Source organism: Carassius auratus, unplaced genomic scaffold (genome assembly GCF_003368295.1).
Source record: "Carassius auratus strain Wakin unplaced genomic scaffold, ASM336829v1 scaf_tig00026875, whole genome shotgun sequence".
NCBI classification, from domain to species: domain Eukaryota; kingdom Metazoa; phylum Chordata; class Actinopteri; order Cypriniformes; family Cyprinidae; genus Carassius; species Carassius auratus.
The window spans coordinates 342383-414471 of NW_020525552.1; the positions used below are offsets into that span (position 1 = coordinate 342383).

Here is a 72089-nt window from a genome sequence, read left to right on the forward strand (position 1 = left end):
ACATATTCCAAATGGTGGGCCGAAGACTGCGGCTGGCGTATGCGATAGGCTGCACCCTGCCTCCCTGCTCCTGTGAAAGGACTGCTTCCAGTCCAGCATGACTGGCGTCCACTTCCAGGTTGAAAGTCAAGTAAAGTCAAGTCACCTTTATTTATATAAAGCTTTAAACAAAATACATTGCGTCAAAGCAACTGAACAACATTTATTAGGAAAACAGTGTGTGAATAATACAAAATGACAGTTAAAGGCAGTTCATCATTGAATTCAGTGATGTCATCTCTGTTCAGTTTAAATAGTGTCTGTGCATTTATTTGCAATCAAGTCAACGATATCGCTGTAGATGAAGTGACCCCAACTAAGCAAGCCAGAGGCGACAGCAGCAAGTAACCAAAACTCCATCAGTGACAGAATGGAGAAAAAAAACCTTGGGAGAAACCAGGCTCAGTTGGGAGGCCAACTCTCCTCTGACCAGACGAAAACAGTACTTCAATTCCAGGCTGCAGCAAAGTCAGATTGAGCAGAAGAATCATCTGTTTCTTGTGGTCTTGTCCTGGTTGTCATCTGAGACAAGGTCCTTACAGGGGATCTGTATCTGGGGCTCTAGTTGTCCTGGTCATATGGACATAATTCCTGGTTCTAGTAAGAACTCTTGCTGCTGCATTTTGGACTAGCTGTAGTTTGTCTACTAAGCGTGCAGAACAACCACCCAATAAAGCATTACAATAATCTAACATTGAGGTCATAAATGCATTGATTAACATTCCTGCATTTGACATTGAGAGCATAGGCCGTAATTTAGATATATTTTTGAGATGGAAAATGCAGTTTTACAAATGCTAGAAACATGGCTTTCTAAGGAAAGATTCCGATCAAATAGCACACCTAGGTTCCTAACTGATGACAAATAATTGACATAACAGCCATCAAGGCAGTAGGGTAGTAGGGATCACTAATAGTGCGATCACCCCGTCCCTGGCCAGGGGTTAGCTCCCCCTGTGACGACAACCTCTGCTACAAAACTAGAAGGAAAACCTCGAAACAATCGGATTACCCAATGCTGACCACTGCACGGACCAGGACTACGAATTAGCGAATCCGAACTGACTATCCTTGAAGTGAACATCAGAGGACTACGGTCCAATACTGGGGATCTTGCCAACTGTTGCTCAGTGAAGAAACCCTCCATAGTCATCATAGTTGAAACCTTCCTTGACTCCACCATTCCAGACGGGGCTGATTCCATCCAGATCCCTGGCTGCTCACTCAACTGTCGCAGAGACCGCACTGGAAAAAACTGTGGTGGTATAGCAGTATACTGTCTAGAAGGAATATCCATCTATCATAATCCAGCTAGAGATCCTGATGACTTTGAGCTCATGTGGTTCACTGTTGCTCTGAAACCAGGACACTCCTGATAGGTGCTATATACAGCCCCCCCAAGCGCCTCCTGTGAAATCTTGGACTACCTTGATAAGTTCACATTCTCAGTGATGGACGAATATAGAGCACAGTCTGTAATGCTCATAGGCGACTTCAATGTAACACCACCACGAGTGGCTGGCCAGTAACATAACAGACACTGCTGGATGGCGAGCCATACAACTCGCCAACTGTCTGGACAATCAGATTGTCAGGGAACCAACTAGAGGAGATAATATTCTAGATCTAGTTCTCTCAGACACACCAGCAACCACTACCACCTTAGCACAAATGGAATCCTCTGACCACAACCCAGTTCTAATACAGCTACTAATCCCAGTCTTCAGAGATAAGCCATACAAAAGAACAGTATGTAGATATGACAAGGCTCACTTCTGGGAAACGAGAGGTTACCTTACTAATATTAACTGGCCCAGCATTCTCAAGGACAAAGATCCTGAAATCATCTGCACAAACTTTACCTCCATACTGCGAGATGCCATGGCATTATATATTCCTAACAATACCATCACCAAAAAGCCCGGGGATAAAGCCTGGTTCAACGTAGAGTGCAAAAGATTAGCCATGAGAAAAAGAAAGCTTTATCACAACATACAGACCTCCGATGACCCGGCTATGAAATGGAAGTTCCTCAAGGCAAGAGCAGCTTATAATCAAGCTGAAAAGAGGGCAAAAAGGGAGTATTACACCAAATTGAGGAATGATCTTGCAGATAACTCACTAAGCTCAAAAAAATGGTGGGGCATAGTAAATTCACTTTCAGGCAGAAGTGGTTTCACAGACATCCCTGTCATTGAACACCGGGGTACCACCTACATCAGTGCCAGTGCAAAGGCTAACATTTTCTGTCAAACCTTTGCAGAGAAGTGTATTTTGTGTGATGCATCTGCGCAATTGTTTCCTCAGTGCCAGCAACCAACATCCTCTTTTGCCTATGTGCATTTCAAACCCAAAGACATTAGAAACATTCTTTGCAACCTTGACCCAGCAAAGGCAATGGGACCTGATGAAATACCAACAAAAGTCCTTAGAGAATGTGCAGCAAAATTGGCCAGCCCCCTTAGTCGTCTCTTTCAACTTCTCTTCTCACATGGCGTGAACCAGGCTTTATTCCCCAAACAATGGAAAAACGCCAGAGTGATACCAATACATAAAAGAGACTCAAAATCAGACCCAACAAATTATCGTCCCATATCCCTCCTTTCAGTCCTTAGCCAAGTGATGGAATCCTCAGTTCATAAACAGCTCCAGGGCTACCTCTTCCACCATAAACTAATTTCTAATAAACAGTATGGATTTAAACCGAACCACAGCACAGCAGAACTCCTTACATTTTTTTTGCAGACGTGGAACAACATCTTAGACAAAGGAGGTGAGGTTTACATTGTTGCACTAGACATTAAAGGAGCGTTCGACCAGGTTTGGCACAACGGGCTTCTGGATTACCTTTCTGCTAAAGGCATAACTGGGCCATTGCATTCTTGGCTACAGAACTACCTGGAAGGAAGGTCCATCCAGGTCGTGCTCTCTGGTCAGTCCTCATCACCTCAACCAATCAACGCCTCGGTGCCCCAGGGATCCATTCTCGGCCCACTATTATTCTCCATCTTCATAGACGATGTTGTAGAACAGTGCGATAATAGCATTTTTCTATATGCAGATGATTCCACCATTTACGCCTCCGGTAACGTCCCTTCATGGTGCCAATATGGCAGCATCCCTAAATAAAGACCTGGAGTATATTCGCAGGTGGGCTGATACCTGGAAGGTCACATTCGAGCCTAGCAAATGCAAGGCTACGGTTCTGTCGAGAAAGAGGCTTCCATCCTGCCCGGACCTTTTTTTGGGGGCAACCAGAATTGACCTTTGTGAGCAGTTGAATATTCTGGGACTATGTATCGATAAGAAGTTGCTATGGACTAATCACCTGTCAAACATCTGCAATCGTGCTGGACAGCGTATTGGAGCTCTGCGTAGCTTGGCCAACAAGCTCGATGTTAAAGGTATGGCCAATATCTATAAGGCACAAGTCAGGAGTACCATGGAGTACTCATGCCTTGCCTGGATGAATGCATCACAGACCACCCTTGGGCACCTTGACAACATCCAGAAAAAGGCACTGAAAATCATTGGGGAGGATGAGGACACTGCCCTAAGGAAATATGCAATCAGCCAGTTCAGCCAACGTAGAACTGTTGCAGCAACAACTGTGCTTTTTAAAATGCACACTGAAAACTGTCCAGAGGATCTCAAAGCTCTGCTACCCCCACCTGATCTCCTTTGCCGAACCACTCGGAGAGCACGACCAAGTCACGCCCTAAAACTTCAAAAAAAGTCCAACACCAAATGCTTGGGGAGGAGTTTTCTTCATTCGGCTGTAACAACTAGGAACTGCCTCCCCTGTACTGTGGTTGGTGAAATCACCTCAAAGAATGTTCAGGCCTTCAAGAAGAGACTAAACAAACACCTACCCAGCTAAAAAAACTGTAATCTCCTGATGCTTAATGTCACTTATCCTATATATCTAGTCCTGAGCAGCTGCAGATCAATCAATCAATCAATCAATCAAACTTTATTTCTATAGCCCTTTACAGCAGCCACAAGGTGTCCAAAGTGCTTCACATCAGATACAAATAACACATCATTTGAACACAATATTCGAATAGAGTTGAGAAAATACAATGTTACAATGTTACACCGCTACTGCGTATCAAATGCCAATTTAAACGTAAAAGTTTTAAGTTTGGTTTTAAAAAGTACAATGTCTGTTTCAGTGCGCATGTCAGGGGGGAGCTTGTTCCAAAGCTTAGGGCCAGCAACAGCAAAGGCCCTATCACCCCACTGTTTATGCTTCGACTTAGGGACCTGTAAAGTGCATTGATCAGAAGACCGCAAGCGCCGATTTTGTCCACCCAGAGTTAAAATCTCAGACAAGTACTCAGGGGCTAGCCCATTTAGAGTAGGGCTGTAGTACTCGAGTCCGGTCTTGGACTCGAGTCCGGACTCGAGACATTTTTCTGTCGTCTCGGACTTGTCTCGGACTCGTTGAATTTGCACTCGGACTTGTCTCAGACTTGGCCATTGGACTCGCCAAGTCTTCTAGTTGGTCTCGACCGAGTCCAGCAAAAAAATAAAATAAAAAATGTCTCCTTCAAAACAAAACCACATTTGCATGATGTCGTGACTGAAAACGTGTGGAAAACACTAGGCGCGCCGCTCTCCTTATTTCCAAAGCACTCTGTAATCTGCGCTCGCGCTCCAGTGGCGTCTGCTGTTGCTGGGCAACCATGACCCGCTCTCCATGATGACGCAGAAGTTTCAGCAAAGAATAAATGGATTTCCAGCACTAAACATCCCTTGCAGTAGCTCTGCTAATAGATTAATTTAAAAAATGGCTATCCTTGAACAACTATGATCATCTGTTTCTCCATCTTAGCTTTCAGTATTGTTCCGGGAAAGGATGTGCATGACCAGTGGTGCATTTACTGCGACCTGAAAAGTTTAGATGTTTCTAATTTAATTTTCTACCTGTTAGATTGTGTTTTACCTACACCTAGATAGCCTTTTTTTTTTATCAATAAACGCGTATTAATGTATAGCCTTATGCAACAATTAGTACATATGTACATTTTAAAAACTTTATATATGACATTACATATTTACATTTTCATGTAACAGCCAGTATTTGTATCTGTAACAATCACAATTTTTTCCTATCTGCATTCGGATACAACATCGTACAGTTACTTGATAAGACTGTTATGACTTTTTATATATTTTTTCGTAGTTATCACTGAACAAGTATGTCGTGTTAAACTGAAATAATTATTAATTTCATGACATGTCATGACAAACGTTTAGTGATCATTTGAACACGACTGAATCCATTCAATGCACACATTCTCATTACGCAGAACACTTTGAGCGAGTCTTAATGTTAATGAACTTCACTAAACAGATGTGTGTGTTCCGCGCAAACCAGCAAAAGGTAAATATGCAAACATGTAGGACAAGTAGACAATGTATCCGTATCGAAGCTGATTATTAGCCTACTCTTGAGAGAGAACTGATTTGGTTTTTGAGAGACTGAGATGCGCAGCGCGGCTGTTTGATTGGCGAGCGCGCTGTGCTTATTCCATTCATTCGTATCATGGAAGCCTAAGCTTTCAATATTTGCCTTTTAAATATATACAAATAATATAACGTGTAGCTATGATGTATTATTATAGGTAAAATTACTCTTGCAACGCTCTGATTTCTGAGAGATAAACAGAGAGGTGACAACAATGCGGTGTTTGATTTGCGCTCTTTTCACTCATAAAGTTTACATTCATTCACTTCTGGCGCTGATGCCCTGGCTCACCTGTTATCTAGCAAACACCAGACTCTGTCAGCTTTAGCCGAGTATTCAGGCAGAATTATTCCTTGAGCGTTATTCGTTTTTTAAGCCATTATCCGTGCCATTCCGAATAAGGTATTCGGCTTCAGGCACAACCCTAATTATTACATTACATATTTTATTTTTACATGCAACATAAATAAGGTCATATAGTAACAGCTCCACGCAATATTGTAATTCTAAAATTCACGTGGTACTTGCAATCACTTTGTATTCATTATGGTTAATGCATGCTGGAGTAGTCGATTGTTTCCGACAGTGCTCGACTAGTCTATGCAAGCACTAGTATAGTATGACAAAAATTTCGCTGTATTTATGTGCGCATGTCCAGTAGAGCCAAACGTATCCCTTCTAGCCTTGCTGCGCGCATTTGTCATATCCCGAGCTTTGCGTGTGTCTGTGCACTGTGCCAAGGCATCTGTCATATACATTTTGACCACAGATATAATGTCAACAAAAAATAAAGTACATAAAAATTATTTGACCTTACAGTTCCAAACTTTGTTCTTTTATCCAAGTTTAGCTCCCAGGGTCGGACTGGGGGTAAAACCAGTACTCATTAGCAAGGCCCCAAAGGAAGAGAGGGCCCTTGAAAAGTATGAATCTGAAATATATATTTTTTACCTGGATATTTTCATGGGTGGGGGCCATGGGGGCCCATCAGGACTGCCTATGCATAGGGCCCAGGATCTTGTTTAACGCCCCTGTTAGCTTTAACCCTAATTATACACACTTGAACCTAATCAAGCTCTTACTAGACACACTAATCTTCCAGGTGTTTTAAGGCCAGTTGGAGCTAAACTTTTCAGGACATTGGCCATCCAGGATGTAGTTTGGAGACCCCTGTCCTACAGAGTTGTTACTTTGCACATGCTTTTTGATCATTACAAATAATAATGTAAAATTATTTTCTTAGAATAGGAGATATGCTTTCTCTCGCATCACAAACATTATCAGTAGTTAAGTATGTGGTCTTGAAGAGGACCCTTTTTTCTTTCATTTGGACTCGGTCTTGGACTTGGACTCGAAACTTTTGGACTTGGACTTGACTTGGACTCGAACCTCTTTGGACTCGGTCTTGACTCGGTCTCGACTAGTCCTGGACTTGGACTTGACTTGGACTCGACAAAGCCGGACTTGACTACAGCTCTAATTTAGAGCTTTAAAAACAAACAATAAAATCTTAAAATCAATCCTAAAACGCTCTGGAAGCCAGTGGAGAGTAGCTAAAACCGGAGTAATGTGTGCTCTTCTAGGAGTACTGGTTAAAAAGCGAGCAGCAGCATTTTGTACAAGTTGCAGACGGGAAAGAGATGTTTGACTCAGACCAACATAAAGAGCATTGCAATAATCAGGCCTTGAACTAATAAAGGCATGTAAAGCTCTTTCCAAATCGTGCCTTGTAAGAAAAGGCTTAACTTTACTAAGCAGACGAAGTTGGAAGAAGCTAATTTTTACTACATTGCTAATCTGTGTATCAAATTTCATGCTGCAATCGAAAGTCACGCCCAAATTCCTGACAGTTTGTTTGGCACATGGAGTCAAAGCTCCCAAACTTAAATTTGAATTTACTGACATGCATCTTGTATTGAAAACAATGCATTCAGTTTTATCTTCGTTTAAAGTAAGGAAATTGCGAGAAAGCCACAGCTTAATTTGATTGATGCAATTTTGCAAGCGGTTTAATGCGACACTGTCATTTGATTTTAAAGGCAGGTAAATCTGCAGATCATCTGCATAACAATGAAATGACAGATTATGCTTGTTTATTATAGCCCCTAATGGCAACATATATAAAGAAAACAGGGTGGGGCCCAGAATTTGGGTGGACGATGATGAGCAATCTCCGATTGTAACAGCGAAACTCCTATTTGTTAAATATGACCTGAACCATTTAAGTGCGGAGCCTTGAATGCCTACACAATGCTCAAGACGTGCAAGAAGAATTGAATGGTCTACTGTATCAAACGCTGCCGTTAAATCCAGGAGCACTAATAGAGTAGGGTCCCCTGAATCTACGGATAGTGCTATATCATTTTGAACCCTTAACAGTGCTGATTCAGTGCTATGACGTGATCTAAAACCAGATTGAAACTTCTCAAACACAGAATTATGTTGTAGAAAAGCTTGTACCTGATTAAAAACAAACTTTCATAACACCTTCGAAATGAAAGACAGATGTGAGACTGGTCTAAAATTCAACAAAACATTAGGATCAAGATTTGGTTTTTTAAGCAGGGGGCTAACCACGGCATGTTTAAATGCATCCGGGACTGAGCCAGAACTGAGACAAAAAATTTAAAAAACGTGAGTAAACTTGGCCCAACAGTGATAAAAACTTCCTTGAGCAACCAGGCAGGAACAATATCTAAACTACAACTGGTAGGTTTCATATGGTGTACAACCTGAGAGAGCAACAACAAAGAGATAGGTGTAAATTCCCCAAAAACAGCTGAGTGCAAAGGATCATCAGGCACAAACTCACTAAGATCAACACTGGCATTTTGCCTAACTGAAGCTACTTTATCAATGAAGTAACATAAAAACTTTTCACACATACTGGTTGAAGACTCTGTCAAAGCTAATGTACGTGGATTTAAAAAGGAGCTTATAGTGTTAACAAATTGTGCTTCGCAACCATTTCTATAGTTGAGAAGCATATAAAAATCAACGCATACCTAAAGGAGGAAAGATGTCACTAAAAAAAAAAAAAAATCTGTAAACCTGAAAATAAATGAAAATTAAAATGTTTATTAATAATAATAATAATAATAATAATAATAATAATAATAATAATAACTAAATCATAAAAACTCAGGTGAAAACTGAGTTTTAAAGTTAATTTTAAATTTATAATAAAAAGTATGCAGAATAAAAAAAAATACTAATATAGCACTCTTTAGTACCTTTACAAAATGGCATGATAATGTATAAATAATGGTGTTTATCAAATGGAACAGGCGTGTGGTATTCATATCCCAGCATGGCCTTTGAACAAATATTGTAATCATTAGTGGCTGACAGGGCTAATTCAATAATCAACACCTTTCAGAGATTCATTTTCAGCACACGCCATCTGCTAACATGATCAAGCACATTGAAGGTTGGATGTGGATCTACAGATTTTACATTTAATGCCAAACCGAGTCTCTCGCTGCTCGGGTCTTAAAGAGTTAGTTCACCCAAAAATGAAAATTAGGCTGTGTGTAACTCACTCCCGAGGTGTCCTATATGACTTTCTTCTTTCAGACGAATCTAGTCGGAGTTATATAAAATCTTTGAAGATCTTTCATTGCAGTCAGTGGGCATCGCATTGCTGCAGTCCAAAAGATTTTAAATAAAAAGCGCCCATCCAAAAAAATAATAAAATAAAGTGTCTCAAATGGCTCCAGGGGGTGAACAAAGGCCTCCTGTAGCAAATCGATGCGTTTATGTGAGAAAAATATCCATATTCAAAATTTAATAATCACTTCTCAAATCTAGCTTGCGCTCACTGTTATAAACTAAGCATTTCAAGGGGCATGGGATGTTGGGAAATGGGATGTTGGGAAAACACAGCCAAATTTTCATTTTTGGGTGAACTAAAAATGGTTAAAAAATGTAAATAAAAATAAAAAAGGACTATGACAGAAGAATGCAGTGAGTGAATGGTATAAGAATGATCTATGACAGAGCGGTCATGGTCCAGACGTCTCTTTCTCTCTCACAGACAATGAGAGATTCCTCAGAGCGACGCTCATGGTAAGACTCACTGCTTTTAAACAATCCTCCATAGAGCCGCTCTCCTCTACACACCTGACTGGAGCCAATTAAAAGAGCAGTTCATCCATCATATGATGAAAACACTTCTGTGAGAACAAGGATGCTGTGGGAGAAACTCTGTTGTCAATCAGTGATCTTTCTCTATTCATAAGATCCACTCGTGCATTTAGAAGAAAAGCAAGAAAAACACAGTGCTGAGCTTCAGGAGAAGCTGATCCATGACCGATCATTCAATCACATCAGTCCTTTAAAGAAACATGACGTCCAGCATTCTATACACTGTACAAATGAATCAATTAATTCAGAGACACATGAGCGAGAGAGAGCGAGAGAGAGAGAGAGAGAGAGAGTGAGAGAGAGAGAAAACAATTTTTGACTTTTTCAGTTTGTGTAAATCCACATGGGGTTCAGAGACTTTTTTCCATATTAATTTCACTCTTGTCTAGTTCAAATATGTGGCTTGTTTAATAAATACAGTGCTTTTTTTCTTTATGTACCCCATATGTGGGGCATGTCAAAACATCTGGCACATTGTGGCATAACTTGGTAGCTTAAAATATAATTTTATTTCAAATAAAATAATGTTGTTTTTTAAGAATTAAAATTAAACTAATTTTGGAATTTGACAATGAATACATTGTAACCAGGGCCCCATGCTTGGGATGACCCAGATCCCAACACAGCTATATACAGCTCAAAAAGATGAGAAAAATATTCAGTAAAACAGAGATGAACACAACGACTCTCACAGAAAATGAGACAAATAACAAATCAGAATTTTTCTTCATTCACCCGTTTCAGCAATATCTTTAAAAGATTTTTACATTTAGGCAAACATGTTTAAACCATAATTTTTCGATATTCCATCCATCAAAAGTGCTCAGATGAGATTTGTTGTGATCGATGGTCAAGAGAACAAAATATTTAGGAAATCTTACCCAAAAAATTATGTACAGTCAAACCCAAAATTATTCAGGATAGCAAAATTCAGTAATCTGTGACATATTATAAGAAAAGAATCTTCATACAGCGGTCTACCAGTAAAACTGATAAAAAATTGCTTTGCTAAAGTGTTTTTCTTTAATCGCTAATGTGATCTTTTTCCACCACAGACTGAACAAAATGAACCATCGCTTGGAAATTGGTTTAGTTAAATTGGTATTATCTAATTGTGTTCTTGACATATTTTATTGCCATTTTCTAAACTATAGCAAAATAAACTGATAATGTGAGAAATGTTGAAGGTGTCTGAATAAACTTTGGGACATCAACTCCAGGTGGTGTAAAAGGAAATCCTGGAGGATCAGTGACTCCAGCCTCTCGTCCCACAGACTGCTCTCTCTGCTGCCCTCAGGAAGACGTCTCCACAGCATCCGATCCCACACTAGATGACTGAGGAATATCTTTTCTGAGACTAATGAACAGTCAGAATCCCACAACACTACACTTTAACTCCAACACAGATCAATACTGGACTATACTTACATACTAAATACAATAATCTATCTGCTACCACTGGATACACCCAGTGCACATCCATGACATTTTGCATATCCAATTCATGTATAATCTGTTGCACCTTCACATATTTTATGTGTATATATGTCTACATAATGTAGAATGTGTACACACTGTGTATAATGCGTATTGCTAACTGTAAGTTTGTCTAATAGTACACTGTGTGAACTGAGTATTTGTATGCGTATATTACAGATTATCATCTGTTTAAGTCTGTATGTCTTTATGTAAATTGATTCTGCACTGTCTGCAGCATGCTCCAAATAGTTCCATTCAGCAAGGCACATGTGCTGTGGTGGATAATTATAATGCATTATACCCTCTTATAACCCATAGGAAACCCTAAAGTGTTACCAAAAAACGTCTAAGATTCCTTAATCTAAATTTAATTTACATGAAAAGCAAAATGACAGAAGAGAAACTAATGAAATGAAATGAGTTTGAGACTAAAGCAAGAACAAAATTTGCTACCTGCTCAGAAAAATCTAATGAATTCAAAAAGAAAACAAGTTTTAATTTCCCATTGACAGATATTTGTTCTCGTTTTAAACATAAACTCAATTAAATTTGTCAAATTTCTCAGAAAACAAGACGTCTTGTCTTTGATTCGCATCTCCGGTCAATCGATGATTTAAGGATGTTTGGATATTTTTACTGGAAAACAACAACAGTACAGAGGGAGATATTCATTTTTTCTTTCAGAACTATTAGACTTAAATTTGTGGAAGGACAAATTATGACTTTTCATAATCAGCAGAAACCTCGAAAAGAAAATATAATCGTTAAATACTACTTGAGCTTTTATCATTATTGTTTGTTATGATGAAGATCTGAACCCATCATCACACAAGCTCTCGCCGTCTCAGAGAAAAGCTCATCCGCTCCTCTAGAGGGAGACAGAAAACACGCAGAGCCAGAGAGAATGTGCTCCCTTTTTTATTAAAGAGTCAGAATAACAAGTCATTTCATAGCAGTCAAAACAGACAAACCCAGGAACCTTGTAAATATGACTCTTTTGATACATTACAAAATAAATGTCAGGGCAAAATAGAAAAGATCTACTTGAGCCAGAAGAGTGTCAGAAGAGCCATCAGAAAGACACGTGACCTGGAGGAGTTCTGCCTTTCTTCTTCAGCTCAGTGTTAGACATGCGCCACAGACACCAGAGAAATAAACACAGGACCTTTACGAACACCGAGGAGAGCAGGTCTTCTGTGAGGTATTTCAAAGAAACTCTACGCTGAACAGAATCAAGTTCCACACCAGAGAGATGCTGGCTCCTCATTTCATTAGATTACAATGAAAAACAAAACTCTTCACGCTTCTGATTGTGAGAAAGGAGACCAAGGTTTGCTCAGATCACACATTTCTGATTATTACTTATGATTTCACTCAGTAATATTCCGGCAATTGAAGCAAATTAAACAACTCAGATACTCTGATCTGACATTTTCATGTCAATTTAATACACTTTGACTGTTTTGTTATCCTCATTAGTCTAATTTAAATCAGCAATTAAACAATTGTTTAACTGAAAATAGCATTACGTTTTATCTTCTTCACAGAAATAACACTTTGCTTTATTATGAGAATATGAATTTGGGGCAAATGTGTTTGTTACACAAATATGAGACTCATGAGATTCACTTCTTTACAACACAGAAGCTGGACTAGATCCAGAGCAAACCCACAATCCCCGTCTGCACAATACAGTATCATCTGTGTGGATACATAGCAAAACAAAGCCCCTGTAACATGCTAACTGATCACTGTAACAGTTACAGTTCAATCAAACACAAACTGTAACACAGTAACAGTTAACTGTAACAGAGTAAACCATCACTGCAACACTAACTGATTACTGTAACATGTAAAGAGTAACCAATTACTGTAACACAGGAAGTGATCACTGTAACATGTAACCGTTCACATAAACACCAGCAAACTGTCACATTTGTCAGAGGATTCATGAAAAGAAAGCTTAAAAATCGAAAGTGCCAGCATGAGAAAATAGAGATCAGATTTAGCAAAATGGAGAGAAGCATGGAGTGAGAGGAGCCATCATGAGCACAGAGACTCTGTACATCAGGCTCCAGATCCAGCGCCACTCACGACTGCTGACTGTGATGGATTGTCAATACATTCTCTTTTCATCAGTACAATTACACTCAAATTCAAGGCCAACAATAATCTTTGTGAAATCTGTAGTTTTTGGAAAAAGATAAAAAAAAAGTACATACATAGCGCCATCAGCAGGGAAAACATCACAGTATGTGTAGAAAGACAGAAGCTAGTCATACTAGTTCACCAGGTCAATCTGAAAATAAGACTTTAGATCACAAATCTGTCATGGCAGTGAGAGGACATTCCTTTATGTACATCAAAATTCACAAAATGCCCAGCACTCGGAATATTCAAAATACATATCAGAAATCATTTTCAAAAAGGTGGTGACATCGATTAAATATTGCTTTTCCAAAAATGTGAGTTGAATTGAGAGCGGACAGTGAAGTCAGATTTCACTGGAGAAGTAAAGTGTGAGTCAAACATCTCCGATTGGAAGAAACGCAGACGTCTGAGGTGTTGGTGAAATGTTGTGGAGACTAAACTGATCAAACCTGCATCTTCACATTCGCTCAGCGACCATAAACACATCTTAATAATAGAAGAACGCTATCTTTTAGCTAAATTATCCGACAACAGATAAAATCTAAGTGGTAAATCACATTTAAGACCAAACTTTAAGAAAATAACGGCACATCACTTAACTTGGGCCTTATTGTGTGGTTCAAAAATAAAAATAAAATAATAATAAAGTGATTTGATATTTAATTTTTTTCATTCCCATCAGGCAGTAGATTTATTCACTAAGGTAATTTTCCGTTTTCTCCAAAACATCATTCATGAGGATTCAGACTCTGATTGTTCGTGTGAAGAAACTGGAGCTCAAACGGAGGAAGGAAGACTTTACTTGACATGAAATGCAGATAAAAAATTCACTATAATATTAGAATAAGCCACTTGTATTGGCCAAATGATTGGACCTGAAGTCAATTTTTCACTTGCCTCTATGAGTGAAAAATAGAAAAATACAGGAATATGTTTATCAAAAGGTAAACGCTCTGTTTTTGGCTATAATGGATAACATTGATCAAATTAAACTAAACCACAGTCGTTATTCTGTATTTGGTCCTTATTAATGCAAGATTTTAGCAGTTTATTTCAGTACCTGAAGTAAATCAGAATGAAACCGCTGATTGTGATGAGATCATGAAATGATTATTGGACATCCATAATTCATAATGTGCAACTGAATGTATAAAAGAATAAGAGAAAGAAAACACTCACACACTCCCAAAACAAACACCGTTAACCGCTTTCCCCTGAGCGAAGGGACGAAATATGAAGGAATCGGAGATATAATAATATAATAAAACTGGCTGATTCTGATTCAGACCAGCACTGGATCCAGTCGTGTTTGCACCTCAGATCTGACGCTCAGTCGTCCCGCAGGAGGAGACCGAGATCAGATATCTGTCACTGGCGCTCAACGATCAGATCAAATACTGAGTAATACTGCCATCAAGCATCCAGCCCATGCACATACTCACTTATCAATTCAGAAAGACAGAAACCAAAGACATGGAGGGAGCGCAGGAAACTACAAAAACATGCACCGTCGGTCAGTATCAGTCACACAGATAAATCCCCCCAAGAGAAAAGAAATAAGTGCTTGGCTTTCAAGTATATCTCTGACCAAAAACAAAACACAAATAACAAATTCCCTTCAATTTGCTTTTGAAATAGTGATGCTGAGGGGAACAGAAAACCAGCAAGCATAAAGGAACCAATCAGATGTCACGGACAGCAGGAAGTAAACGTGGCGGCGGTGCTCAGACGAGTTTCTTCTGCTCTCTGGGACTGAAGTCGGCGCAGAAGCCGTTGGCGGCGTGGGACGGGGAACTGCTGCTGAAGCCTGCGTTGTCTGAGTAGAGGAACTGCTCGCCGAAGTCTGGATGCTGATCCACAAACTCCCTGAAGCTCTCTGTCAGCGGGAGACGCCAGAGAAACAAGAGTCAAATAACTGTACATTTCTACACCACACATGATTCAGATGCTTCTGTTAAGAGCAGCTCGTGGGAACTAAGACAGAAGAAGCCCAGTGGTTACATATGCTTGTTTAAGTGCATGGATTCACTTAATTTAATCTCAGTGATTTAATAATCATACTGAGCCATATTGTTTTAAGTCATTGTGTTAAATGCAAACTTTTTATCATCTACACAATCCTAGGCGACGTCAGGTGAAACGGAAATAATGACTTAATCTCCAGAAATCCAGGAGAAGAACAGAGAGGGCAGGTCAGTTGAGAGTATGAACGGATCTCTTACCGAAGGTGATTTTGCCCGAGTCCTCTTCATCGATGGCTCTGAACAGACGGCTGACTTTGAGCTCTCCGACACCCAGCGCCGTCCTCAAGATGCACATCAGCTCGTTCTCGGTGATCGCACCGTCCTCATCGGCCTCAAACATCTGAAGACATCACAGAAACCAGCAGACTCTCAGAGCTGAGCATCATCATCATCATCATCATCGTCATTCAATCATTCAATCTAATCATCTGACCTGGAAGGCCAGCCTGATGGTGTCCAGTGTTTTGGCAGGCTGACACACCACAGAGAAGGCAATCACAAACTCCCGGACGTCCATCGAGTGGTCTTCATTCTGCTCCGAGAGAGACAAGATGGAAATATTTCATGGCATTGAGCACAAGCAACGACTGAGGGAACAGACATCTGATTCACATCTGATCATGAACCATTATATATCCTGCTCAGAACTGTGTGGATGGATATTCATTTACCTCGTCAAAGAGAGCAAACATGTGTCTGAGCTCGTCTGACACGGACAGCTCCAGGAACTGGGAGAAATCTTCCAGACTCAGTCTCTGACCCTGCAGTTTACGAGCACGCTTCCCATAATCCTGCAGGAGCTTCTCTGAGTTCACACGCTTCAGCCTGAGATCCAACACAAGCTATTCAGTACAAACCTCATCCAGAGTCAGCACGCATGCACTCACATCAGCACAGCCACGCAGAAATCACAATCTATTGCATATGCAAATGTTGTATGAACACATCAAAAGCAGGGCTGCACACTCAGTCAGATCATGATATGCACTAGTGTCTGTCAATATGGAGCAGCAGAATGTACTCATCAGTAATACAGATAACCGTATTAAACCTTCAATGAATACTGTGATTTCTCTTTCATGTTTTGATTTTCACAGCAAGACTAATACAAAATAAAAAAATAAAATAAAATAAAGCTTATTTCGTAGTGTCCTAAAAATGCCATTTTTATTGTTCTTTAAATAAATTGATGTTAAATTGTACATGTTTCAATATTTAAATTAAATTGACATGTTTTTAGATTACAAAAACTTTACTATAACAAAAAAAAAACAAGAAAAAAAGAATGCAATGGAAACGTATTTTTCCAATGGACAAATTCATTCAATTAAAAATTAATTTCATATACAAACAAACAAACAAATAAATAAATACATGAATAAAAATACAACTGAAAAATAAGAATTTAGTGAAACCTAAAATGGATTGACAGTGCCATTTCATCTTCTGCATGCTGAAGTGCGTACAGGTTAATTCTCCTCATAAATGTCTGTAATGATAACGAGACTCACCCCAGACTGCGCACCAGTTTAGCGAACTCCAGCAGACACGTGTCGACGGGCAGCCGGATCTGACCCTCTGCCATGGCGAGCTGACAGTCTTCATATGAGTAGTCTGTGACGGGGACCTGCAGGGCCCTTCAGACACAACACATGAGAATAAGACACACGCAATCGCTAAACTCACCAGCATCTCACTATAGGATATTTCTGTTTTTTGTGAGTTTCTGTTCTCCTTTATTGTTTTTATTTTATTTTATTATTATTTTTTATTGTGCTTCCAGCACTGCCTGTACCAAGACTTTGTAACATCCAATTTATAAAATCTCACAAATGTATGTAGAGGCCCAGTCAGCTGCTGCACATACATTTTCCCTAGAGATGCCTTTATATAACACCCAAGACGTGGTCATTCCTCTTGTAGAATGGGCTCTTAGGTTTGCTGGTAATTGCTGACCCTTTGCTGAATACACCAGCTTTATAGCCTCCACTATACAATGAGACAGTCACTGTTTTGACAGAGCCTTGCCCTTCTTAGGATTCACAGTAACATAGGTCTGGTAATTGGTCTCAGATGGTGCACACCTTCATAAGACTACTTACGATAGGATGCTTTCCTACTGTTTCACCATTAAATCCCATATGACATGATGAAATGGCTGCCAGGTACACTTTGATTGTAGAGAAGGCTTTGCCGCCTTCTAGTATCTTTAAAGGGAGGTAAGAATGTCCAACACTGATGAAAGAAACCATATATTTTGTCTTTCGCAACAGAAAGAACCTTTTCATATTTCCTAGAACTACTGGCAGAAGTTCCCACTTTTTTGCGTCTTTGCACCACAAGAACTAGAAATGCATTTAGTTCTAGGAACTCCATTTAGGGACGTGCTAATGCATCCAACTCTAGTGGTGCATTCATCCCCTTCAGTGAGAAGAACAGGGAACAATGTGTGTTCTCCTCTGAGGCAAATAGATCCAATCTTGCCTGAACATATTTGTCCCATATTCCCTGAACCACCTCTGGGTGGAGCCTCCAGTCCACTGGATGAGGACTCCCCTCAACAACAGGTCTGCCCTGATAGTTATTTGTCCTGGAACATGTGTTGCTCCAAGGGTCAGCAAGTGCTTCTTGCTCCATTACAAAACTCTCTTTCCCAGGGCATTTAGACTCCTCGATCGGACTCCCCCTTGCCTGTTTATTAGGGGTGCTCTGATCACGATCGGCCGATCGTTATGCGCATATACAACCAGTGTTGTGGTGGTGTTGGTGCAGTGGATAAGACACATGCCATTGGTGTGAGAGACCCGGGTTCGAATCCACTGCAAGACACCAATATGTCTCTGAGCAAGACACTTAACCCCTAGTTGCTCCAGAGGCGTGCGACCTCTGACATATATAGCAATTGTAAGTCGATTTGGATAAAAGCGTCAGCTAAATGAATAAATGAATGAAATGAATGAATGATCTGACTAACACGTAAGCCTTTTATGCACTGGAGGAAGTTTTTGAGGGCAAAAAAACTGCAAGGAGTTCCAGACAATTTGTGATGCGATCTGGGAAAACCCGTTGGATGTCGCACTGGGACGTTTTCAGGAAATTCTAAAAATAGGTTGTATGTGTATTTGTCGTCAAAATTAGGCTTTCATTCAATTATTATTCTATAACATCTTGTCTGTCATCTCTGAAAATATCTTGGCAAAATTTACTTTAGTACAGAAAAATGCAGCAAGCAGAAAAGACTTTCATGTCAAGAACATGTTGCAGAGGTGCTTTCTCTTAACAACACAAAAAACGTTAACCTATCAAAGTAAATAAAGTAACGTATATAATAAAGGTGCATCAATGCACATTTCCCGCCAGTCCTGTGTAAACTACAGCACGCAAAGTTTTTATTTATTTATTTTTTAATATCGTAAGATGGCAGAGCGCAAGAAAACAATGCAGTCTGGCGTAGCTGCTCATTTAGACGGTCTTGCAAATATCTCAATCTGCTCAATCTTGTTGATGTCAGTGCTGTAAAAGATGTTATAATGGACTATTAAACATCCAGAGATGAGGATCAGATGATGATGTTGCTAAACAGAAATCAGAAGACAGTCTGTTATACAGGTTTGCTGTGCTTTCTACCTACAAGGTACACTATTCGTGCTATCAAAACATACAAGGGGTGATCAAAAAGCCAGAGTCTATGTTCATGATAAATAACGAACAACTGTCCTCTTCAGGGTAAAGTTAGTCTGTTTGTGTAATGATTCAGTATAGCGCTCCTGACAGACAGTGATCGTGAAGTAGAAGTGAAAGATGAACCTGTCTCACCTTAAGCCTGTTTTTTTTTTTATTTTTTTTATGGAAAATCATAGCAATCAGACAACTTCAGATAACCATGACTTTTGTTATGTTCAAAATGAAAAGAGTTTTGGAAAGGGCTTGAACTCAGCTTTCCTATGGCATCAAAACCTAAAAGAAATTCTGTCCATGCCACATGTTGTCGTTCCATTATCACTCCCAAACACGGTGAGGATGTGTCTGTGGTGACCACCTTGCGATTTGAGACCACTCCCATTGGCACACCTTCCATCATGAATTTCCTGTCCCGCCAGAGAAGCACACCCTCCTGTGCAGATGTCTGGAGGGATTTAATTTCAGAGAAGCAGTCCATCTCTCAAAATATCTCATGAAAAGCAGCCCCAAAGGCACTACATTTACTAACCCTATGACTGAAGCCATGAGGTCCAGCAACCACAGACACAGCCGAAGAGACCGCTTTCCCTAGATGAAACTGATTCACACGGTTCCCTAAAGTCTCTCCTCTCTGTTTTGACAGGGATGCCTGGTAAGATACTGAATTTAGGTTTAAACACAGCAACGCCACTGACTTTGCTGGAGTTAATGCGCTCTTTTTCTAGTTTACTACAAATCCCAGAGTATTAACACTGCCCTTGTATGCAGCCTGTATTACCTAGAAAAAATTAGCCAGTCATTGAGATACGCTAATATCCTGATGCCCTGCTGCCTCAGAGGTGTTGTGAAAATCTGGGGTGCTAGAGGCAGGACAAATGGTAGAACACTGAAGTTGTATGCCCTCCCCTCTAATGCAAACCTTAGAAATGACCTGTGCTAGGGATGGATCTGAAAGAAGCATGTTTCAGATATATTGAAACTTCATTCTCCTGTCTGTGTAGAATGAAGCAGGGACTTGTGTGTCAGCCTTCTGAATTTGTATTTCCTCAGGTATTTGAGGTCTCTCTGAGGTCCAGAAAAGGCTGTATGCCTCCCCTTTCTTTGGGATCAGAAAGTACTGGCTTGTGTGATTCTTCTGCTGGCACCTCCTGAATTACTTCTTTGAGAAGGAGATCCTTTATCTCTTCCCTCAAAATGTTTACATCCTCCACTTGCACTTTTGACTGTCTTATTCCTGAGAGCACTGAAGGTTTTCTCACAATTGCACAGTTGCAGTGTGTACCCCTTTTGGATCATGTTTAGTAACCATTGAGAGTCTGTGCATTTTCCCCAATTGTCTAGATGTACCGATAAGTATCGATAAATTCATTTGACCTTTAATTTTCCGACTGGTTGATTTTGTGTCACACTTGTAACGCCGCTGTAAGATGTGCAAGCGTGTATCAAGAGTTAAGCCCGCACAGAATTAAGAGGTTGAGAGAGAGAGAGAGAATGAGAGAGAGAGAGAGAGACCGGGGGGGGGGGGGGGGGGGGGGGACTTGACAGGAGCGCAGAGAATACGTCTGTGAGAGAGCACCTGAGTAAACTGCGTGAGAGGGGTTATTACTGCATGTTAATATGGATAATAGCAAACAAGCAAATACATTTATTGAGCACGGAATCATTTTTTCTTTGCTCAAACAATTTTTTTTTTTTTTTGCAATTGTTAATTTCTGTTCAAAATATAATGTAATGTGCTTTCAAAATATAGTTATCGGTGCTCAAAACGTCCAATTAATCGCTTATGGTTGAGGCACACTTTTAACACCATAGTTTTAAAGTTATAAATGTATTTTTTTATTGTTGTTAGCATAACAAATAAACCTACATTTTATGTTTAAAAGTTTTCAAAATATGCTTATATTATAAACTAATATGTATTAAACTTGTATAATATGTATAAAAAATTATATTTTTTGTGCCGGTGTCCATCAGCGAATCTGCTGACAGACCACGTGCTTGTGTTGTCACGGAAACATGCCAACTGAAGATGAAGAAATTGTCGCTCCCTTTCCCAAGTGCATTCCAAAATGACTAATGGCACACACATGCCCTGCTCACTCCAAAGTCCCCACTCTAAGATGACAGGGATGATCACATCCATTTGGAATTTTCCGGTGAACTGTACGGTAGATGATAAACATACCGTTACACCCCTAATGGGATCGCTAAACACGTCTTGTACGAAGTATGTGTAAAAGACAGTTTGCTGCATTGATTACAAGAGACCAGTGACTGTAATTCTGCTTGGGCATGCTCAGACATGCCAGACTCAGACATGCCAGGCATACTAAATGCAGATCCCGAGCTGCAAAAGTAAATCCATATCCCCTAGGACTAAGGGGGAGAAGGTGCTCTGGACTTGCTTGACTTCATAGAAGAAGCTATGTTCAACTGCTATGTTGATTTTTGTCTACTTTATATGCTTGGTAAAGCACTTCGATACACTTACTGTTCTTATTTATCCAGACGCCCTACAAACAAGTGGTAACTAGTCTTTTGGATAGGATTTGAATGGATGGGACTTCCCGAGAGTGTGGGCCTGATGGGCATGATTGTATAGGGCTTCAAGGATGGCCACGCGGGAGGCATTTCCCATAGAGAGATGTAGAGCAAGTCGACCGAAAGAGAAACAAAACACAAATGTCTTGAACACAAATAGTCAAAGTTCACCCAATATAAAATAAAAAATAAAAATAAAAAAGTTTCAGGACAGTTTTTTTTTGCATTGTTTCCATGACAGCTGAGCACATTTTATGCTCTCAACTGATCTGTGAGTCTTCTATAATCAGAATTATACACCTATATTTATAGAGAGAGAGAGAGAGAGAGAGATTTACCTCGTTTCAAATGTTTATTTTGTCATATATTTGCTATATCCAGCAATGTAAACCGAACGATTAAAGGGTGATTCTCAAAAATCTGTATTTTCTGCAAGCCTTTTTTCTATATTAATTTGGATGTCTTTACAAAAAAGGACCCTTACGAACACCAAAAGGACACCAAAGAAGCCCATATAAGCACATATGAAACTCGGAACTTGAATATATGAAATGTATGTGTACAGTGCAACAGCAAAGAGCCTTTTTATATTTTAGAGAAGTCTAGTTGCAATACTGAACAGGACCACATGGAGATGCCTAGGCCTGTAGCAATAGTCAATAAATGAATTAATCGCACAATAAAAATAAATAAAAAATTAGCTCAATAATTTTTCCGGCTGTGATAATTTCCATTTGCATGCTTGTTTGTTTGAACCCTCTTGTCAGTCACATGGTCTTTGTGTGGGAAGGTGGGAGTTCTTGAGGGGACTGCCAGGGGAGAGAGAAGACGCTAGTTGTGAGTTGGAGAAATACCAAAAGAAAAAGATGGGATTGGTCTCAAAGTCAAATGCGACTGCTGCAGTGTGGGAGCACTTCGGATTCAAACCGAATGACCATGGTGAACCACTTAACCTGAGCGGGCTGGTATGTCGCATTTGTTGTTTAACAGTAGCAACTAAAAGCGGTAACACAACAAACATGCATATGCACCTAAACCCAATCATCTGTTGCAGTTTTCCCAGCTAAAAAAAAAAAAAAAAAAACTACAACTACTCAGTCTTCCTGACAGTGCAGAATCACTGGGGCATTTGGTCGACAAACAAAATACAGAGAGGACAGTGCAAAATGGCGTGCACCCACCAACAGTGTAGTGTGCTTAATTGCTAAAGAGATGCTGCCCTTTTGTATCGTCAAAAAGCCAGCATTTTGATGACTGCTGCAAACATTTAACAGCCAGTATGAGTTGCCTGGGAGAACATACGTGTCACAAACGGCAATTCCACAACTGTAACAACAGCATAAAAGATGACATACTAAAGGAGATCAAATACATCCAATTTTTCTCTGCTACTACGGATATGAGGTATAACTGCTGACTGGAGCCTGCACTCCAAGTGTTTAGAGACCAGATATGTCCCAGATAACCATACTGCTGACACCCTTGGAGAAAACCTGAAGTCTGCTGTAGCAGACTGGGGACTGGATGAGCACAAACTAGTTTGCATCACTACAGACAAAGGTGCTAACATTGTCACTGCAATAAGGGATCTTTCCTGGCCCTGGCTCAATTGCTTTGGTCACAACCTCCATCTTGCTGTGTCCCATGGTATGGACAGCAACAAAGATCGGAGAGCACATGCCATAGGACTCTGTAAAGGTTTGGTCACCACATTCAACCTGAGCTGGCTCAAGAGGAGAGACCTGAGGAAGGCACAGAGTGAGGATAATATCCCCCAACACAGTCTAGTACTGGTGAGTGGTGTTTAATTCATTGATAGTTTAATTTGCAAAATAAAATATTTAAAGAGTTTTTATTTTTTATAGTAGCCTTTACTGTAGAATAACCCAGTATCTAGTCTTTAAGTAGGCTATGCACTGGCATTTGGGATGCTCATTTCAGTTATTTTTCCCGACTGACAACCGCCACTCGTTATCTGATTATTAACTGGAGTGCAGCCTGTAGACAGCCAGTGGGAGAAAACACCCTCTCCGATGGCACAGATGTCACGGGAGTAAAGAGATAACGTCTCGCTAGAGTGGCCAGCTTTGGGAAGCAACTTTTATTTGCTTGTGGATGTTTGCGTCACAACTGATATTGCATTGTACTTGCACTACTGCTTTATATATATATATATATATATTAGGGGTGTAACGATACGCGTATTGTCGCGTTGGACTAATTAATTATATTTGGAAAATAAATAAAAAAATGTGAAATATAATGACATGCGTTCAACAAGATAGCCCAATAACCCAAACGACGTAACAGGCAATGCCCCTGACACCCCTGAAGAAAAAAAAAAACCCACCAACTTATATGTTTATGTTAGACTACTCAGTCAGACGCTCGCTCACTCAGTACGCGCTGAAGGCTCGTTGCAAAATGGCCAATGCGTTTAACAGACCAGAAATAGTAGATGCTCCAATAACCAAAAGGTCTGGTGTTTGGGTGCACTTTACCAATCGATCGGGGCATCCAAACAAGCACGGAAATCAAAATGGACTAGTACTAGGACTAGGGGCGGCAGTGGCTCAGTGGTTCATGTAGGTTATCTACAAACCTGAAGGTTGGTGGTTTAATCCCCGGCTCCACCTGACCAAGTGTCGAGGTGTCCTTGAGCAAGACACCTAACCCCAGCTGCTCCCGACGAGCTGGATGTGCCTTGAATGGCTGACACCGCAGTCGGTGTGTGAATGAGTGAGTGGATGGGTGAATGTGAGGCAAATTGTAAAGCGCTTTGGATGGCCATGTGGTCTGTTGAAAGCGCTATATAAATGCAGTCCATTTACCATTTACTGTACTGTGTCGGAATTTCCTGAGCAGTACGATACAATTAACAGGCCTGCACGTTATTAGATAGAAGAACTGTTATAAATAGAACGTATGCACGGGCAGTTTTGAAAACTCCACCTACTTTGCTCTTGGCATAGTGCAGCGCAACTCGTGTTGTATCTGAAGGGCAACGCTGAGCCCAGGGTCCAGCGTCGCGCATACCGTGTCCTGTGTGAAAGACCCTTTAGCCATTTTGCAACGAGCCTTCAGCGCGTACTGAGTGAGCGAGCGCCTTACTCTGTAGTGGAAAACGCAGGTTTTAAGAACATGCTTAATTGAGCCCCGTTACAATATTCCTTCACGAGCCCATTTCAGCCAGACCGTAATTCCTGCTTTGTTCCAAAAAACATAAACCCTATAGAGAACCAATTGAGTAAAAACACACTCAATATAAAGAGTTATAGAGTTCCATATAAAAAGTTACATCTTTGTATTTGTTCATAACTACTACAACAATTTCATATATATTTTTTTTTTTATATAAGGAGCTGTTTTTGTTTCATACAGTATGCTGCTAAGAAAACACCATAGAAGATGGGTAAAGAATAGCTCCATCATTGTTCAATGTAAAAAAAACAAAAAAAAAACATACTTTGTTAGTTTTAATAAATACAATTTTTTTTAAAAATCAAGGAAATTTATCTGCCAATTTTTTCTTTTTGCTGTATCTAAAACGTACCGAACCGAACCGTGACACCAGTGAATCGTATCGAACCGAACCGTGAATTTTGTCAACCGCTACACCCCTAATATATATATATATATATATATATATATACACACACACACACCTTTCAGCAAAAAAAAAACAAAAAAAACAAAAACAAAACACCTTTAACTGATAGTATTAATCAGTCAAAATTTTCGGTTAACAGTTAAATGGTCAATATGAGCATCCCTAACTGGCATATAAACATAATATAACATACAAACATTCAAATTAATAATGATAAATAATGGACATGTAAAAAGTAGGTATTTTGTTTAAGAATGTTGATAGACTAACTAATGAACAAGAACAATATTATCTTTCACACAGGGTGTTGTCACATGATGGGGACAGAGGGTGCTGGAGCAACTGCCAGCCATAAGATGTGTCCTGAATGAGGACCAAAAACACAGCCACCTCAATCCAACCTGGCAGGATGTTTCTGTGTCGGAGTCCATCAGTGCAGCAATAAAACCACTGGCTGACTTCACAGACATCCTCTTGGGGGAAAAATACGTGTTGGAACTGATTAAAGATGACCTTCTCTCTCCAGACCCTGATGACACTGCACTGACAGCCAGTATTAAACAAAACATGTACAGGGTACTGACTGAAAAATACAGCTCACATGCAATCCAAGTCCTCCTGAAAAAGGCCACCATCTTAGATCCAAGGTATTGTGGCAGCATGGAGGAGGCAGGTGCATTGGATGATGTCAAACATCAGCTTGTGCAAGAGCTACTGGACTTAGGACCAGAAGAAAGTGGATAAGGTACCAGTGGTGAGAGCTGCCGCACCAAGAATAAGAGGCTGAGTGACCTTCTCCAAAACAGAAGAGCTCGTAATCTCAGTCAGGCCCAGGCTGCATTTCCAAAAAGAGTGCAGGCTGATGCAGAACTGACCATGTTCCTTTAAGAAGATGCAGTTGATGCATCTTGTGATCCCTTGATGTGGTGGCACGACAATCAAAGAAGATATCCTTTGATGGCCAAGTTGGCCCAAAAATACATGTGTATTTGTGCTTCAAGCACCAGCTCAGAGAGAATGTTTAGCACAACTGGCAACATTGCTACTCCTGAGAGATCCTGCCTTAAGCCACACAAAGTCAACATGTTGGTATTTCTTACATACTGTAGACGGCAATTCACTTTTGCTTTATTTGAACAAAGCTTTATGCTGGAGAAATTAATTTTCAAAAGTTTTTTTTTTCTTTTTGCATATGGCCTGTGGATGCTTTGTTTGTTTGTTTACAAAGGTCCTAACTGGCACTATTTATGACTTAGCCTAATGTTTAAAATTTTCTAAGTGCAATTTTGTTTACATCCGTTTTCTTTATTATTTTTGGTATTTATTCAAGTGCATTTATTTTTTATTTTTACAGAGACTGAGAGTCCATTGCTTTTATTGTTTTTGGTTGTTTTGTTCATTTATTGTGGATTTTTTAAATGTTTTCCATTTTCAGTGTTAAATATTCTTAAGAAATAAGTTTATTGATCTTTGAAAAGGTGTACCTTCATTATTATGCCATTATCATTATATTAGTTGAAACTGGTCTTAGAATGACAATATTATCGTTTATCGCAATAATTTCAATAATGAAATAATAAAAACTAAACTCACCACCTGCTGACTGCATATATATACACTACTGTAAACAGATCCATTCATTACCGTGAATGTGTGGAAACAATGTGAATGTATGGCAATGTCCGTGCTGTGTATAAATACAATGTGCGATCAGTGTGTCAAGAGCACTCATACATGCATCATTATTGGTCTCACACATGCTTACTGTACGACTGCTGTACACTACCACAATCGTCTTTACCTTGATTGCGGTCTTCATCCATCAAAACTTTAACTTTAAACGTAATTAGATGTTATTCAGTTGAGACCGTAGTTTGCGTCTCATCTCGCCATACAACGGTGGGATGTTGACAATCTATTCAGTCTGTACTTCACACTGCGCGCGTGACGTGTGCGCTCTATCTCTCATGTAATCAGCCTGGTTTCCTTTATATTAGCACTGTTTTGGACTGATTGTTTGAATAAATAGCACAGAAACTGCACCTGTAAAATTACAAATGACTTGCTTCTTGCGTCAGAAATGCTGCATCTCATCGATAGTTTTACTTAGTTAGTTACTTTATCTTAGTGCTGCGTTTGACACCATAGATCATGACAAACTCATAGATCGATTACAAAACTATACAGGTATTCAAGGGCAGGCTCTAAGATGGTTTAGATCCTACCTGTCCGATCGCTACCAACTTATTTAAATGGGGAGTCATCTCATTTATCACCAGTAAAATATGGAGTGCCACAAGGATCTGTCTTGGTCCTCTGCTTTTTTTTTGTATACATGTTGCCCCTTGGTAATATTATTAGAAAACAAGATCAGATGAAACTTCTAAATTACCTAAGCTAACAGTGTGTTAAAAATCTGAAAGATTGGATGACCAATAATTTTCTATTAAATTTGGATAAGATGTTACTTATTGGACCAAAAAAAAAAAAAAGACAGAACACAGATTTTACAATTTGCAACTAGACAGATCTACTGTTACTTCCTCTACAGTCTGGATGTTATATTAGACAGCAACTTGTCTTTTGAAAACCATATTTCCCATGTATACACACACACACACACATATATTATAATTGATTAACAGACATTGCAATAAATGAGCAAAAAAAAAAAAACTTATGCCCTAAAAATAGCTTTTAATGTTATTTATGAAAAAAAAAAAATCATTAATTCATTCATTTTATAGGTTAGGTTTATATTTTCACAGGTTCTGTGAAATTCATCAATAAAAGGCCTGTTTCCACCTAAATACAATATAAACTGTTTGCTAAGCAGGTTTTCTGCTGCTGATGAATTTGTTGTTTAAAATAAATGAATGGTTAAAAAAAAATAGCACCACCACCACCACCAATAATAACAATAATAATAATAATGCTGTAAATAATGAACTACAGTAATTAAACCAGAAACAACAGATAATCTTGTAAATATTTAAAATAAAAATAAAATAATTTTAAAATGGAGAGATTGAGGCCATGAGGAGCGCTGAGATCTTACTTTGCCATCAAGCGGCGCACGTTGTGAGCGAAGAGCGCTGGGTTCTTCTTCTCCTCCTCCGAGGGCGTGTATATGGGCAGATACTGAGAGAAAGAGAGAAGCACACTGAAGACACGTCTGTGTGAATCAGCTCAAGTGAAGTCCAGCCACTTTGCACAGTCTGCCCATGCTGGACTGCAGCTCACGCTAAAGCATTTTTTCTTTAATAATTTAAATAAATATAATTCTTTTAATTAAATTGCAATCTTTGAAAAGTCTATTGAACTGAATTTATACAACTTTCTCTATATTTGGAAAAAAGGGGCTCTATGAATTTTTTTTTCTTTTTTCTTCTGAAATTCAGAAAAAACAATTGTGTATTAGAATTTTCTGGATTTATAATGTATTTAAAATATATTAGTGTAAAAAAAAAAAAGTAGAAAAAAAATTCCTTGAAAACAAATGATGGCATTAATAATATAATGCATTTCTTAAAATATGATCAAATGAAAATGATTGCATACAAAGTGCTGCTCAACACAGCTTTACTGTTACAAATAAAACATGCCAGAAAATTGTGATAATCCTTACAATACAAAATGTGAAGTGTGTTCATATAGTGAGACGCAGACAAGCATCACGTGTGTTTCAGTGTTTGTAGTAGAGCAAACACAAACACAAACCAAGCTAATACACACTCACACAGCAGTGTTTTAATATTCACACACATTCATCCATATCACCAGCTGATTAAGTGCACAGCCTGACTTTTGAGTCGTTCATCTAAAGTTAACCAAATTCCGTGACACTTCTCTTTACACAATACACTCCATTTTATGCCTAAATACTGCAGAAATCATAGGTCTCTATCCAAACTGATGTTAGGAATTAGGGTTAGAATTAGAATCAGAATTGATCAAATTCTATCGAGGCCCAACCCTTGCTAAACCCCTGCATGCACCTCACTGACCCCCACGACACCCAATCAAACAGACACACATCTCTCATACGCTGTGGTTCAGAAGATGACACAACACATGCCAGAGAACAGAGACTCACCTCGATCTCGAACTCATTGTGAAGCTGACACAGAGTCAACCACAGGATCTTAAACCTGCAAAAGAGCAGAGTTACACTGAGGTGTGCCGCTCTCCAGGTGAAGGTCCCTTCCTTTAATATATTCTGCTCCACCTGCACTTCTTACTGTGTGTTCATCTAGCACTACAGCTATGAAAGAGCCCAATGAAAAGCACTTACGCTCCGGGCCCCTGCCACGTCCACGTGATGGTGTCCTGTAACGAGAAGCACGACGTCAATCCATCAGCATCCACCACACACACACAGATATCAATATCTACTGCACATCAGTGTGTTAAATGATGACAGCTTTCATTACTGGACTAATTATTAGTTATGATGTGCACGTCCTTTTAAAGAAACACACATTACTTTGTCCCGCAAGTGTCATAAGCCCAGTCTGAGCATATTAGATCAAGAACAATCTTTCAGTTTTGTGTGTAATAACTGAATGAAGTCAGATCTCTCACCAGTTTGTTTGGGTAGCGGATCACGACAGGCTGAACAGGAACCGCAGGAATGAACGCTCCTGAATCACACACACAAACATCAACACATTAAGTTGAACAGCACGCCAGCTGCTTCTGAACACAAACACACACACACACACACACACTCTCTTACACACTGGGGTTGTGCTGGTAGATGACAGATATCATGTATCAACGATAGTCAGAGATATCGCCTGTTGCTGATGCCTTTGACAGTAACAAGACTATTATTATCATTATTATTATCCCTCAAAAAAGGACTAGGCGCCTATCTTTAGCGAAGCAGCATGGATAGCCAATTCAGAAACATGGCGAGTCTGGTATAAACACAAGGCTGTGAACAGCTCCAGTGGCCGTGTGCACTCAGTGTATTCATCACTTTCACTGATTATAACAGGAGTGTTTTTAAAGAGCATAAACTCGCACTACAATAAAGTCAGTGATGATGTTCTTTGACAATATAAATGTTCTTTGCTCGTTTTCTGTAGCTGCTGTTTGAATAACAGAAGAAATGTAAGCATTATAATTAGTAACTTACTATGTTTCTATTAAAGTATTATCATGTTAAATACTAATTCAGTCATATTAAAAAATACATTAGGCTTCTTCAGCCTTACAGTGGTGTTGGTTCACTTTCCAGCAATGAAACCAGTTAAATAATTACATAAATTAGCATGATAATATCATTTATCGTGATCTCACAGAATGATGATATGAAAATTGAGCATATCACCCAACACTAGCTCACACACACACACACACACACACACACACACACACACACACACCTGGTTTGAATGTAATCAGGCAGGTTCTGTTGGTGCACGTCCCTTCTGGAAAGATCATTATCTGAAAACACAAGAGTTTCTGATCGGTTCACAATCATGAATCAATTCACCAAACCAACAGTGAGTCAAATCTGGAAATAAACTGAGTCACTATAAAGCCTCACATGTGAGGAACTGATTTAGAGAGAACTACAAACTCACAAAGTCCCAATCATACACAGGGAAAACTGTTTCAGTGATGGGATATAAACTAAGAAATAAGTGTAACTGCAACTCTTCCATCTCACGATGCAGACCTTTTGCTTTTTTGGACAAAAAATTAACACTAAAACTTTTACACCTGCACATCAACAACACATCGGTACAGTAAACCAGGAATTAATCTGATTTTCTTTTATTTATTTTTTAAGATAAATGTTCCAAACATACATTTTCTTGAGATTAGTGTTGTAATTAACCACCTATTTTTATGTATTTGTCTTCAATATCTTCAATATCACTTTCCACCCTGTTTGTGTCACTTCCTTAACTTTCCATTATTCTGCAGGAAGTGACATCTTTTTAGAAGTTAATCTAAAACAGCACAAGCATCTGTAAATATTATAACTGAATCTGATGAAATCTGGGATGTTTAGTGGTGTTAGATTTTAGCTCAATAAAACTGGCGATCTGAAGATGAACTCAGGTTAGGGTTCAGATGTTCATTAATAACGCTGGAGTCTCTCTGTACCTGTGGCCACTCTCCTCCTGACTGAGCTCTTCTCTTGATCTCCTCCACCGTCTTCCTCCTGGAGTCCTGATCCGAGCGCGACACGAACACGGGCCGGATGTATTTGATGAGAGCTGAGACACAGACAGACACGTTTCAGAGACGCTATTATTACTCTCCAGACCCTAATGAGCCGCCTGATCGCATCCAGGACAGAGCGACACAAAGATATCGAGCCAGTCTCTCAAACTTGTCTCACACAGAACGAGCATCATTTAGCACGAAGAATCATGTTTTTAGAGGTGTTCATATGTAACAAAGACTGAGTTGTTTTTGATTCTCTAAGTAACAAAATAAGATTAATATATCTTTTTTTTTCTTCACATCATCAGATAAAAACTGAAAATGTCTCAATGAATTATTAATTAATTGCATTTAATTGATCAGTAAAGACATTTAAAATGTTTCAAATAAATGCAGTTCTTCTGAACTTTCTCTTCATCTTTGATTCCTGAAAAATAAAATGTATCACAGTTTCCACACAAACATTGATAATAATCAGAGATGTTTCTTGAGCAGTAAAACATCATATTATTCTGATTTCTGAAGATCATGTGACAGATCTTCCTCTTTCACTTCCCTACAGCGGCTGAGACTCGTCCTCGTCTGACGGAGAGAGACGGACGGAGATCTGGGGATTAGAGGCTGATCAGCGCACACACCAAAATTAGCACTAACCAGCTTCCTCTAATCAGCATCTGATCTGCAAACCGTGCACGCATCGTGAAGCACAGGTCTAAAGCGTGGGCCAGACTCGCTGGTTTGTGGCATTTGTCATCTCAGTGACTGAAGTTCATGTGAATGCTGTCATTGTCAGACTAATAAACCCTACAACTCTGTACAGAACAGCTGCTTGAGGAAAACTAGCCAAGCTAGTAGTGTCTTCCTGAAAGTAACGGGATGTGTTTGAGGAAAAAGACTGATGCACTGCTGCTTTTCTGACACAATCCCCCAAACACTACTGATTTGATACTCTACAGCTCTGAAGTTCAGAATAACTAGCATTATTTGTGTTTTATTTATATAAAAACACGGGGAAGAAATGTTTTGCTGCTTGTAGAAACTGGGAAAAAGTACATGTATACAGCGGTGGCCAAAATGATCAGAACACTAGTATTTTTATACCAGCTAAAATGGTTTGAAGTCGGTTATTTCTATCTTTCGCTGCCATGTGTCAGTAGGAGACATCAGTTTACATTTATACTATACATATACATAATAATGCAGTGAGGTGTGTGTGCTGCACACAGAGATGTGATCCGATCATCATCATCAGTCTGGAGTCACATGAAGAAACAGAACACACTGAGACAGACTCAATCCTGAAGAACTGTGTCTCCGAGACGCTTCCAGAAACTCTGCACAAAGGGCCACGAGGATGCTGACACCAAATGTTGATTTCATTTAGTTAAGAGAAGTTAATTGATAAAGAAAAATATATTCATTGCATTGTTTTTGACAATTCAATTAATTAGTAAATTAAGCATTTCATAAAGCAGCAGTGATGGTAGAAGGAGGATGGATGGAAGATCAGCAGCAGAAGAGAACAGAGGACTTACTGCCCCACACCGGGATGTCTTTACTCTCCGCTTTCATCACGATCGAAGCCATGGTCATGGTGACAGGAATGGCGTCGTAGTAGGACGAGTGCGGGCCGAGGGTGAGGATGGGTGCTTCGGCGGGCAGAGCCTGTCTGCCCTTAATGCTGATCCAGTGGAAACCTCCGGCGAACCACATGACCCGCATGATGGTCCTGAGCACCACGTCCACCAGCCTGCAGAAGAGCCAGCACACCGCTCACACCTGACCCACAATACATCAGTGACCCCACAATACACCAGTGACCCCACCATACATCATCATGTTTAATAAAAACAATAAAACATTAAAAAATCTTAAACCCCTTGCAGTAATCATTAAGTGAACCAAGTTAATAAAAAGGACCCATTTCTGATTCATTTAATGTCACTATAAAATAAGACTTTTATTATGCATTTTTTTATGATTATTGTTACATAAAATATAAAAAGAAATAAAGCTATGTAAAAAATAACAAAAATCAAAAAATAAATAGATCATTTATTGGACTCAATTATAGTTATGTGTTAGAGGAAAACTGTCTCAGGTTACGTATGTAACCATAGTTCCCTGAGTAGCTAAACGAGACACTGCGTCCTCTAGGGGGCGCTTTGGGGAACACCTCATCGTGACCCATGTCTGAAGCATATATTGAAAAAGCACCAACTTGTTGGCCGGCGACAGCCTCCGACGTCACTACCGGCGCAACTATAAATCAGCACCGGGAGAACACGTCATTATCTTCTTCGTCTGAAGCTTGCGTCCGAAGCATGGCAGGGAGCTAGAGGACGCAGTGTCTCATTCCCTACTCAGCGAACTATGGTTACATATGTAACCTGAGACAGTTCCCTTTCGAGGGAACTTCGAACTGCATCCTCAAGGGGGCACTTTGGGGAACAGTATACCCACGCCACCATGCTGAGGGGAGTGCAGGCCAGAATCATGGCAAGCACTAAGTACCAACTCTACCATTTCCATTAAAGTTGCCCCTGGGACGTTTAGACAGCTGTCTGTGACAGTACCCCTTACGGCCAAAAGGACTAAGCTACATACCCAACTTAATTGTAAGGGCCTCGGCCCAGGGTAGAGCTGAAGGCTTGGAATCAGGAAAGATTCCTTTAAAGGGATACGGCTAAGAACCTAGCGTTTTTACCAAGTCTTGCCTGTCACACAGGGAATACCGCTAGCTTACGCATAAGCTTGCTGAAAGAGCTGTCTCAACAGTTCTGTAGTAGCAACACCCTGTTTAGATAGGTATCCGAGAATACATAGGTGGAGTGGCGCCCAAGATGAACGGGGCTTTTACCAACTCAACCAACTTTACCAGCGCAACCGCGCGAAGCCCTCACCATATAGGATTTTAGAAAGTACGCAGAATACTAGCGTGCAAACTTATCACAGTGTGGATTTCAGAAAGTGTGCTAAGACTTCACGTGCACAGTTACCATAGCATGGATTTTCAAATACTGTTCTAAGGAGGGGCTCTCGTGGCACTCTGATAGAGCAGCTCATAGATGGAATGGTGCATCTCAAAACAGTATGATTGAGAGTCATCAAATCGATCTATGGAAACAATACTGGAGCGCTCTGGGGAAAAAACGGAGAACTCCGAGCTCAGAGTAACGCGCTCAAAGGCGACCCTTTTTTGGAAAAAGGGGAGCGCTGCTAAATTACCACAAGAATCACCCAAATAGCCCCTCATGTTGAGGGAAGCGATGCTTGAGGTGTATAAACAAATACACACTGGCTGAATGGAGCCCAAGGAACCAATGTCTAATCATCTCAAGAAAGGGAACGAAGCGGAGCGCGTAACCCTTATCGTACAAGATTTCAGAAAGTTTGCAGAGTGCGTGCAAACTTGCCACTTGTGGATTTTTAGAAAGTGCGCAAAGTGTTCACGTGAACACTGACCACCATGTGGTTTTGAGAAAGTACACAAAACTTAGCGTGTGTACTTAAAGGTTCCTAAGCATCGCAGAGGTGCTGAATCTCACAGGAAAGGCAAGCTCAATTTTACAAACCTCGGGCGAGGGCAACATCACCTGAGGCAGCATATACAAGAAGACTTCTGTAACTGCCACCTCCACTTCCCGCTAGATCCGACAGCACCCCTAAGCGGCCAGGAGACCCCTCGGGGTGACCTGGCCGGACATCCATGGAATTCCCTGCAGTGCTGTGCCAGGCCTGATGATCAAGGAGGCTCCCTAAGAAACCTGTGATGTCAGCCGCCTAATACCGGAACATGAAGCCGGATGGCTGGTGCTGGCAAGTGTTCAGTAAACACTGTAACTGAGCACTGCAAAGGAAACTCACAGAGTTTATTAGTAGACATGTAACCACCAGCAATTAAATACACATTAGTATATACAGAGAGGGTTACATTTACATACCCACCCTCCTGCGCTGGAGCCCCGCTCAAGGGGCGCCTCCTTTCAGTCCAGACCATCAGTCAGGTGGTTGCTATGGACATAGAACCATAAAAACATTATAGGTCCTGCATAGGAGACTGTTATGCGAGAGGTTTCCACCTAACCTTGATCAGGTGTAGAGCTGGTGGTTACAGGGGAATTAGGAAGGGGAGGATAAAAGCAGTTAAAAATCCCCAAAGGGAACGAGTAGATACCTCTGTATCACTTCGATTCGGACGAGAACGCTGCCTTGTCTAGATCATACCCCTTAGGTTCTGCTTATCTCCTCGTGTCACACGATTCCTCTAACCCCTGTCCACAGGTGGGGGAGGAGCACGAGTTGCGACACTAGCCTTCTGTGACCGTCTTTGATCCTCAGATGGAGACAGGCCAGGACCCCTATGTTGTTTGGGCTCAGACCTGGACCTTCGTGGAATGAAGGATCTAAAAGCAACAGAGCAAGCCTTCGTCTCCCTGAACTTCTCAAATCGCCGTCTCAACGGAAATACCAAAAAGTTCAGAAGACGAAACCTGAGCATGGAGCAGAAAGCATTTTCTTTCCTCCCGATGTCTGTTCATCCACAGATGTCTCTCCGCTGCCACCATGGCTGCCATAGTCCTGCCCTATGGCGGAGGTGGCCTGCTTGGTAGCACGGAGAGAGATCTGTGGTGCGGCGCAGCTCAGCTACCGGATCAGAAAAAGGCCCCTGCCTCTATCCAGGTCTCTTATCAGATCAGTCTGATATGCTTGAAGCACCACCATCGTGTGTAATAAAGCCACAGCCTGACCTGATACTGCGTATGTCTTGCCATTTAAGCGAGATGATTTTCTGAAGGGGCTTAGATGGCAAGGACGGAGAATAAGAGAGGAGGTTTCCCCTGCAGAAAGAAAAAAAATTCACAGATAAAAAAATGTATAACATTTTTAGCTCTTTCTACAGGGGGCATTCCCTCCTAGCCGCTTTCGCGCATGACCTCGATGTCGGCAGATTACTTTCATGCCGAAGCCGATGGATGCTAGAAGAAAACGGCATCTTTCATTTCTTTTTAATCTCTGTATGGGGATCATGCACAAATGAAAGCCTCACCTGAGCTGGAGGGCTATGGTCAAAAGGTAATTTTCGCTCAATAACCTCCAACAGCTCTACATACGCAGGGCAGGAGAATTGAGAAGGCTCAGCCTCAGCTTCTTCACCATCATCAAATATCTCCTGCTTTTCCTGGGTAAAAACCCAGCAGAGCACTAACCTCAGTATGAGAAAGTGTTAAAGATATAACATCATCCTCCCAAGGCTCTCTCTCTCGTCCGCCGCCCTTTTTCTTTACGATTTTGCGCGAAAGGGAAAGTCCCTCTTTAAACCATTCAGACAGATCCACCTGTATTCTCACAAGCTCATTTTCTTTCCCGCCTCAGCGTGGACAGATCCTGAACCACGGAAAAAACGCTCACAGTGCACGCAGATTGCCTCCTCAAAGACATCGCGTGCGTGCTCTTCACCCAAACAAATGACGCAAAGATCGCGTGTGTCATCGGGTGTCAAATAACGCTGACACGGATGCACACATCGTCTAAACGCTTGCTAGTTGTCACCATTATAAACAGAGAAGGATCGCCCTTACCGGTTCTTTCAGATGCACACTTCAAACAAAACAGTCAGTGAAGATGAAGAAGATAATGACGTGCTGATTTATAGTCGCGGTAGGGTGATGTCATGTTTTCAGACATGTTTTTATTCATTTTTAGAAAGCACAATATCTAACATTTTAACTGTAGTAAAAAATATATATATATATATATATATATATATATATATATATATATATATATATATATATATATATATATATATATATATATATATATATATATATATATATATATATATCCATATTTGGATTTACAAATCACAAAAATGAAAACATATGCCATTTTGACCAGTTGTCATTTTCTGTATATATATAAAAAAAATTAAATTAAATTAAATGGCGGTTTAATAAAACATCAAATCTGAAAGAAAATGTTTGCAAATAGGCCTACAGCTAAACGCTGAAAAGAGAAAAATAAAAAAAACAGAACTTCGGGGCCCTATGATTTTGTTGTTGTCTTCCTTGATTGAAAGACAGATGTGTTCTTTATGTAGCATGGTGCACATAGTGTTTCTTAAATGATTTCTATGAGACATTTGATGTAAACCACTATCTTTTGTTAAGTTATGATTCTTTTTGTTAAATCCTGGGGCCTCATTTATATAACTTTCCGTACATTTCATCCTAAAATGTTATGTAGGCACGAAAGCTAGATTTTGCGTAGGTCCAAAAGTTTTCAGATTTATAAAACCATGCGCACGCCAGAACCTGCAGAAAAATCTCTTTGTAAATCCCAGTCAACATGCAAATCTTACCCTTTTCTCCTCGTTATGTCCTTCAAATATAGTGATTTTTCATAATGTAGTAGAGATGACTTTACGTGACATTAACACTCTGTGCAGCTGTGGTTGTACAGTAATCCAGCAGTGTCCGCCGTAATATCACAGTAAGTGTGCATCATCCATCATTGGTCTCGCTAAAGTATTTCTCATAACATGTGATCTGTAGTTTAGTTTAAAGATTAATTATTTTGCACCTATAGCACTCCTTGCTTCAATAAAAATAACGTCACAGGAAAACTGTTTATTGTTAAATTATGCAATTATGCTGTTTGTAAAATTATGTAATTTCTCTTTCAATGCGAGTGCAATATTTAATGTAAATGTGTGTATCGACATGAAAACAGAGTTTAAAGTCGTTGTTTACTTCATTCATTTTCTCACCTCATGAAAAAGAGTTTGTACGCTTGGTTTATAATGTCCGTACAGTGCGTAAATATTAACGAAAAGAAATAAATGTGCGTAAAGAAATGCCCGTTTATTTTAATTCTAGGTTAGTATCTTTAAAACGAGTTAGCTCTGTTTGGTTATTTGTTTTGGCTTTTCCCCCTTCTGAAGCTTATATTGCTCCTTAACTACTTCTGTTTGATAAATGTACTTTAAAAGACATTTTTCACTTTAAAGAGTGTTTTTGGTGTTTTGAAGCCTTGGGAGTGAGAGCAGGGACTCCAGGGAGTCTGTTGATTGCTATGAATGTTTTTTTTTTCTTAAATACTCTTTGAGTAGAGATTTGACCTCATTCGTAACAAATGGGTTTCTCTTATTGTGAGCTAATTGAGCTAATTGCATGTAAATGAATACAGCACCACACTTCACTCCATACACATAGACGCACAATAATCAGAAATGTTTATTGAGCAGCAAATAGGGCTGTTTATTGTTGAATTTTATCAATTCTTTGGGATTACAAAATTCTAAAATGTTAAATTTAGGTTCCAATATAATAGTAGACTTTATGGGGTAATAAAGCTGACATCCAAGAAGCTCAAATCAGGAAAATCAAGTGTCTGAGACATTAACCTTTTGTCTTCATGCACTTCCTGACGATAGGATAAGGTCCCAAGATAAAGGTGCCTGCTACACTCAAGGCACAGCTGTGAAGGTATGGGTGATACTATCAGGCACCTCTGTATTTAAATGACACTGTTATGCTGACAAGATCAAAGATGGGAAAATGGCCAGTCTCAGGCTGATCCCTGTATTGCATTTGCATGCTTTGTTTAAATTGTCTCCACCTCTACTGTATGGATCCCTCCCACTTGAATGTATAAAAACTACAATGTCTTAAGGACAAGTTAGACTTTTGATGACTACAGCGCCACGCAGAGCGTTCTCAATAAAGAATCCTGCTGAAGATTACCCAAGAGTCTCCTGGTCTTCGTTTCTGAGTTCCCAACAATCTCTTGAAAAAACCCAAAGACTAACACATTTTAACAGCCTCTGTTCACCACCTTCTGTAGCAACGATGTGATGATAAATCTTTATTTGAACTAAATTACTTTCAAAAGTTGATCACTACTGTACACATCATAGTTTATATCTGAACTCTAATCTTTTATCCCAGCACTTCTATGATTATCTGAATGTCTGTAAAACATCCTGGCGGATCGATTCAACTCCATTAATTTGAGATTTTGATTTTGCTTTTGATCCATAGTGTAATCCTAATATTTAAGCATACGTGTAGGGGTGCTCCGATCACGATCGGCCGATCGTTATGCGCATCTCGTCAGTAAAGACGGTTCTCTAATCAGCGGTTAATTCCATCAGGTGCGTGATTTCATATAGAGCAGCTGTTACTACACAGAGCCATTGTTAATAGAGAAGATGCGCAAATCCACTTCATTTTCAGCGTTTATTGGCGCATCTTCTCAGTTAACAACGGCTCTGTGTAGTAACAGCTGCTCTATGTGAAATCACGCACCTGATGGAATTAACCGCTGATTAGAGAACCGGCTTTACTGACGAGATGCGCATAACGATCGGCCGATCATGATCGGAGCACCCCTACATACGTGTGTCCCTTTAACACGTTAAAATACAGACGTGAGAACATGAACGTGTCTGCTGACGCTGACTCGTTGGAAGTGTGCATTGAGTGTCAGAAACAGAAGCTGTTTGGCTGCGACTGCAACTTCCTGATTTACCAAATAGAGGATATGAAGTCAAATCCATCCCACCACAGACAAACTAGAAACTCTAGAGCGAGAAGAGCGAAGGAAATACACAAATCAGCATTGTGAATCTGACAGAATGAAAGAACGGCTGTTATTCTCAGCTCTTTACTTTCTCCAGAAGCACTGCGGCTCCACCGCCGTCTCGGAGCGGCCCACCGAAGCGATGAAGGCAAACGGCCAGGCCAGCAGCATCATGAACGCCGCTATGAAGAGCCGGATGGGGAAGAGCGTCACCGTCATCAAACCGATCTGCAGAGAAAACACCACACAAAAACATGTTAAATGAAGCATTTCTACAGATCAGAGAGACGTGCTTCCTGTTCAAAGCTGCCTAGGGCCAAACATCATTATACTATCAAAACCTTCAGAGCTCAACACTTCCTTTCAGCAGCACCTTGAGAAACACGACAGGAGTCTTGAGGTTATTCTCCAGCAGACCAGTGTTCACAAGCGTGTCTCTGGCCTCCGCTTCATAGTGAGGGTGGAAAATCATCACTCAAACATAAATGACGACTGATTAAACCACTTCACTGACATCCAAGGTGGATTTTAGGGAAATAATTTAAAAAAACAGTATAAAATATTTAAAAATGAAATAAAAATGTGATGTGAATGGTTTCAGACACTTTAGATGATTTCTTCAAATGTTAAACAAAGCTTCCACATCCAAGAAATTCAAATCATGCATTAAAAAAAAAAAAAAAAGAACCACTGTTGGTCCTGAGAATATTTAAGAATTCATTAGATGTTAAGGAACATCTAACTGGTGATTGTTTTCAAATGACTTGGATCATGCATTTCCCAAAAAAACTAAACAAAAAAACTAAACAAACAATGCATAAGCATGTCAACAAAACATTGCTCTCAAAATATGCAGTCATTTATTAAATGTGAATCTATTAAATGTTGTTGGGATCAACAGTGTTGCTCTTTTTGTACTTTTGCATGACAACTTCATCGGTCTGTCAGTCATATAACACCAATTTAATTTCTTTATTTGAATAATATAATTGAAACAGATTGCTGTTTGCATTTTATGACTTTTTCAAATGTTAAAAAGATATTCTCTAGACTAGAGTGCAAAGACAACCATCAGCCATTCAACCCTGAATCATCTGATCTGCAGAAGTTACTCATATGTTTTGTATTGACAAGGCATTTAGCAGACTGGATCATGTTATATTAGTTTATTGAAGGCTGTCTGGAAGCAGGTTAGACACCACAACACAGATTGAAACGTCTCAAGGATGAAGTGTGACACAGGACACATTCAGCAGATTACAACACAAACAAACACAAGCTTCGTGGAGCCCTGAACCCGTGATTATCAGACACAAGCGGCTCTTATCAGTGCTGCAGATACGGGATATCAGCAGTCAATATTTGCCTTGCTCTTATCAGCACTCCACTGCATCTGCACACTGATAGCTTTCAGAGTGACCAATTAACAGCACTGGAGGACGATCAGGATGCCTTCATGCTTTCCACTGAGCTGCTTTAATTGAGTTGATCACAGACCAACAGGCTGCCAAATCCCGTATCAGCGAGCAGAGGCGTGGGACGAGCGCGCTAAAAATACAGCTTCACAGTGGAAATATCACTCAAACCAGCCGTTCACTCACTCACATCACTCTGAAGAGCACAAGAGTCCTGTGTGAATGGAGCAGCACCGCTCGATCTCAATGGTGCAATACAACACAATATAACTTCTACATCCATGCAGCACTGGAACTTTAAAATGCTCAATAATCTGGAATGGAAAGAAACTGCATAAAGAAGAAGTGCTGACATGTCGGTGTTACTTAACAGCTCAGTGTGTTCTCAGTTGTATGTGTCTGTCCTCAACAGACAAGATAAAAGAAGCGAAGAGGAGAAGATTTCATGTCAAAGAGGCGGAGTCACAGAGCCACACCTTCCCATTACATCATCGTCACCGACCAATGGGAGTTTGAAGGTGTTTTACCAGTCAGAGTGAAAATCTGTTATGGCAAGCCGATTAAAATCCCTAAATTTAGTTAAATTTGGCTTCATTTTACAGCTCTATGATTTCTGTGATCATTTTACGTGATTAACCCCTTAACCCCTTAACTGTATATCACTTGAAAATGTTTTCAAGTGATATATCATTTCTGATGATTTCTAAAATGTGACAGAGAAAAAGGCAGCAAAGAAGACTTTTTTTTTTTGACAAAGGCCAGAACTCCTGTTATGATGTCGATTTTGGGGTGCACTCTTGCCATAAATTAATCTATTACATTTCCTACATAATTTTTAACAAAAAAGATTGGTAAAATATCTATTTAGGAGTCTTAGACCTTTCAAACGATATATAGTTTGTCAAGATTTAGTCAAGTAAACATAGGCGTCCCGTATATGGGAAGGGGTGACAGTTAAGGTGTTAATACAATTTGGGCTACATTCACACGAAGCCAGAGCTTTCCCTATCAGTCAATTTTTCCCCTTGTCTCAAGAAATATCTGTGTCCACACAAAACCACATAACTGAGACTAAACGATGTAGTATTCATGCCAGTCCAGTATTTGGCGCTGCAATACTCACAGAGATGCACTAAAAACGGAGAAGACTTGGACTATGTGCATAAACCTTGCACACGGTACACAAACGAACATGGAACAACACATTGATTAATCCGTGTTAATGTTAGTTAATAAAAGACAATCGTTCAGTGTTTATTTATGTTTTTGTTTGAGTTGGTTTGAGTTGTTCCTTCATCAAGTGACAGACCCATAAACTTTGACCATAGACCGTATAAAAGGAGTTACAAGCTTTCTTACAAACTGGGTGCATAGTCTTTTTTTTTTTTTCCTGATGAACGATAAAAACATTGACAGCCAATCAGAATCAATCCTGCTGTAACGAGCTCGAGAGTTTAAAGAGACAGACACGTGTGTGCTGAGTGTAAACAGACAAAATCATTCGCTGGTGTGGACGCTAATATCGTTATCTTTATAGCTATCGTTCTCGGTGTGAACGGGCCCTTACAGTTACTGCGTTTCTGGTCCAAAATAGTATCTTTTTACTTCTTACAGTTAATAAATGTGTGAATTTCTGTCATGATGGTTATTTTCCATACACTGAATGTTGTAACAAAGGTAATAAAGTATGGAGTCAAAATAATGCCGTACATATATACGCAAAAAAAAAAAAAAAAAAAAAAAAGTTTTGCAAAAGAAAAAGTTTTGCAAACAAAAATTTAAGTATTGAGGAAAATAATTTTTCTTTTTGCATACAAAAATAAATAATTGCAAAATAAAATAAAGAATTGGGAGAAAAAAAAAAGTTTTTCAAACATCATTGCTTTTGCGCGGTTTCATTTATGTTTTGCAATTATTTATTTTTGTTTGCAAAAAGCAAAAATATTCTCCTCAATACTTTAATTTTAGTTTGCAAAGCTTTATTTTTTTGCGTATATATACAGCATAATTTTGCATGCACGACTGAACGAATCATTCCCTGAGACGACTCATTCTTCCCAAGTCACACTGAAGATTCGTTCAAAATGAACAAGTCTCTTTTTGGGTGATCAGTCTCTTTGAAGACACACACCAGTCATTCAGAAAGACCGCTGTCTTTTTAACGTTGTCCTCAAGAAACCAGCATCTCCTTGAATGACTGCAGACCTGAAGTGAAGACTCATTGTGCATCATCTGAAATAATCATGACTCATTTCCTCCACATCATTATGCACTGCTGTGAGCGATTCCTCGTGCTCGCCTCACCAGTGGACGCTCATCCATCAGAGGGTGTCAAACCGTCACGCATGGACAGAAGCAGACTTCCTCTCACTAGAAGAGTCAAAACCTGCACCCATCAACATCTGTCTGTGCTCAGGACATTTTCAACTGCACCGTAAGCCTGGAATTAACTAATTATTAACTAATTATTAACAGAATTAACTAATTATTAACTAATCTAACAGTCATTCAAATGAGTTCTCGGATGATTTTGTGGATAAATATTTTTTATGTTCCAATAAGTACATAAGTTATGCTGTGTTCAAAGCAATTTTGTGTGCTCCAAAACCAAAACTAAAATAGAGTAAATCCATGATTTCTATTAATTTCCTCAAAAGAAGAAAAATCTGAGTTATATTGATAACACTGATCAGAAACCAATGATATTTTCTGTTTCTCCATCAGCCTGTGTATCAGAACACTCAGTTAACACATTTTCTGTAATTCAGGACAAAGGGAATACAATACAAGATAGAACAGTCTAGTGTTACTGTATAAATGTCCATCAATAAATAAATAAATATAAATAAATAAATATAACATATAATACAAATATTACATACATACATATATATATATATATATATATATATATATATATTAGTGCGCGACCGATTTTTTGGGGCTGATGCCGATATTAGGGAGTTTTTTGCAATGATCACTCAAATGTGGTTATCAAAAACTTATAATAATGTGACAGAGCTATGCAATGTAATTCAACTTTATTCCATTTAATTTTATTTCACTTCAGGACATTCATTCACGAATTTGCACTACTGTCTTCACACACAGATGAAAGTCGAGAAGTGAGAAGACATAATATCGGGGAGAGCGGGGCACAAAGTATCGTGGGCTTAGTTTTAACACACATTTATTTTACATTTAAATTTTTTATCTCAGGTTTTATTATACATTTAAATTGAGATAAATCAGATATTATTTTAATCTCCAATCTGCTATTTATTATTTGGAACACTGCGATACAATGTGCTATAATATGCCACACATAACTCCCGAAATTACGAGATGCATTATGTGAATGTTTGGCCAAAAATAAGTGTTTTTAATCTAGATTTAAACAGAGAGAGTGTGTCTGAACCCTGAACATTATCAGGAAGGCTATTCCAGAGTTTGGGAGCCAAATGTGAGAAAGCTCTACCTCCTTTAGTGGACTTTGCTATCCTAGGAACTACCAAAAGTCCAGCGTTTTGTGATGGGTTGTAACGTGGTAGAAGACTAGTTAGTTACACAGAAGTTAAACCATTAAGGGCCTTATAGGTAAGTTATAATTATTTTGTAACTGATTTTGTAAACATTTTAATGAGACATTAATAATACATAGTATAGTGAATAAATGAATATCATACTGCTTGAGACTTGCAATAAAAAAAAATTGTTTGTATCTTTTTATTTTATTCTATTTATCCTTTGCTTTTTTTATTACTGACAATTTAATTATTTTCAATAATTTTGAGGACTTTTTTGTTTGTTTGTTTGTTTGAAATTCCGCTGGTCTCTACAATGTAGATGTCATACAACCTATATAAACCTAAATAAATGGTTCATAATGTTTTGGTCAAATGGCCCCCTCATAATAGTGTTAAATAATCGTGATTACAATACTGACGAAAATAATCGTGATTATGACTATGGTCATACTGACTGCAGTTCTGTTCTGGTGTGGTTTAGCAGGTCATGAGAGTCAACAATAATCAATAAGAGGTGAGGTCTCCAAGTCACAACATCTAACTACTGGGGTGCCTCAGGGCTCAGTTCTTGGTTCATTTCTTCCTGGATGATGGACCATCACCTTCAACTCAACCTTGCCAAGACAGAACTGCTTGTGGTTCCAGCAAACCCATCGTTTCATCACAATTTCACCATCAAGTTGGGCACATCAACCATAACTCCTTCAAAAACAGCTTGAAGCCTTGGAGTTATGATTGATGATCAGCTGACTTTCTCAGACCACATTGATAAAACTGTCCGATCCTGCAGATTTGCTTTATTCAACATCAAGAAGATCAAGCCCTTTCTTTGGGAACATGCTGCACAACTCCTTGTTCAAGCTCTTGTTCTGTCCAGGCTGGACTATTGCAATGCCCTCTTAGCAGGTCTTTCAGCCAATTCTATCAAACCTTTACAATTAATTCATTGATGTTTTCCTACAAAACTACCACTGGCTCTGCACCCATTTACCTAAGTTTGTTACTTCAGACTTATGTGCCCTCTAGAAGCTTGCGTTCTGCAAGTGAACATTGCTTGATTGTGCCATCCCAAAGAAGCACAAAGTCACTTTTACGGACTTTTAAATTAAACGTTCCCTTCTGGTGGAATGACCTGCTCAACTCAATCCGAGCAGCTGAGTCCTTAGCCATCTTCAAGAATCGGCTTAAAACACATCTCTTCCATCTTTATTTGACCCTCTCACTATAGCACTCACTATTCTAATTCTATTCTTTAAAAATCTAACTACCTTTCTAATCTTTTTGTATTCTATTTTCTTATTTATTATGCAATTGTGTGTTTAAAGATCTCTAACACTAGCTTGCTCTATTCTTTGTTTTATTCTATCTGTTTTCTTTTTATTTATTATATTATTTAAAATCCCATGCTACGTGTACTGTGTTAACCTAACTGAGACTTGTTATAGCACTTATATATCATTGCTCTTTTTGTTGTTTTTGATTGCTTCCCGTCTTCATCTGTAAATCACTTTGGATAAAAGCGTCTGCTAAATGAATAAATGTAAATGCCCTGCCTCCATTACATTTCTCTGTCACATCATTATAAGTGTTTGATCACCACCATTTGAGTGATCATTGCAAAAGATCCAGTTCTCTGTTCCAGTTTCGAAACAAAAACACAATTATTATAAAATGCCTTGCACTATATTTGTGTCAGCATATAGCCATCTCATTCTCTGCCAGCAGGAGGCACTTGTAGAGCGCAAGGGAGAGGTTTCTCTGGTAACGGCTGTAATCAAATGAGCTCTGTGATCAAAAATAATCAGATAAAACACTGCTCAGCCATTACAGGCAAGATTAAATAAAAATGACATCCATCATTTTCTGAATTTTTTGATTTGTGCAGTGCTCATCTTTATTCAACGAAGTCAAAGTTATATATATATGGGGTGGGGAGTGCCGCCACAAATAGATTGTAAGGCTGTGGGAAACACTGATGTATATACTGTATTCTATATACAGGAACAGTTAAATGTTTGGACATACAAATAGATACATACAAATGGGAAAATATGTAAACTTCTGACTGGTACCATACTACAATATTAGGGGTGTAACGATATCACAAACCGAACCGAAAGATCGCGATACACCACCCACGATACGAATCGCGGAACTCTCGTGGCGTACCGCGGTACTCTCAGGCCTCCTGCTGCCCATTGTTGAGGTTAATGTCACTTATCTTTTACTAACTAATCTATTAATTTAATCAATTTTATTTCTATACATTTGATTAAATTGTATTGGTAACGACTAAAGAGCTTTTTAAATGCTGTTCTAAATATTATATTCCAAAGTTACTGTTTTCCAAGTGCATGTCATGTCACGTGACTTGGGAGTGAGCGTCACACTCGGTTACTACTGCATACGCAGGCTGCTCCGCCATGAGATTGCAGATCCCACGGACACATTTAAGTCTCTTGTGTGGTAACATTTTGGTTTTCCAGTGGAGTACAGGAATAGAATTTGTGTCGTAGACAAAGCACACACAATCTGTCGTAACTGTTTCTCAAAACGTAGCTTGTACGACAGGAAACACGTCTAATATGCAAGCGCATCTCCGGAGACATCTCCCCAACATTAATATTAGCGGCACACGTAAGAAGCCTCAAAAACAGGAAACTTTTCCCACTGCTACAAGCTAACTCTGACTTTGCTCAAACAATTACATAGGCAATAGGTGTTTTCATGGCACAAGATATGCAGCCGTTTTCCGTTGTTGAGAATGACGGATATCATTCATAACTCATACAAAAATGGACCGACACTCAGTGAAAACATGCCTCACAGACATAATAAATATATCTATAGAAAGCTGTAAATGACTACTAAACGAAATAAAACAAATCTTAAACAAAAACTCTCATTATAATCATAATCTGTGAAGATCTTGTCGGCGCATCTAATGAGAAAATCGCGAGACAGGCAACTTCATCCTTGCGACACAGACTCAAAAAACGCTAGTTTATTAGTAAATAATTCAAATATCTCACTACTATTTACCAGTCACATTTATGGTAATTACTTTTGCCAGCTCTTTGCGGCAAGCTTAAGCCTATTGCGTGTAAGGCAGAACTGTTTAGCTGCGCTGCTGCGGGACACCGTCGAGTCGCTCTTCACAGGCGCAGTAGCGCGGTCTCACGTTGTTTCCACCAGCGCGGCAATTTTGTTTCATCACTTATTAATGGATGTCTAAAATATAAAAGTAAGGAGAAGTATAAAAAAGTGGTTAGGCCCGGCCCGCATCTGAACTATGACGTGAAAATTGGTCACAGAGAAGCAGTTAGATGTGGCATCCAGCAGTGATGATCCTCCAGCAAAAAAAGGCTGAACTGTTTGGAAAGTTATTTCCAGTGGAGCAAGGCACTCCTGCACCCTATAATGTTTGTCATATTAAATGTCTCCATATCAAATGGTGAAAGATACTTATATATATTTTACTTATAATATATTTAATTTTAGTTTACTCAGATAAGCTGACTGCACTAAAGAGATAAATGTTTTATTCTGACTAGTCTACATTGGAAGTATTTATTATTATTTTTTTTACTCTGGTATGCTGACTGCACAAAAATGTGAAGCCAGAGTTAATAAAGAAAAAGACAAGTTATTTTTGTTGTTATAATGAAGTTGAATGAAGTGAATATTGTTCCTTAGCATTGCTGGTAAAATGACATGCACCCTGCAACCACAGCAAACCGAACCGAACCGTACCGAACCGTGGCTCCAAAATCGTACACCGAACCGAACCGTGCCATTGGCGTATCGTTACACCCCTATACAATATACACAAATGAGAAACATCTCCAGAACTGCTCTGAGTCACTTCATGAGCATCTGACCGTTCCATCTGAGTAAAACTAGTGTCATATCATAAACACACAAAAGTGTACGGTTATTCACAGCAACCCATCAAAATAAAAGTTCTGTTTAACTTGAAGACATTGTGCCAGAAATATATAACTATTATTCAGTAGACTTTACATAGTACTACTACAACTACTTTTTCTGCATTAATTAGGTAAACCGGAACCGGAAACACTTCCCATAACACCCTATGTACCTTCTACATCATTAGAAGAATGGCATCTACGCTAATATTAGTCTGTTTCTCTCTTGTTCCGAGGTCACCGTGGCCACCAGATCCAGTCTGTGTCCAGATCAGAGGGTCACTGCAGTCGCCCGGATCCAGTCTGTATCCAGACCAGATGGTGGATCAGCACCTAGAAAGGACCTCTACATCCCTGAAAGACAGCGGAGACCAGGACAACTAGAGCCCCAGATACAGATCCCCTGTAAAGACCTTGTCTCAGAGGACCACCAGGACAAGACCACAGGAAACAGATGATTCTTCTGCACAATCTGACTTTGCTGCAGTCTGGAATTGAACTACTGGTTTCGTCTGGTCAGAGGAGAACTGGCCCCCCCAACTGAGCCTGGTTTCTCCCAAGGTTTTTTTCTCCATTCTGTCACCGATGGAGTTTCGGTTCCTTGCCGCTGTCGCCTCTGGCTTGCTTAGTTGGGGTCACTTCATCTACAGTGATATCATTGACTTGATTGCAAATAAATGCACAGACACTATTTAAACTGAACAGAGATGACATCACTGAATTCAATGATGAACTGCCTTTAACTATCATTTTGCATTATTGACACACTGTTTTCCAAGTGAATGTTGTTCAGTTGCTTTGACGCAATGTATTTTGTTTAAAGCGCTATATAAATAAAGGTGACTTGACTTTTTTTTTTTAAGGAATAGGGCCTAATCACACAGCATTTCCTTGCTTAAATTTTAACCGTGAATCCCTTTTGATGGCCTTTTTTTAATTTTCAATAATTAAAAGATAAATGAAATTAATATTTTATGCCTTCATTTCATAACCAGAAAAATCTGGCATTTTCAGAGAGAAACCTTGTATCTCCATAGTGAATAGTTTATTAGTTTTTTTTTCAACACTGTTGATGATGTGAAGTAATTGTTTCACCCTAGTCTGTGGGTTTCACAAATACTTCAATGAAAACTGTGACTGGAGTGTCAGCAAAAGAAGTACTGCACGCTGTTTGGAGAGGTACAGGGTAAATAAAGAACCGGTTCTTTGACCAACTGCTGCAGTTTGTTTACTCAAGAAACACTCGCTCTATGAAGGCTAATGTTTTATGTATTTGAGGAGCAGAGAAGAATGCCTTATTTGCCATCTATTCATAGCCAATACTGTCTTAAACAGGACTTCATCTGTTATAACAGAATATTTTGTTTAAATGTATTTGATAAGAGGAAAAACTGAACGCAGACAGGGAGTAATGTGCTCAATGAACTCAAGCACTTCTCAATAAACATATAAACAGCTGGTCTTTTGGGAACTGAATTAATTCTATTATCAGAGGTTGAGCAGAAGACCCAGCAGCTCTCAAACCTATTCCTCACATTTGAAGAAATGCCTCCTCCTTTTAAAACTTCAAGTCACGCAAAGCAGATTTAAGTGTCCTGGTCACTCTGAGCTGCAGTCTTCCTGTCCTTTGGATCAAGGAGATCTCACAGTTTCTGATTATTGAGCGTTTCCATTCACTGCTCGATCTTGCCGTGAAGAGGGGAAAGTAATCTGCTGGAAACGACGGGACGGCCGCAAGCAGAGCCATCTGGAGTTCATCTGGGGTCTCTGTGACCACAGCCTCGGTTCACAAGCAGAAAACATCGAGAGTTTCACTCGGAGCTGCATCTAGAAACGTTCCACAAGCAGACAGTCTGAATCATCTCACTGACTGAAGGACTGAGCGTTAGAGGCACGACGAGGAAGCTAAGAGATCATCATTAAAACACAGCCACAAGCACAGGAAACAGTCAGCGTGGAACTACGTGACAGAAACTTCATTCTCACACGGCTGAAAACACAACCGTTAGACTCAAACCCACCGCGACGTGCAAGAGTCAAACAGCTCTGCTCAGACTGGCTGGGGATCTTACTGTACCTCAGCACTTACAACAATATAATCTGAGTAGCTGAACACGTATCGAGTAGGGCTGTGTGATTTTCATGCGCATCTCGTTAGTAAAGGTGCTCCTGTGATTAGAAGTACATCTCCAGCATGTGTATTCAGATCAGGGTTGCCAGGTTTTCAAAACAAATCCTGCCCACTTGCTTCTCAAAACTACTCCAAAACTAGCCCAATCGCATTTACAGGAGGTTCCCCGATGAAAAATTGCATCCCGGGTTTAAAAGAAAAAATTTTGCCGGGTTCCCTTGGGAAAATTTGCATTTTATGGGCTAGACATCACGTTATTGGTATTGGGGTCTCTTCAACACGCGGACATGAAAAACAACCTTGGACTTGGCAACACTGATTCAGGTGGAGCGGCATTTACTACACAGAGCCGTAGTCCACCGACAAGCTACACAAAATCGCTTTAAAATGAACCGCCTCCGATTTTGAAATTGATTTTGTGTGGATTTTCTGTCAACTACGGCTCTATGAAGTTAACACGAAACAGTGTTATCAAGTCTGCGGTTGTTTTTCACATCCGCGGGTTGAAGCGACCCCAATACCAATAGCGTGATGTCTAGCCCCTAAAAGGCTAATTTTACCAAGGCAGCCCCCGCCAAAAAAATTGATTTTATCGCCCGGAACGAAATGCGATTGGGCTAGTTGTGAGAAGTAATTGGGCAGGTTTTGTTTTGAAAATCTGGCAACCCTGATCTGAACGCACCTTTACTGACAAGATGCACATGAAAATCACATTTTTTACACAGCCCTAGTGTTGAGTGTGAAGAAAGTGTCTTTCTGCTCACGCTTCTCTCCACACGCACTGTTAAAGGAAATCTGCCATCAAGCCATTCGAACCCAGAAAGACTGACTCACATTTATTCCTTCAGCAAAATCATTTTCCAAAGTAACAAATGAGAGACGTCACAAGCAATCGGTTCATTTCAGTCTGAGAGACTGGCAGCAGCGAACCGTTTCAGATGCTTCAGTCCGATTTGGACTAGTTCACTAAAAAGTGTGCAAGATCCAGTGAGATACGTTTGAACTCGCCACAGACAAACACAAAGAGTACTTTCTTAAAGAACTTTACATGTGTTTTAAACCGCATTTTAAAAAGATGTTCTTTATCTTGGACACTTTTACCACTGACTCATAATTGTCTGTAAATAAGTTACATTGTAGTCACACAAAGCTATCCTACAACTACTTTATTGCACTTTTTATATATTCTGGAGTTTGACTTTATTTTTGGATGATCTAGCCCTTTAAAACAAGACAACAGCAGATGACTGAACCTCTCGGGAAAACTAAATGAGCATTAAAACTGATGATAGATAGATGTCATAAAGACTAGGACACAGAACACATTTGCTTCCGCAGTAAAATCTAATGCACTTATGCCATTTGTAGTTAAGTTAAATATTATATCATAATAAATCCTCAAAGAGCTGATTTACATTCACATAATAATCTAATGCAAAGCTGAGTAAGCAGAAGGAAAGCCCATAATTAGACAAAACTGCTGTGTTTGTGCTACTAATGACTCACGCTAACAGCCTTTGAGAAACGATGGGACTGCATATACTAACACAATCACATCAGAGTATCATGAATCATAAATCATATCACCCAGTGCAGAAATACTGCTTTCCAAACATATAATGGTCTAAAAACATGTGACTCTGTGGATCTAGAAGGATGTGACCGCACAGGAGCTGTCTGTGAATGAATGACAGGGTCAAGACTTCAGATACATGTGTCTGAGAGGCTGTTATACACAGTGACAGATCATATCAAATAAAGTTTTAATGCAGCCCTTAAAAAAAAAAAAAAGACTAGGCAACCAGAGATGAGAACTGGACTGCTCCCTGTAAGAGCAGAATAAAGTCTTGATGAGAATAAAAGAGCTCCTGACACAGAAGGTCTTTTAATATCAGTGTCACATTAAAAACATCAGGTGTTAAAACTTACTGACAGAAAAACAGAGCAACAGACAGCCGGTCCATCACACTGAAGGAGGACACCGCTGGTCTTCAGCGGCTCATTACCTGAGGCTTCACGATCTGTCTGTTAATCAGAGAGCTGAAGACTTAAAGGATTTCAGAAGCAAAGCCTTCAACATTGTGATGCTAAAGGATCCCGGAGAGGTCACTTCAGTTCATGGTAACTGCTCGGCAGTCCTTGAAAAGAAGACTGGTCACACACCTTCACATGTGCACAGCACCATGAGCATCAGCACACACTTATGCAATAACACACCAATAACTGGCCTTTTCTTTATTGATGGCTGTAAACAAGAGCATCACTACAGCTAGTGTCATGTCTGAACTCTAGCGGTTTTACCACCCTTCAGGGAGTTTTATGATTATTTTAGGAGATATTACATCCAAGAGTCTGAAAACACACTGAAAACCTGGAATTTTAAGAAAACATATCCTATTTAAGTCTCTGCATTATTAAGTGGCCGCTAATCAATAAATACGTGAATGGGTCAGATTTATTTCCTCCCAGCGAAGCTCAAGACACTCTCTGCATCATCTCAGATCTGCAGGATCTCAGACTCAACATCCCACAGTCAGCTTTCACTCAAATTGTTCTGCTGGATATGAATAGCCTATGTAGTAGACAACATTAAATATTAATAAAAAAAGAAGTATCTGAAGTAGTGTTTACAGAATTATTTGTCAAACAGCTGAAATCTGCCTTCATCCACTGCTCCATCAGACAAACAGAACCAACGATAGATAGATAGATAGATAGATAGATAGATAGATAGATAGATAGATAGATAGATAGATAGATAGATAGATGTGGCACATGTTTGAGACGCATCTGCTGGTTCAGACAAAGGCCGCTGTGAGGCTCGCATGTGCTGCAGAGCTCCACACGGCGGATCCTCGATCCTGATTGGCTCTTCTGCCGAGCGCAACATGTAGCACAGGAAGGAAACTCCGCTTCCAGAGCAGAAGGCCAGAGAGGAGAGCACTGCTACAGCGCGCTCATCCACACAAACACACACACACACCGGCACCCGTCGCACCTACCTGCAGCTTCTGCGCCGCCGTGAACCGCAGCTCATGCACGAACGGGTTTCTGAACGGAGGCGGCAGCTCGCGCTTCTCCTCTCCATCCGCGCGCGTCTCGATCAGCCTCATCCTCGACGAACCCCAATCAATTATCGTCACCGATGCGCCGCTGTCTGCGTACGTCAGCCTCGAGCGCGTTATTATCTAGCGGTCCCGGAGCTCGAGGAGGGCTGCGGGATTAGGCGGAGCATGTATTTGAAGATAGCGCAGCAGCAGCAGTCGCTCAGTCCCGCTGGATGTCATGGAGGGGCAGAATCAATCCTGCCGCGGTGCGCACGCGCGGGCCGCTCCTCCTCCGCTCACGCCACAAGATGATGCTCCGCCGTGACTGCGCATGCGCGGATGCTCCATCCGCTCCGAAGAGCGGCAAAGGTTGAGAGCCTCAAGGATCCTCTCATGGGAAATTATGTTTGGTTTGATTTTTAAATTCGGAAGATTCCTTATCTTGTAATAGCAAGTGGCTGTGATTGTACTCTCCTGACCATCGATGAGAAACACAGAGCAGAGTAAACATTGGACATGCAATATATGGACCCACAGAGAACACCAAGCCATGTCTATTTATGCTACACACTTCCTCGATTCTAAAACAGTTTTCTTGTGTGACATTATAATTGGCTCCTGCTGCTTGTTCTGTTTCTATAGGTCTGAGAAGCAGACACAAGTATAGGTCTCTGCAGGAAAGTAATGGGAGTTACGAGATCAAGGTGTTTTTTACACCATGATACTTGATTGGTTGATGTAATAGTGACGTTAGGGTTAGGGGTGGGGTTGGGTAAGGTTGATCATTTAGATTGCATGATTCAGAAACACCCAGCAGTTTCAAAACACCCACCTAGGGGCGCTAGAGCGTCACATACCATAACATTGAACAGGCGAGTGGAGCCTACGTGTTAAAACTGTTCAGCTGTGTTAAGATTATATCATTTTTTTATGTGTAAATATGTATTAAAACTGGTGCGGAGACGTTTTACAATGGCTTACTTTGCTAGGCTACTTTTTAAAATCACTTTTATTTATCGATTTTATTGTTTTCCCCTAGTCTCAGATCCAGTCTTCCAATCTTAAAGTATGAAAATCCATTAGAGAACAAATACAAATTAGGCTGGTATGTGGTAAAGCTATGATAAACTGTACAAAGCATGAAATAAAGTGTTTCAATATTTATTGTATTTCTATAAATTATTCAAATGTTACATCTGGCCCACAGTTATTGTATAATTTCCACCACACTGAACAATTTTGCACCTAATAAAGCTTTATTTAACAAGAAGACCACAGTGAAAGTGACAAGCATGTATGAAATATAAGATGTGAAGAAAATAAAACACTATAAAATCAATGTAGATTTCACCTCTGAGTGGAATATTGTTTATTGTGTCTTATTCCAATTATGTTGTAAATTGGTGCACATTTTAATAATAATCACAAATGGCAAAATGTGCACTAAATAAATAATTTCAGTGCCTACTAGATTACCAAGGAAACAATCAGCAACAGCTTGAGATAAAGTCTGAGAATGTGTGTAGAAAACCTTTTCTAAAAATCAAGAAAAAATTTACTTGTACAGGAATATGTTTCGGTTTTAAAGGATTTACAAATTCTGTTAGACAAAAGCAATGTGTAATATTTAAATAAATTAATGCATAGATTTTGACTTCTATGTGATTTATCTTTATTGACCTTTTTTTTATTTACTCCACTTCCTCAGTACAAACCGAAATTTGCAGGGTGGAGAAAGAAAATTGAGTCTTGAGTCTCCTCAACTTCTGCTCTTTGAACACTTTTTTTTTCTTTCTTTCTTCAGATTGACACATTTATCAGCCAATCAAAATGTTCTGTTTGTTCCTTTGGATGTGGTCTTTTAGCTAGCGGACCACGAGTTACACAATTACACTGCATCAAATTGAGGGCTCATCTTCATATTAACACTTTTCTCACTTGTTCCCACAAGTATGGATTGCTTTCTATAGGCTTACTTAAGATAAACAAGACTATTTTTCTTCAGTTTACGCAAATATTGACATGATAGACTAGTATTCATGTCCACAGATAAAGAGGCCATTTTGTATTTCTTTACTGGTGGCCAGTGTTGGGAAAGTTGGGAAAACCAACTTTTTTATTTTTCTTCTTCTTCCTCATTGCAGCTTAATATTTTAATGTTTACAAAAGCAGCACTTCTACAGTTAGAATATCATGAAGTTAATTACTTTTCTTGGAGACTTACAGTACATGTTAATAATAATGTTTGTGTCTTGAAACCTCTTGTTGATTCAGGACAGTGTGAAATTATCATACAGCTGCTTTTTGAGACTGTAGTACATGAAAGTTGCTGGAGCATTTAAGACTGTGGGCAGGGATTCAAGGGAATGTTCTTAACTGGGTTGCTTTGCATTTTACACGGAGAACTCTCTCTGTTGAATTGGGAATTATTTCTTCCTCTTCTGCTCACATTTAATGGGGCGTCCCACAAAGATCTATATTAGGCCCGGTTTTATTTTTAATGCATATGCTTCCTCTGGCCAATATTTGTCAGAAACCCAATATATCATATCACCCTTATGCTGATGATACTCAGTTTTATCTTGCTATAAAGTATACAGTACTTTGGCTTTGCACGCACTTGTTGGTTGCTTTAATGTCATTAAGAAGTGTAAGACAGCCAATTTTCTCCACCTGAATAAATCACAAACTAAAATTATACAGTTTGGCCCTCTGAGCTCAACTAAACATTTAATAAATTAACCTGGTGTGTACACATTGAAGTAAGGAGTCTTGGTGTTGTTTTTGATGCTGAGTTCAAGTCTGATAAACATATACACCTTTACTGTCTTTATAAATATTTGGAAGTTGCTGTGCATGCTTTTATTACAAACCCAATCCCAAAAAAGCTGGGACACTGTACAAATTGTGAGTAAAAAAGGAATGGAATAATTATATTTTATTCACAATAGATAACCTATCAAATTTTATTCACAATATAGATAACCTATCAAATGTTGAAAGTGAGATATTTTGAAATGTCATGCCAAATATTGGCTCATTTCATGAGAGCTACACATTCAAAAAAGGTGGGACAGGCAGCAATAAGAGGCCGGAAAAGTTAAATGTACATACAAGGAACAGCTGGAGGACCAATTTGCAACTTATTAGGACAATTGGCAACATGACTGGGTATAAAAAGAGCCTCTCAGAGTGGTATTGTCTCTCAGGAGCCTAGATGGGCAGAGGATCACCCATTCCCCCAATGCTGTGGCGGAAAATATTGGCTTAATATCAGAAAGGAGTTTCTCAGAGAAAAACTGCAAAGAGTTTGAAGTTATCATCATCTACAGTGCATAATATCATCCAAAGATTCAGAGAATCTGTAACAATCTATCAAGGGTCAAGGCTGGAAAACCATACTGGATGCCGGTGATCTTCGGCCCTTAGACGGCACTGCATCACATACAGGAATGCTACTGTAATGGAAATCACAACATGGGCTCAGGAATACTTCCAGAAAACATTGTCATGGACACAATTCACCGTGCCATTCACCGTTTCCAGCTAAAACTCTATAGGTAAAAAAAGAAGCCATATCTAAACATGATCCAGAAGCACAGGCGTTTTCTCTTGGCCAAGGCTCATTTAAAATGGACTGTGGCAAAGTGGAAAACTGTTCTGTGGTCAGACGAATCAAAATTTGAAGTTCTTTTTGGAAAACTTGGATGCCATGTCATTCGGACTAAAAAGGACAAGGACAACCCAAGTTGTTATCAGCACTCAGTTCAGAAGCCTGCATCTCTGACAGTATGGGGTTGCATGAATGTGTGTGGCATGGGCAGCTTACACATCTGGAAAGGCACCATCAATGCTGAAAGGTATATCCAAGTTCTAGAACAACATATGATCCAATCCAGACGTCGTCACTTTCAGGGAAGACCTTGCATTTTCCAACATCACAATGCCAGACCACATACTGCATCAATTACAACATCAGGCTGTAAAAGAAGGATACGGGTACTGAAATGGCCAGCCTGCAGTCCAGATCTTTCACCCATAGAAAACATTTGGTGCATCATAAAGAGGAAGATGCTATAAAGAAGACCTAATACAGTTGAGCAACTAGAAGCCTGTATTAGACAAGAATGGGACAACATTCCTATTCCTAAACTTGAGCAACTTGTCTCCTCAGTCTCCTCCAAAAAAAAAAAAAAAAAAAAAAAAAAAATGTTATATGGTTATGTGTAATGGAGTTGAGGCGGAAGCTGAAGTAGAATTCATATGCAGATTTTATTAAACAGTTCCACAAATCCAATCTCAGTGTCTGTAAAGGCAAGCAGTGAGGTCGATACACAAGAAGGCAGTCCGGACCGGCAAACAGGCAAAACTGCAATCCAAAAGAGTAATCAAGACAGGAAAAGGAAAACTACACAGGAAAACTAGACAGTGAAACAAACGCTTGGTAAGGCAAAGATGCAATATGGTGGCCAGGGTAATATTGTCACAGTGTCTGGTTTGTGTTCACTGGGTGTCCACTAGAGGTCTCACTTTCCCAGATCGTCACCCCACTTCAGGAACTGCATTTCACACAAGCCTTATCTGGACTAATCACTGCTTATTGCACACAGCTGTTCCCACTCACATTGTTTGCACCTGTCTATAAATACCCTGTTTGTTTCTGTCATTGTTATGGAGTCCTTGTTTCATGTCTCCCTGTGTTTCGTGTTCCCTGCCACTGTTATGTTTCTTGTTTTGGACTGCTCTGATGGATATTGACCGTTTGCCTGTCTGGATTTCCATTTTGGATAACCCAATAAACACTGCATTGGATCTACCTGTTTGTGTGTGCGTGTCGTGACAGAAGGACTCCATCATGCCTAGATCCAGCGGTGTGGGATTTCGTATCTGTTCCCCAGCCACCATGGAGGAGCGGAGGGGGAGACTCTTAAATTTGATACACCAACCATACCCATCTCTCCAGACACAATGACCGAATCTACGCCTGTGTCTCCAGACAAGATGGCCGCCATCTCAGAGCCACAGCACAAGATGGCCGAATCTACACCTGTGTCACCAAACAAGATGGCCGACTCAACGCCTGAGTCTCCAGACAAGGTGCCACCCACTCGCCATCTTAGAGGGCGGGGGAGGAGGAGACAGGCGTCTACCGTTCCTCAAAGCCCAGAGGAGGTTCCCAAGCAGCCCGCTGCCGTCCCGGAGGAGGTTCCCGAGCAGCCTGCTGCCATCCCCGAGGACGTTCCCGAGCAGCCCTCTGCCGTCCCGGAGGCCGTCCCCGAGCAGGCCACTGCCGCTCCCGAAACGGTGCCCGAGGCCGAGCCTGAGGCGGTTCCCGATGCGGTTGCCGAGACGGTTCCCGAGGCCGAGGCGGTCCCCGAGGGCGAGGCCATTCCCGATGCAGTGGCCCGAGGCAGTTCCTGATACAATACCTGAGGCCGAGGCTGGGCCCGAGGCGATCCCCGAGGCCGAGGCCATTCCCGAGTCATGGCCCAAGATGGCCGTCAATCCAGCGCCACAGCCCAAGATGGCCGTCAATCCAGCGCCACAGCCCAAGATGCCCGTCAATCCAGCGCCACAGCACAAGATGGCTGCCAGCCCAGTACCACAGCACAAGATGACCACTCACCCAGCGCCAATGCCCAAGTTGGCCACCGGTCCAGCACCACAGCACCAGATGGCCACCTGTCCAGAGTCATGGCCCATGATGACTGCTTGCCCAGCGCCGCTGCACAGGATGACAGTCACAGCTGACCCTCCAGAGTCGAGTCAGGTTCCAGTTGACCCTCCAGAGTCGAGTCAGGTTCCAGTGAACTCTTCAGAGTCGAGTCAGGTTCCAGTGAACTCTCCAGAGTCGAGTCAGGTTCCAGTGAACTCTTCAGAGTCGAGTCAGGTTCCAGTGAACTCTCCAGAGTCGAGTCAGGTTCCAGTGAACTCTTCAGAGTCGAGTCAGGTTCCAGTGAACTCTTCAGAGTCGAGTCAGCTTCCAGTGAACTCTCCAGAGTCGAGTCAGGTTCCAGTGAACACTCCAGAGTCGAGTCAGGTTCCAGTGAACTCTTCAGAGTCGAGTCAGGTTCCAGTGAACTCTTCAGAGTCGAGTCAGGTTCCAGTGGACTCTCCAGAGTCAAGTCAGGTTCCTGTTCACCCCCCAGAGTCGAGTCAGGTTCCAGTGAACTCTCCAGAGTCGAGTCAGGTTCCTGTTGACCCCCCAGATCTTCATGAGCAAATGCAAGTAACCAATGATCTTCATGTACAAATGCAAGTCACCAATAATCTTCATGAGCAGTGTCTGGTCAGCACCGTCTCAACCACACGGTTGTGGTGGTCTTCTGCTCTGCCCTGGAGGGCTTCAGCCTTGACCAAAGGGGTCTGGATTTCGATTTTGGATAACCCAATAAACACTGCAATTGGATCTACCTGTTTGTGTGTGCGTGTCATGACAAATATGGCCACCAAACAGGAAGTCATGGTCAAAACTCAGACGAGAGCTCCCTCTGCTGTCATGGTGTTACATTGTGTGAGGTCCACTTATAATGTTAGCAAGATTTTTATATATACAAACATTGTAATTAATAAGCAATAGGCTATTGTCAGTCCTGTTTTGACCCCTCATCAGAACACTCTGCTTGAACAGGCGTGGGGGATTGTAGACGCAGAAGTAAATTAACCCCTACTATGATTGACTAATCGTTGTGTATGTTTGACAGCGTGCATCATACACAAATGGAGAGGACTGTGTTTTAGGTCAATAACGCATAAGTAACTTAATACATAGCAAATAACCTTTTAATAACAGACAAAGCAATAGTGATCACATAATGAAAACAGTCACACTTGTGTTGCGACATTACTGTCAGATCCAATAGTCACACAGCATCGTCTTTTAGTTTCAGTCTTTCTGAATATCCTTCAGAAGGATCCACAAGGTCTCATTTTGGCACACTGTTAAAAATCGCTGTAAAAAAACGGCCAAATTTCGACAGTAAAATACTGTTTTTCATTAAAACAGTGCATTCTGGGTAATATTCATCGTTTTCGAGAAGTAGCCTGCTGCTATATATCGTAAATTAACAACGTTCAAAGTCGACACTCAGCGGCTGTGTTTCAAATCACACCCTACACTCTCATTCACTATTCCCTACATGAGTTTACTAATATAGTCCACCTGACAGAGAGAATGAAAATTAATGAGTGAATTCAGACACTGATCAACAGCTGCTGTTAATGAGTAGAATCACTGAAGAAAAAAAAAACATAACAAGACAAACACATGAAATACAACTGACTTCAGCCACAGCCTTAGATGAAATCAACTGAAGATTTAAACGATCAACAAACAGCTTCACCAACTTCACACATTACTAACCAGACTGACTTTATTTCTGTCAGATCAGAGAACAGAGATCAAAAGATCTTATTGAGAATTAAAGAGATTTAGATGATAATGTTACTGTTTCGTTTAGCGTCACCATTGTGGAGATCAGTGTTTGCTTTAGTTGGGCTCCTGACCATTGACTTTTGCACTTTAAATTTTGTTTTATTGCTGTATTTGTATCTTTATGATACATCTGTTACAGCAGTATTAATTTTAATAGTCAAGTGATTATGGTTGTTTCTAACAGGCATGATCTACTAGACTGACTTAAAGTGTTGCTATAATAATCATATATTAATTGAAATATTTGAGTGAATGACACTTAAATTTTGTAAGATTGAAAAGTAGTGTGATAACCAGTATTTATGGATTTAACGACTAGTTTTAGTTAAAAAGTATTTCGGGCAGCAGTCCCCACAACACTCAAAGAGAGAAATCAACAATCAGCATATGAATCTCATCAATGGTGACAATCAAAAGGTTCATGATGCAATGCATGCTGGGTACCAGCACAGGATAAAACTCATCCATGATTCCCAGCATGCATTGCGGCATGAATAAATTATGCCCCTGAATTGTTCACTTATTTTCTTGAATTCTTATGTGCTTATAATTTTGCATTTGTTTTAAGTTTTAGTAGCATGTGTTGTGATGTTCAGAACTGATCTGTTCATTTATTTTGTGGATTGTCACCATTGTTGTGATTCATACGCTGATTCTTGATGTTTCTGTCTAAATTTCAGCAAAGGTTTTTTTTTTTATTATTATGAGTGAAATTTTCTTAACAGTCTTTCATAACTTATGGCTCAGCAGTGTTCCTTCTCATGCTGTAGTATCAATATTCAATAAGAGAAGAGACACGGGATTAGATCAGAAATAATAGTATTTGTTTTTGTCAATCTATAAACAACAATATCAGATTTTTTTTCTTCTGTTTACTTTTATTTTGCTATAACAGGTTCCAAAGGCGCATTGTTACAGCATGAAAAAAAAAAAAAAAACCTTAGTTGTTGAAAAGTCACGTTCAAGAGCCCAACTAAAGTAAACACTGATCTCCATCATGGTAGTGAAAAAAACACCTAAACCTATTTAACTCTCCATAAGTTCTTCTGTAGACATCTGACAGAAATAAAGTCAGTCTGGTTAGTAATGTGAATCTGGTGAAGCTGTTTTAGTAGTTGTTTAATCAGATCTTGAGAGATTTTATGTATTCTTTTATTCAGTTGATTTCATCTAAGATCTTGTGTTTCTCTTTCCTTCAGTGATTCTGCAGGTGTTTATCACTAATGCTCAATCATCAATTAATCACCGAATTATCTCATTAACTTCACTGATTCAGTGTTACTCTAACACTCTGTAGTGTGCACACATTATAAGTGTTCATTTAAAACTGAGGATTTTCTTGTGGGGTTTAAAGGGTTAAAGATTTAAGATGAAGAAAAAACAGCATGAAACATAATTTAACAGTAATAAACTGCAATTAATTTACAGGAAACAAACTGTAGAAAAACAGTTATTTACTGGCACCCCTGCTGCCAGTAAATAACTGTTTTTCTACTGTTTCTTGCCGTAAATTAATAGTTGCCAGCAAAAAAAGTGTTTTTCTACAGTTTGTTGCCGTTAAGTCAAGGAAAAACAGTAATATACTGTAAAATGTAAACGTCAGATTTAAAAGTTAATTTAACTAAAATATTTGTGAACATCCATAGAAAAAAAATTAGGCAAAGTCATACACTGATAATGAGAGTAAATACTGAACTTGACTGTATTAATGTGTGTTTGCACAAGAGAGATCGTTTAGTTTAATGTAGTTTTGTTGTTCACCATTGTGCTGGAGAGTAGAACCTGTGCTTCAGTCAATGATGAGCCACAAATTCTGATCTTCTGCTGTTTTATATAAAGACAGTAAATGTGGAGTCGCTGATACAGTGGTGATCTCTGTGTTAAGTACTTCAGCACATACATGTGTGCTGTAGCTGACAATGAGCTTGAGCTGCAGTGATTTGAGTAAAAGTCATGTATTTAGTTACTTTATTACTGCACATTAAGTGTTTGCATCGTTATATTAAGAAATATTCCTTCTCAGTGAAATCAAATGAAATAAGTTCATAGTACTAACATCGAAGGAATGCTAGTTTTAAAAACTCGAACTGTTTGAAGCAGTGGGAGTGGAGTTAATTTCCATGGTAGAATTTACGGTAAAATACTGTTAAAAAATAAGAGTGGTAAATTAATGGTTAAGAGCTGTAAATTAACAGTACTTTACTGGCACCCCTGCTGCCAGAAAATTACTGTTATTTAACGGCAAAATTTTTTACAGTGCAGGTTGGCTTCAATATGAGCTGTTTTTAGACTAAAGAGAAAGATTTGAGTTCTGATTAGAATGTTTTAATAGCACAATGACCTCTAATAGGTCAAAAGATAAAGGGAATTTGGGGAATTTGAATATAAAACAAATACATTAATTCACACAACAAAAACAACAACAACAAAAAAACAAATACATACATTCTCATATCAGTCAAAACAATTACAATCATGTAAACCAAAATGAAATCATTTAAAACACACTTGAATTAATTTAGTGAGATCCACTCACTTATCTTGTAACTGGTTTTAACTAAATGGCCTTTTACCTTCATTTGTTTACCTTTATTACTTCTGGGATGTTTTGGAAGATAACAAAATCTTGTGAGCAAAGACCATCTTTCTTTACACCATTTTGAATGATATACTGCTGTAAAGAAGAGGGAAACAAATCCATAATAACTGTATAGATAAATGTGTACTTATGTGTAAGTCTACAGGATGACATCTAACCCAAGAGTACAGCAAACAATGATGGGTCGGGCTTTTGAATTAGTAATAAACCTCAAAGCTCCATGAACAGAAGCAAACACTTGTAAACAACTCTTAGGCGCCTGCATATAGATAATATCACAGTAATACAAAAACAAAGACTGGACTTGACTCTAAAGAAAAAAGGCCCCAAAGAGAGGGAATCATCAGATAAAAGTCCCAAATTTCCAGAAGTTTTACTTTCACTGTCCCTCAGCGGAGGAACGATCTTCACAAGCCTCCAGAGCATCTCACATCTTCTGAGGAGACTTGATTTCTTCAGCTCTCCATCAGCACTGGATTCACTGCATTAGATGTTTGGATCATTTTAATCTCATCTTAGTTACTACTAAGACATATTGGAGTGACAGCATGATATTTAGATCATTTTATGTTAGTATCTGCTCTACTTTTATAAAGATCTCATTGATTTACATCACAAACTTCACGATTTAATCAAATACATATCAGCATCTGCAACAAATTCATATTGTTGCTCAGTTTGGACCTCTAAATGAAATTGACCCCCCCCCCCCCCCCCCCCCCCCTTCATATTCTCATTATATCAGACTATATGAGACATAAACAATGGATGCATCAAATGTGACAATCATCAAAAACATATTTTTAAACAAACACAATTTGTATTTATGTTTTGCCTGAAGGTTCAATAAAATGTATCAAAAGTAGCAGCCAATGCACGTGTTGTAAAGAGTGTCCTCTGGTGTTCACATGGAGAAAAACCTGTGTTCAGTGAGAGCTGATGGTTTTTTTTGCAGGCTTTGGCGCCCTCTTACGACAAAGACAGTGATGCAGTTCAATAATGTCAGCCACAAGAGGGCGCCAAAGGCTCTTGTGCTGGCGGAGTGAAATGTTTTCAAGTAGAGAGACTGAATGCCTAATATTTTCTTGCTTTTAACTCTGTGAGTAAGTCGTTATGTATGAAGAGGAAATGTGTGCACACAGGCCTCCAGTTTGAGACTGTTCTCCAAAACCTACTAACATTTCAGAAATCATTTGCTTTTAAATTCTGTTTGTGAACTTCAAATAAATGATGCCATAACCCATTGAAGAATAAATGTAACGACTAAATTTAAATAAGGACATAAGAACCCAGATATGGAGGATTTAAGCAAGCTTTAATTAAAGTACTTACAAGATTCTTCTGAGTTTTATTTTTATTTTTATTATTATTATTTTTTTTAAAGAACTTGCATCATAACTATTAGCAGGTGGATGACTTGGTATATTACCAAAATGCCATAAACAGTGCCATAAACGTATTTAATGTATTATTTTATTTTATTATTTCATAAAATAAATCAAATTATCATTTAGTTTTACTTGATGTACTAAAATAACTAAAATAAAAGTTAAAATAAACTATAGAAGCATTAATAATAATAATAATAATAATAATAATAATAATAATTAATCTAATGGAAATAACCAAACAACAAAATTACTAAAAGTTTAAAAATAAAATAAAATATATATAAAAAACAAAACAAAAAAAAACATAATATCTACACTGTTAAAAATCGCTGTAAAAAAACGGCCAAATTTCGACAGTAACATACTGTTTTTCATTAAAACAGTGCATTCTGGGTAATATTTATCGTTTTCGAGAAGGTAGCCTGCTGCTATATATCGTAAATTAACAACGTTCAAAGTCGACACTCAGCGGCTGTGTTTCAAATCACAACCCTACACCCTCATTCACTATTCCCTACATGAGTTTACTAATATAGTCCACCTGACAGAGAGAATGAAAATTAATGAGTGAATTCAGACAATGATCAACAGCTGCTGTTAACGAGTAGAATCACTGAAGAAAAAAGAAACAAGACACACACAAGAACTACAACTGACTTCAGCCACAGCCTTAGATGAAATCAACTGAAGATTTACCAACTTCACTCATTACTAACCAGACTGACTTTATTTCTATCAGATCAGAGATCAGAGATCGAAAGATCTTACTGAGAATTACAGAGATTTAGATGATAATGTTACTGTTTCGTTTGATGTTACCATTGTGGAGATCAGTGTTTGCTTTAGTTGGTCTCCTGACCCTTGCCTTTTGCGCTTTATATTTTGTTTCATTGCTGTATTTGTATCTTCATGATACATCTGTTACAGCAGTATTAAGTTTGATAGTCAAGCGATTATGACTGTTTCTGTCAGGCATGATCTACTAGACTGACTTAAAGTGTTGCTATAGTAATTAAATATTAATTTGGTGTTGAAATATTTGAGTGAATGACACAATTTTTTTTGTTTCTTCAATTTTGTAAGATTGAAAAGTAGTGTGATAACCAGTAATTATGGATTTAATGACTAGTTTTAGTTAAAAAATATTTCGGGCAGCAGTCCTCACAACACTGAAAGAGAGACATCAACAATCAGCATATTAATCTCAACAATGGTGACAATCAAAAGGTTTATGATGCAATGCATGCTGGGTACCAGCACAGGATAAAACTCATCCATGATTCCCAGCATGCATTGCGGCATGAATAAATTATGCCCCTGAATTGTTCACTTATTTTCTTGAATTCTTATGTGCTTATAATTTTGCATTTGTTTTAAGTTTTAGTAGCATGTGTTGTGATGTTCAGAACTGATCTGTTCATTTATTTTGTGGATTGTCACCATTGTTGTGATTCATACGCTGATTCTTGATGTTTCTGTCTAAATTTCAGCAAAAGTTTTTTTTTTTTTTTTTATGAGTGAAATTTTCTTAACAGTCTTTCATGACTAATGGCTCAGCAGTGTTCCTTCTCATGCTGTAGTATCAATATTCAATAAGAGAAGAGACACGGGATCAGATCAGAAATAATAGTATTTGTTCTTGTCAATCTATAAACAACAATATCAGATTTTTTCTCTTCTGTGTACTTTTGTTTTGCTATAACAGGTTCCAAAGGCGCATTGTTACAGCATGAAAAAAAAAAAAAAAACCTTAGTTGTTGAAAAGTCACTTTCAAGAGCCCAACTAAAGTAAACACTGATCTCCATCATGGTAGTGAAAAAAAAAAAACACCTAAACCTATTTAACTCTCCATAAGTTCTTCTGTAGACATCTGACAGAAATAAAGTCAGTCTGGTTAGTAATGTGAATCTGGTGAAGCTGTTTTAGTAGTTGTTTAATCAGATCTTGAGAGATTTGATGTTTTTTTTTATTTAGTTGATTTCATCTAAGGCTGTGGCTGAAGTCATTTGTAGATCTTGTGTTTCTCTTTCCTTCAGTGATTCTGCAGGTGTTTATCACTAATGCTCAATCATCAATTAATCACATAATTATCTCATTAACTTTACTAATTTAGTGTTACTCAAACACTCTGTAGTGTGTACACATTATAAGTGTTCATTTAAAACTGAGGATTTTCTTGTGGGGTTTAAAGGGTTAAAGATTTAAGATGAAGAAAAAACAGCATGAAACATAATTTAACAGTAATAAACTGTAATTAATTTACAGGAAACAAACTGTAGAAAAACAGTTATTTACTGGCACCCCGGCTGCCACCCCTGCTGCCAGTAAATAACTGTTTTTCTACTGTTTCTTGCCGTAAATTAATGGTTGGCAGCAAAAAAAGTGTTTTTCTACAGTTTGTTGCCGTTAAGTCAAGGAAAAACAGTAATATACTGTAAAAAGTAAACGTCAGATTTACCAAATGAAAAAAAAAGTTAATTTAACTAAAATATTTGTGGACATCCATAGAAAAAAATTAGGCAAAGTCATACACTGATAATGAGAGTAAATACTGAATTTGACTGTGTTAATGTGTGTTTGCACAAGAGAGATCTGTTAGTTTAATGTAGTTTTGTTGTTCACCATTGTGCTGGAGAGTAGAGCCGGTGCTTCAGTCAATGATGAGCCACAAATTCTGATCTTCTGCTGCTTTATATAAAGACAGTAAATGTGGAGTTGCTGATACAGTGGTGATCTTTGTGTTGAGTATTTCAGCACATACATGTGTGCTATAGCTGACAATGAGCTGCAGTGATTTGAGTAAAATTCATGTATTTAGTTACTTTATTACTGCACATTAAGTGTTTGCATCTTTATATTAAGAACTATTCCTTCTCAGTGAAATCAAATGAAATAAGTTCATAGTACTAACATCGTAGGAATGCTAGTTTTTAAACTCAAACTGTTTGAAGCAGTGGGAGTGGAGTTAATTTCCATGGTAGAATTTACGGTAAAATACTGTAAAAAAAATAAGAGTGGTAAATTAATGGTTTAGTGCTGTAAATTAACAGTACTGTACTGGCACCCCTGCTGCCAGTAAATTACTGTTATTTAACGGCACAAAGGATACTAAAATAACATTGGTGGAAAGGTCCGGTCATCATATTTCTGCATTTATTTACAGAATCATCTTTCTGATCAACCACAACATCCTCTGAATCCTCAGCTTCACTCATGGACACACACGTGTTTGATATATGGACGTGCCACTTCTAAAATAATCATTCCCCTTCTCATCTGAAAATCATGTGTGAATATACAATATAATATATCTATAAGTATTCCTTGTTTATCACATTTACTGTGGTGCATGGTCAGACTCGTGATGATTCTAGAGGATCTGTGGAGGAACACACATGAGGTCAGTTCGGTCAATCTCAGACTGCGGCTGTGTAAAATGGCAATATTACTGCAGAACATTTTCTTTACTCTTGTAAATGAGAAGCGGATCGGACAGCCTTGCTAAAGCCATGTTCTCGGCTATTGAAGTGGAAAACAGTGCTATATTGAGTTTTAATATCATGCGGGTGTCAGTGGCTGTCGCTGCTGCCCTCGGGTCGGGACTTCTGCATTCGGTAAGCATCCGAGAGACCCGTCGCTCTCCTGACGCCGCAGGAATTAAAACGGAAGAAATGCAATTTAAAGACATGAAGTAAACAATCACCTAACACTTGTTTGGAGCGCGGACACAATTTCCCGGGCCTTGTCCAATTCCGTGGTAGCCCGGGGCGCGTGTGTTCCTCTACACGTGGTTCTACACCACTGATTAGAATGGTAATGCAGGAGCCGAATCAATCCCTGTGACATTTCACACAATCAAACCTTGTGTTTTATACACCGCAGCACTTCTGTTCCCTCTCAGAAACAAACTCCAGGAGTTACTCTCTGCAAGTTAAGTGCACTGCAGCACAATTAATAGCAAACCGTGCAGTATTAGCCGTGCTTGTCCCACAAATTCAAATTAAAGTTTACATTTAAGGTGTGTTTTATTGTCTTTTGTTGATTAAGCATGTAATAAAAGCATTAGTGTTCTCAGGTTTCATAGAGAAAGGCCAGATGGATTTGAAGCCTGACTGTGTGAACTGTGACTGTGCTGTGCATTTTAAAGTAAGTTCTCATAAGTGTTTAGATAAGGTCACTTTGATTGTGTTCTGAGGCTCTTCAGAGATTACCGTGGTAAAGGTGTATTCCAGGCATCTGTTCTGGCATACTGAAGCTCAGATGTGAACGTGTCTGTGAGTCTGTGTTAACACAATCATATTCCAGCTGTGGAAAACAGCAGAAAGCACACAAGATTCAGTGACACTTCCTCTAGCTCCAACAGCAGAGCTTGTTAACACACACGTTAAAACACTGTTTCCACAACGCACGACAGTACAAAGGTGCACTTCAGCACATTATTTGTTCATTAGTGTATTGGTTTATAAAGCCACTGATCCAATACCTCTTGTCCATGATGAAAAAGAAGGCAGAAATAAGCAGAGAAACAGAAGTTGTGTCAGTCAGAGCTGTGTTTGTGCTTCAGCCTCAGGCCACAGACGGACTGATGTAGTGTTTTACCAGCCGCAGCCGCCTGTCAATCAAACACTGCCCTGGTCTCAACACATCCAAACACTAATATCAACATGCATTAGCTGCCGCCTCCAGGGAGTGTGTTCCCTGCTTTTACACAGAACGTGTGTTAACAAATAATGTTTTCTTAACAAACAAAGTTGAGCTGTAAAAAGTACAAAACAAACTCAAAATCTAATCGAATGTAGAGATGAAGTGTGTCACTTTCTGATGTTAAAATTCTCTCTCTCTTTCTCTCTCTCTTTCTCTTTCTCTACCTCTTTCTCTCTCTCTCTCTCTCTCTCTCTCACACAAACACACACACACACATATATACTGTATATAATGTGTGTGTTAAATGTAATGTTAAATGTTATTTTTTTCATTATTATTATTAATTTGTTTATTTATTAATTACATCAGTGGGATATTCCAGAAAGCAGGTTACGTCAAGGTGATGTCAAGTTTATTTATACCAAAGTGCTGCACAACATACCAAACAAAACATCCTCGTACAATACAATTTAAAGACTAATAATAAAATATGAAAATAAACCAAAACAAAAGTAATACAATACAATTAAATTAATATTATTATTTTTAAATCTTAAATATTGTTTTAAATAATATCAAATTACACATATGCCTGAGAAAAAAAGTAGGTTTAAAGAGAAGATTTAAATGTAAAAAGTGTAGGGGACAGTCTAATAGACAAAGGTAGGGCATTCCAGAGCTTAGGACCAAGAACTGAGAATGCTGTCTCCCTTGGATTTCAGTCGAGATTTTGGAACAGTTAATATCATCTGAGTGGAGGATCTGAGTGTTCTCACTGGAGAATACGAGTGGAGACGGTCTGAAATATATGAAGGGGCAAGACCATGAAGTGATTTATATATATATATATGGTGGCCCTGAAATAAACAAAATTTTCACAGCTGTAATTCTGTTATTTAAAGATCTGTTTGTAATATCTTTCCCTCATGAGCTGCTGGTGTCTTGAGCTGTGGTGAGGATGAAGATGAGGATGAGGATGTTAAACATGAACAGCTGCTCGCCGTTTCCAAACATGACCCTCTAAAAACCTGCGGCAGCTTTGAAACCCGGCCTGCGGCGCTGTGATACGAGCGAGGCAACCGAAGCCTGGATGTCACAGAGACGAGGCTGTTGTTGGACAAGAGAGATCTTTGTGGAGAACACACGTGTTTGGCTGTGCGGTGACATTCCCGTCTGTCAGCCCCGTCCCGCCTCCGAACACCTGTGCACCGTAATGTTGAAACGCTCAGAGATGGCAGATGAAAGGCCGGCGGGTCGCTCTCCAGCTCACAGGTGTCATGAAGAAACATCTCGTCTGTGTCTCTCAGGTCCACGCTGATGTGCTTGTCTGCTTTTTCTTCACCGTTTCTTCTGATCCTGAAGACATGAGCGATGCCACATTTTTCTTTGTGTCCGGAACAGAGATATTTGGTGCTGTTTTCAAAGAAATATGAAATGATAGTTCGGTCGTTACGTATGTTGCTTGAGGTCACTGAAGTGCTGAAACCTCTTAGTATTAAGTTCAGCGTTTGTGCTGCAGATGTGAATGATCCTCAGATCATGAGGGATGTTGAAGAAACTCTGACTTCTGACCTGAATTTTCACCTGAACAAGACAAAGTAACTGCAGCCAAAGCAATCTGACATTTTAAGAAGAGATCCTAGTCAGGGTTATTTTTATATTATTAATATACAATTATAGTTTTTGTTATTATTTTTAAATAGATTTTTCCAATAAATTAAGATTTATTTTCATAATCATTAATTGTTTTTGAAATTACTTTTATTTTAGCATAACTGATATACTATAGTTTTTGTTAATATTTTGATTTAGACTTTACTTTTTTCAGTTTTCATTTTAGATTTAGGTAATGTTTTAGTACATGTACTGTATGTATCTTTTCATTTGTATTTCGTTTTTAAATTGGTCTTTATAGTTTTATTAATTCGTATTTATTTGTTTTAGTTTATTCAGTTTTAAGTTATTTTTGTTCAAGTTAAACTAAACAAAAATGTGAATTTGGCTACTTTTTATAATTTATTTTAAGAAATAATAATAATCACCATCATTATCAT

At 39.3% G+C, this 72089-nt stretch overlaps 1 protein-coding gene across 1 annotated transcript; it reads right to left on the minus strand.

Annotated features, from left to right (window-relative positions):
• Positions 1-12039: 12039 nt before the first annotated feature.
• Positions 12040-54574, minus strand: LOC113078852 (lysophosphatidylcholine acyltransferase 1-like). The gene is made up of 14 exons (XM_026251159.1): positions 53921-54574; positions 40005-40144; positions 32866-33080; positions 31268-31380; positions 30538-30598; positions 29729-29787; positions 29439-29473; positions 29241-29295; positions 28203-28285; positions 16824-16949; positions 15984-16137; positions 15746-15844; positions 15511-15652; positions 12040-15164 (listed from the first exon to the last, which is right to left on the minus strand). The coding sequence occupies exons 1-14, from the start codon at positions 54029-54031 to the stop codon at positions 15013-15015; spliced, it is 1545 nt and encodes a 514-aa protein (XP_026106944.1). The 5' UTR covers positions 54032-54574; the 3' UTR covers positions 12040-15012.
• Between the last annotated feature and the right edge of the window lie 17515 nt (positions 54575-72089).

What these genes read in the sequence shown, in the direction of transcription:
- LOC113078852 (XM_026251159.1), bottom strand. Translation starts at nt 54,031, where the DNA reads ATGAGGCTGATCGAGACGCGCGCGGATGGAGAGGAGAAGCGCGAGCTG. An exon ending in CCGCAGTGCTTCTGGAGAAA is followed by an intron (nt 33,081 to 40,004) that starts GTAAAGAGCTGA and finishes GCTCTTCTGCAG; the next exon opens with GCTGGTGGACGTGGTGCTCA. An exon ending in CAGGAGGAGAGTGGCCACAG is followed by an intron (nt 30,599 to 31,267) that starts GTACAGAGAGAC and finishes TTGTGTTTTCAG; the next exon opens with ATAATGATCTTTCCAGAAGG.